A 60948-nucleotide genomic window follows, 5' to 3' on the forward strand; every position below is an offset into this window, starting at 1 on the left:
CTTTCTCAACTTTGTCTATCTATCACCATCTGTGTGACTCAAGAAACCAAATTTCTCTCTTGTCACCCTCTTTGAGATGCTTGCTCCTTTTCCTTACTGGAGAGGAAAACTTTACAATATTCTTGATAAATATAATATTTGGCACGCATCATCCTCAAAGCAGAAAAAACTTTCTTGTTTGTTTACTTTTTACAGGTATTATGAAAAAACGTTGATGGAAATCTTTATATAGATAACCATCTAAATCTCTAGATTACTTCCCCCTTATGGCCAAAAGATAAAAAGTTATTAATGGAGAAACTTGGAAAAACATTAACTCTGCTTAATGAACCAGACACAGGAGAAGACTCTGCATGTCTTTCTCTTGGATCTTTTCCTCCAAATCCTCCTAATTCGCCACAAAGGGCTAGTACTTCTTCAACTCTTGAAATTTTTTTAGAGGAATTTCATCATGCGTGCTGTTATACCTCCAATTCCAACAAATACTTTTCCAGCAGAAGGATCTGAGGATCAAGGGAATTCACAAATCCAACTCACTCAACCTGAAGGACTCCATCTCCCTCAACCAAGTTTTCAGTCACAGACTCCATTTTTTGCAGGAGAATCCTAAGATCCTAACCAAGATGATGATGATGAGATTTACTCATAGAGTTTGAAAAATACCAACTCACTAGGAGCCATAGGCCATCTTCACACTACACAACAGGATCTATGATTATGATACTGACAACTCTGACTCAAAAGATGTTATAAACCTATCCCCAAGTCATGAACCCATATGCAAAAGCTTGTGATAAGCATAATCATCAAGGAATCTATTTTGTGTCATGTCAAAAGATAAGAAGGACCAGCTAAGAATATGCTTTATATCATATGTATGCTTTAACTTTATCTTGATTAAAGTGTATTTGTCTTGTTGTAATAATTAAAGTAATTTTGTCTTGTTGTAATGATTAAAAGCATCTTTGCCTTCATGTCATGTCGTAATGATGGTGTCTAGAATCTTTACTTTTATTTTTTGTCATGTTATGACTCAAAGTTTTTATATAAACCACGCTCTGCTATTAGTTAGAGGCAGAAGAGGTTGTAATAACTTTTTTGTATAATATCAATGTGTTTTCCTAATGAATTCTTTCTAAACTTCTATCATCTTCTGAAAGTCTTACTTATAATATCTTTGTTTGTTATTGGAGATTCTGAGTATGCTTTACACTTGCCCCTCTAAGAAGATCCTATATATTAGAAATAGAATTTGATCATGATTCATTAAGGTGTTTTTAGTGATGATTTTATCAGTTATTCTAGATCTGGTATTCAAAGACAAGAGTCCTAACATGGCTCATTGATGAGTTGAGAATGAATGAACTTACTTGGACTAAAGTTTTGGATATCAAACCATGTTAACTTAGTTTGCTAACACTCTAAAGTGGTATCATTGCTATGCATGAGATAGGTTGCTGGATGACAGGGATCACTGGATCTGGCAACAATATACTACCCATGATTTTAAATACAAGAACTAGTTGAATATTCAACTTAATTTTGTCTTGAGGACTATTAAAATTAAGTTGAATATTCAACTTTATTTTAATAGTCCTCATGACATTATACATTAAAAGGTTTTTATTGTAATACAAATGATTAACAAGAGTATTTAAAAAAATAATTTATTATAAATAACTCATTTAACTAATTTTTTTAATATTAACAAATTAATTATCTAGTTCTTAGAAAAACTAAGGGACTTTGAGGGAGCTTTCGGTCTCTCTTATGCTTTAAGTTCGTTGACCCAAATACATAAATGTTTTCAGAGGCTTGTTTAATTCCAGCACAAACCGTCTTAATCAACTGGGCCAAAAAGAAGAGCAAAGGTTAAATATACTAATTAAAAACCAGGTCAAATTTTTCCCCTGAACTCCTATAAGAAGCATTTAATTATAACTTTTTAACAAGATAAACATTAGTAATCTTACATAGGCACAAATGATGAAGTTATCCCCGAATCTCAGCAAAGCTAAATCATAAACGGGCACCAACAACTTGATAGATGTGTCACAGCATAGGTTTTGGAAAGTCAACATGGTTGACTGGAAAGGATCTGTCCACCTCGGAATTCTTGAGCGCATCGAATAACCTGCGGTATCTGAGGATCAGTGCTTCGATGTCTGCGATATTAGGATTTCTCAGACACGGCCATAAAAGACTACAGACAGGTAGGGCCAAGAAACCTTAGTTAATAAATAACTTCAAAAGCTGATTGATGCCAACACCTGCCCAAATTGAGTGGCAGCACACCATATGAAGCAAACGCGTTGAGGGGTATTCATAACTTACAAGCTACTCTCAAATCGCATTTAACAAACAGAAGGGACATCTGAAACTGACTAGAAGAATAAAAACCAATTTCAAAGCACTCTAGGGTAGAGTCTCTTCAGAACAGGAAGGCAAATCACACGACTGCCCAAATATATTAGGAATTCCATCCCAATTCTTTTTCTCTCTAGCTTCCCAATAGCCGCCGACAATTTGTAAGAACCATCCTCGTCTTTTTGGAACCATCTAGGCTGCCACCCTCTTTCCTGCATCCTTCTTGCCTGCATTAGGAAAAGCAAAATCAGTCACAAACAAGTTCCTGACAACAAAATATTTAAGCCCCCCAGTAGAATTCTCTATTGTTGGAGCAAATTGTAACCCGGTGCTTGGCTTAACAAATGGATCAAAAGCCAGGAGCAGCTTTGGTGAAATACCTGTCTCTGCAATTGTTCAAGTCTTAGTTTCTCTGCATTTGCCAATTCGTATTCTCCATTTTCTAGATGCCTTTGATCTGGTCTCAGCCTTGAATCAGTTGGAGGCAACTTCTCGAATAAACCAGGTATTATTTCATTCAATGATATTGCAAAAGGAGAGAGGTTGTATCTTGTCTTGGTAATGTAGGTGTCCCTTTCCCATAATAATACAGCTTCTGTCATTGGATCATATCCTTTAGGCTTTGTGGTTGGATCCCCTAGGACATAGTACATTGCCCCGTCCCACTTCCCAATTAACATTGCCACCTTCTCCCCAGTTCTATTGTCTTGAACAAACCCATGGACCTGATATATACAATTAAAATTCATTTAGGCTTACTAGGAAAAAGAAGAGAAGAGTAACAATCCATTCATGCTAATAATATGGCTATTCAATTTCTTTTAAACGAGCCAGACTTTTTTCCCAAAAGTAGTAAAAGTGTACCAGCTTGACAATAATGCATAACGTGATATTTTGAGCATAAATTATACACCTGATTGATCGGTTGAGGCAATTAGTATATTCAACAATACAGTACTGTTTGATTGGTAGAGTCAATTAATATATTTCAACAGTAGATTTGATTTAACAAGGGAAAAAGGGAAGACACTTGAGCCATGGTCCCATTGGCGGATCTCATAAATAGAGCAGACAACAACCAAAACAATGATGTATAGTACTTCTATAAGTACATAATTTTGAGTTGATTATTTGTTAGTCATTTATACAATAATTAGTCATTATATAACTAGTTAGCTAGATAGTAAAAATTCCAAATACCTGATGTGGATTTCGGTCAATTATAGACTGCTCTTTGAACTTCAGCTTGCAGGAGTAGTTGCCACTGCCTTTGATGCGCATGGTCCCATAGTGATCACAATAAATTTTTCCTAGTATGATATTGTATATTGAAGTGGTGACCTTACTCCATTGAAATGTTTCACCATCTTCAAACTGAAGGGTGAGGACACCCACAGGATCCAGCTGGATAGAACGTCCCCAAAACTTGCCTTTCAAATTGGAATCTGCCCAGAATTTCCATCCTCTTGCCTCACAGTGACAAGCAACAACCATTGGATGATGACTAACCTGCAACGAACTTATTGTTAGGAAAAATTAGCAGTGTATCACACACACACACACACACACACAGGAACATGAGAAGACAACAAAATGACAGGTTAATCCTTGTGGTGTTCAGTTCATCAATCTTGACTCCAACCAATTAACCTTGCATACCCCAAGAAAGTAGAGTAAAAACAGTTACCTTTTCAGAGAAAAATCTAAGTCCTTTATCTGGATAGTCAGCTTCATAAGTCTCCCCAAGTAGAGGATTAAAAGGTTTACACTGTCGACCTTCTGTTGAAGCATACCCAGACACAGCAAAAGCTGCAATATTTAGAATTCTCATCAAATCATTCCCCTGCAAAATGCAAAATGCTGATTCAAGTCATACTTTCAAACAATACCCATCAATTAAAAAATAACATGCAACGGAAAACATAGCATCATCGTCCCTCTCAACTTCAACCTTTGCCAGTAAACTTGATGATACCACATTCCTCGTTGAATTTATAATAGGCACTAGACTTGACAATTTTACTTTAAATTATAGAACCAGCATCTCATAAGATTCATCATCTTGGCTTAAGCCTTTAAAACTGGTTTGTGACATGGCTGTAGAGCCAACTTACTCTGGAGATCATTGGTCCAAGCAATACATAACTAGGTTTTCAGTCAAAAATCTATAGGGACAATATCATTTGCAAGCCTAATGAGATATGATAATGTGCTTCAATGGCACCTTCTATCATTGCAGTCCCTAAGGGAAATTAATTACCAAATACAGCAGAACAAAGCTACATTTTCATTCCAGTAGGCTTTTAGTAGTTATTACACATAATTTAAAAAAAAAAAAAACTAAGTATAAAACTTTTTAAAAGATAAATTAAGAGAATAAATTTGAACAGACATGAGATGACACATCTATCATTTTGTACCTGACACTTTATAGCTAAAAACAAGTTAAGAGGGCATATAATTACAATAATACAGCAAATAGTTTCAAGTCCTCTGTTTGAAGGGGTAGTTTGGCAGACAGAAGTTTTATAATCCTAGATACAATGAAATTATAACTTTTCCTTTCCTCTGTATCTATAAACAGCGTTTGACATTAAAAAAAAAAAAAAAAACTGAAGTATTAAGAGAACAACTTCGAACATACATGAGATGACACATCTATCATTCTGTACCTGACACTTTTGCAGCAACAATGAAGTTTTGTTAAGAGGGCAAGCAATTATAATTAGAAGGGGACGTTTGGCTGACAGAAGTTTTATAATCCTAGATACAAGGAAATTATAACCTTTCTTTTTCCACAGTATCTATAAACAGCATTTGACAGTAGTTACAGAGAGTGAATTAGTAAAATAAGACTATATTTCAGTACCCGAAGGGGGATCAATGCACGGAGACTAATTGAGAAAACTTGGCTAGTCAATTCAAACATAGATTTGACAGGTCTGGCTCCTAGATGAATGAATTATAACAACTAAGACAAATAAACAAGTTAGTTGATGACAAATTGTCAAGCTATATTCAATATTGACATCTTTGAGGGCAGCACTTCCTAAATTTAACCAACTTATTCTCCATCATGACAAAACGAAACTAAATGATCATGCTTTTAACACTTTGTGACAAGAGAAAGCACACACAGGAACTGACCTGCTTTCCCCACTCCAACGCTCTATCAACCAAGTATGAATATTCCAAGTCTTCAAAACACTTTTGTAATGAAGAGAGTGGCTCATTAAAATAAACAGGCAGACAAACTCCAGAAAGATCCTTCCCAATATTGTCTTTGATAATTGACCACAAACCAACAGGTTTCTCTTTCTCTTTTGGTTCTGGTAAATTATCCCTTCTTTTCACATATGGATATTTTACATCTTTAATTCCCTTCTCAGGCCCGTGCAAACCATCAGAAAAGAAAGAATCTCTGTCATATATACAAGAATTTCCCACACCTTCCCTACTTCGGTAGGATGCACTTCTTAAAGCATCTGAAGACAGAAAGTCGTTTGTGTCAAAATATGTTCCATCATCATCATCTGTTTCAACATCCCCTCCGTCCTGGCTTTCATTATCTGCTACAGAATCGGAAGCGCTGCCTTCTGACATGACAGAATAGAAATCTGAGATATAGAAGAAAAAGAATAATTAGATTGACCCCAGACTAAAACAAACCGTTTACTCCAGCAGAGTAAAGGATAATTCATCAAATCCTTAACTATTCCTAAAATATACAAGTACCTAGGTCAATATTCAATTGGATTTTTTTTTACGGGTTTTTTCTGGGATGAAATAAGAGCCCGTTTGGTTCAACTACACGACCTTGTTAAGCTGCAATACAATGCAATGCAGTAAATGGTAATGTAATCTTTATTACCATAAACATGTTTGGTAAGTTATAAAACTTAAAAGAATGATATGTATTATTTAAAATATAAAACACTGTGAAATTATAATTTTGCCCCTCTTGTAGAAAAAAAATCTTTTCTCTTCTTCGTTCAAACATTCCCTTCTTAAATTTTCATAAATTCATCAGATCTGAAAAATCAGTGAAGCTCCTTGGCAAATGCACAACCCTCTTCTGCCCATTCGTCATCTTCTCCCTCCTTAGCCAAAACCAACTTCAACCAACTAAAATCAAAGAAACAAATAATGAACAATAGCAAGAGGGAATGCTGGAGAAGCTGTTGATGGAAAGGAAAGAACCAGCACTGTCTATGATGGTTGTTATGGTGGAAACTGAAAAGAAAGGGCTCCAAAATAAAATCAAAGTGGCTTCTGAATTAAGATACTATCTATGAAACTTGATTAAAACAAGCTGCGAGACTAAATAGAAAAAAATTAGTTAAGATCTAGAAAAAAATTCAATCTAATGTTGCAGTGAAAAGGAATGACAGTGAAGGAGGGCAAGTGCGAGGGAAGGTAGAAGAAGAAGAACGATTGAGATGGGTTCACAAAGGAGTAGTTAAAGACAAACATCATTGGGCTCTATTGGCTTCGATCTGAGATTGGCTTTGCCAATGTCTGATCTGCAGAGGTACTGGATGACGAAGGAGGAAGGTGGCAGCGGTGTGGGTGGAGCACGGGAAGACAACGAGTAAGGGAGGTGGAAGGAAAAATGACGAGGGAAAGTGAATTGGAGGGCAAATGAGACTTTTTCAAATATGCAATAGGATGGTAATGAGTATTCATGTGGGGAGAGGTATGAATGGGTATTACCAAAATTTTGGTAATCTACATTACCATGGTAAATCCTATTACCACACTAAAAAGCAACCAAACATTCATATTTTGGTGATGTAATCCTAATTGCCATTGCATGCCTGTAATGGAATTGAACCAAATGGGTCCTAAGTGCTGTAATAAGTGCTTTAAGATAACCAAGAGCAGTTTGATCTTGAAGAATTTTAACATGCAATTTTCACTTGTATGGAAGCAATATGATCAGGTACTGGACATAATCATCTAAAATGAAATCCAAATTGACATCAGTCCGGTGTACATATTCTGAAGGTAGTTCAAGGCCAAAACAAGATGATAAAGGGAGAGAGCTATAATACTTACCGCTAAACCTTCTATTACCTTGTCCACAATATGACTCACGTTCCTTTGTTTCGTCCACCACAGTAGCTTCCAACTCTATTTTCTCAGTCTACAAGAAGTTTTAAAGAACAAAACTTAAATTCTTGCAGTGAAATAATAAGGAAAAAAAGAAAAGGACCTTAGAGCACGCAAAACTCAGTACTTAAGGTGCTAGCTGAGAATTTAGGCAGCATTAGAAGAAATATAGAAAAACTAGTGTCTGACAAAGGCAGAAACCACATAAAACTAACTCCTTCCCTATTAAAATAATCATATTGCTTGATAAGCATCCTTAAAGTTGAGGCTGGTCAAGTAGATTTACTGCTTGAGGATGAGCTTAGAAGAGAAGATGAATACCTCTAGCTGTTTTAAGGTGTCCAGCAACATCACATGTTTTTGCTGAAGAAATTTCAGCCGGTCTTGAATGTAAGAGACTTCAGAAAGCATAATTGATTCACAGTCTTTAATAATTGCTTCAGATATGCCTTCTTGTGATAATCGAGATCTCAATTTTTCTGTGGAAACTACAATATCTTCTGAGGTAGCAAGATCGCCGCTTGTCAGAGATCTAGGGAAAAGATCTTTTGCAGACTGCAGAGCTTCAATCCACATAGCTCTGTCTTCTCTAGATATACAACGCAAGTGGAGAGTTTTAGTGCCAGTAAATATGGAAAGTCGCTTATCATCAGACTTGCTGGCACGAACTGAAGAAACCTGTGAATGAATTTGTTAAGCTTTAGCTGCCACAGGAAAAGACAAGCATGAAAAGTTGATATCACAAACACACATCCATAGCATCTTTCAGTGCATGGTTTGTCCGATGTACACCATAAGTTCCCAAATATCTTTGCATTTGTCAATTTCACTAGGGACAGACATGATCCAATAACTTTTTAATGGTTAAAAATCATCAGAGATTTACAGAATGTATAAGATGAAAAGCAATAATTTCAAATCCAGAAAATTATTAATCAATTTAAAACATCATGTAGGACCATTCTATAAATTTCAAAAGCATACATTACCAAATTGTGTACTAGAATATAGGACGTATATATTTTCCGATACAGTTCAAATATTATTTAGTTTACATTTTACATACAGAAGCGCTGCAAATATCAGTGCACATACTCGTCAGTTACGGATTATTCATGCACTAGCTTGCATAATTTAGCAGTTAAATTATATATCTGATATCATATGCACGCGACAGAACCTTTCGCCTGAAGAAACTCCAAAAGCAATTCATGCGCTCATTCTCTGACCTAACAGCCGCGGGCTGCCCACCCCATACACCATTCTTGCAATTTTCTAGTTGGTATGGCCCGGCTAAATGCACATAACGTTGTTCATTTTCATTAATAAAAAGAAAAGATGTGTAAATTTAGATCAACTTCAGGAGTTTCAAAAATTTGTAATTGAAACGAACCCAAAAATTGAACAAAATTAAATTAAAAAAAAAAGGAAGAGAGAGACCTGCTGAGGACTTGTTTAGAAAACAACAGAATGAGTATGACTTTCCGTGATACATATTTTATTCAGTTCAAAACATCATCAACACTTTTATAGAGTACCTGTCCTATGTGCTAATAGAAAATGCAGATATCTCAAAGGCATTCCAATTCTTGTTCTCAGATATTATACCAGAAAAGCGGCATCAAAAGCTTGCGATTACAAATTATACACAAGATAAAGATGCTATAAACATAAAACATGCCCGCATGTAAAAACCTCAGAACAAACCTTCAAATGTATCTCACCAAAGGGTTTGCATTGCTTGGTAGCGCCCCCCTGTCGATTTAGATTCCAATTTGCTTTCTTCATGTATTTAGACGACTCCTCACCGATCACCCTGACGCTCCTATCTCTAGCCGGACTCATCCAAATCTTATCAGGACCATGAATCTTGTAATAAGAAAGAACCCCATCTTCAAGCATGAACCACCTGGACCTCCAACCCTTACCATAATTCACCCACTTATACAAAATCCCGGCTACAGTGCCACTGAACACCTTGGAATCTCTAGCTTCATTGAACACCACTACCTCCTCCTCATCGTGATTCGAAGTGAACGACGCTTTGTTGGAATCAGAACCAAGCGACGAATCAATAGCAGAGCTGGGTTTCGAACCATAGTTAACAGTTTTCACAGATGCATCCGCTCCTAACTGACACTGAGCAGGTGATTTAGGCACAACAGGGTTGGCCCGGTCCCGATCGATCGAAACGGGAGCAATGCAGCAAAGAGGATTCATGATCAAGTGAAAAAAAGCAGAAAACAAACCATGAATCACCTGAAACACCAACAAGCAGCTGAAGAACGCGGATCAAGGAAGGATTCAAGGCAAAACGAAGAGGAAGTTTCGAAAATGGCATAAAGGAGAGAAGAGAAGAAGCTATGAAGAAGTGAAACAGAGAGCAAACAGATCCATTTAAGGCAGTGGTCAGTAATTTCAGTATAGACGAGCAGTGTGGGGTGACCTGACCTCCCCCCCTCCCACTCCAAAGCGTAGGTTAAGCAAAGCCATGCCATTAATTATAAGTAATAAGTATAATAACAATACTAATAAATAATAATAATAATGGCATGGTTTTTGGTTTGGGTTTGATTGGCTTCTCCCCTTTCTCTCTCTCTCTGGTTCCCTCTGTGACCAGAGGACATGATTGTGGAAGGAGACAGCTAACGTGCGCACTTTGTGCGCAGGGAAGTGATTTTTCGGGGTAGGGAAGGCCGTGTCGGTTGGGCCGGGCGGGCCATGCCCATTGAGAAAAAATGCCAGGGGTGGTTGAAATGACCACCGCGCCACTGTGGACTGTGCGGCCAGTAGACGACTGGTGAGGGCATTTTGGTAAATGCGGGGGCTTGATAGTGACTGTCAGAGTGGTGCGGACATGGTTTAGCGTTGACTCCGTCCACTGCGGTCCACTAGCTCGTTAGACTAAGCAGCATCACAGGATTTGACGGCCCGTTCACTTTGGTTAACAATGTTGACACTATTTGAATAATAATAATCATAATAGCAAATTGTTGACTCTCCAAATCTTTCAGGTTGAAAGTATATTTTAAATATAACGGGTGAGTCATGAAAGCAAAAGTGAGAATATTTTTATGAATTGGCTAAAGAAATTAACCAATGACATCATATAAGTATAAGAATAACATCAATAAGAAGATGATGAAAATTTGGTAAAAATTGGATCCTGCAGTTTTTTCACTCACAAATACTTGTTGTTGCTAGGTGTATATGAACAAACATTATAAGTAAGCAAAAAAAGACTTGATGAGCAAGAAAGTCAAATTGAGAAGATCAACTGATAATAAGACACATGTGCGAAGTGCTATGACACTTTATTGTAAGAAAAGAAAATAATGTCATTAGTGCCACAACACCAAAGTAGAAGTGTCATTACACCTTATGCAAAGAAAATACACTGCTTCTAATGCCATGGCACTGTGATAGGATTGCCCCAGCATCCTGACGGAACCCAAAACATGAAGTTTCATTTTTATGACATGAAATGATCTAGAAGACCTTATTTTGAGCATTCTGAATGTTGCTTTCAATTAAGGAAACAAAAAGAGTGGAAGGAACACATTTGAGGAGAAAAGAGGAGCTAGGATTTGGTATTTTGAAGACTTGAGAAGCGTTGGTTTTCTTCCTTTTTCCTTTCTCTTTTCATTTGTAATCTGATATGGATCAAAGTACTTATTGTATTTTTGTTTATTTAAGATTATGAGTAGCTAAACTTATTTCTCTAGGATTATTTCGAATCTTTGTATGGATTGAAACTCATTTATTCCTCTCTTTTAACATTCTTGCTGAATCTATCTTGGGCTTAATACTTTTTAGTGATTTGCCACTACTTTAAATGTTTTGTTTATCTTGATTTAAGTTGAGAAAGTTAATTGGGATATAGAATTTAGACAAATTCGTGCTTGACTTGAAATTTAGTAGTTAAAGGGATGGTTTGTTGGTAGAATAAAGATATGTTCACTAACCGGACATTGTCACTTAAGTATATTTAACTTCTTATTACAATTACAAGTTTAAGTATATTTGGTCAAAACCTAGCATATTTTCATCCCTAAGCATGAGCACTTTTTAAAAAAATTATATATTATTATTGTTGTTGTTGTTATTATGCCATCAGTTAGTTATTTGTTCGTATGGGTAATAATTTTTCTGTCCTCTTTCGCCTAATGGGAAAAACCCAGCCAAAAAACTCTCACACAATCATCTTGGACACGTCAACAAACTTTTATGAGCTGGCATTAACGGTTTTAAAAGGGAAGGTTACATTGACTTTGAAAAATCATGTACTACTAGCATGTTATTTTTATGCACATTATGTACTATATATTACTACAAAATCTTTTTAAGGTGGCTGGTAAAAAAAAAAAATCTTTTTAAGGTATCTATAACTCCAAAAATATTTCCGGAGAAAAATGCATTTTTAATGCATAATATATAAATATCAATATAAACTTTTTTATATTAACTTTCAAATTTAATGATATTTTGATAATAAAAGTTTGTTACGATAAAAAATACAATTATTCGCATTTGAATTTGATTGAAATTACGTATCAATTTAGACCCATTATGACTTTGCGTAGACTTTGCGTTCACCTCTTCTGCCGACGTTATGGGATTACCTTGCCAAGCTTCTTGAAAAGAGTTGTTTTACACCTCTAAGTCTCTACGCACCCACCTACGTTGGTTTCAGGTGGAGGCGAATGCGTCAAAATAAAAATATTATTGATAAAATTGCGCCAGTAAAAATATCGAGTACTGAGCGCACCTGAAAATAAGGTAGGGGTAAAATTATACTTTTATCCTACTTTTTATTCAATTTTATTTAATGGTTTGATTATTTGATTAAAAGTGGGAGGATTACGTCAATTTGAAGTTTAGACAATATAATTACGTGAAAGCAATTAAAAAAAAAGCTAAGTAATACTTGATAAAAATAATAATAATTCAGTCCATATCCATAATGATGTATCAATTTCATGGATATTTTTTTTAATTCTAAACCATTTTTTATATGACTATGAGATATCTCATATCATTGCTCATATTTAAATATTAAGAGACTTAGTTGAAAGTAATTTTTAAGTTACATTACAAAAGCTCACGTTTTAATTCTTATGTTTAGCTCCTTTTGTTTTTTTAATTAGCACTGACTCTATTAATTTGTCATGAACCATTTCAATGATTTTTCCCTAAAAATATTAAAATAAATATTCATATTTCTATATTTAAATTCTGAATCATTTATAACTTATAAATAATAAAGTTTTCATAATTAGGACAAATAATACTACCTCCGGTCCTAATTATAAGAGTCAGTTGACTAATTTGAGGAGATTAAAGAAGTAAGTTGAGTTAGTTATTTGTCCTAAATAGGTATTGTCTTTCCTAAAATATCCTTGCTAATCAAATGCATTGACTAGAACTATTATTGTTAGAAGGGCTACTTTGAAAAAAATGTATAAATATAAGAGACAAAGTGGATTGGGGTCTTATATTTATGATTAAAATAAAAGTCAAACATGGTCTTATATTAAGGACCGAAGGTAGTATTATTATTCATAATCATTATATCAGCATACATACTTTCATGACAAAATAAACAGGCTACATGCAAAAATGCAAAAGACAAAATTTAGGTTAAGTTCTTTATGTTCAATCGCCTTATGCCATGTGTCATTTTTTAATATTATCATTTGATACTAAACTTACATTAAAAAAAAATATAGGACACAAGATATGGTATGATTGAATAACTTGATATAATAGTTGTAAACAATTGATCTAAGGATCCGTTTGGTTCAATTCCCACATACTTAGGGATGGTAATGCAATGCGGTGCAATGCGATATTTATTACCATCAATATGTTTGATATGTCATTAAGAAGATTAAGCAAGAAATTTATTTTTATATTTAATCAAACAAAAATAACAACAAAAAGTCTACAATACCCCTCAATATATCTAAAAAAAGAGAAAAAATAATTTATTTCCAGATTCATCATCTCGCAGCGGGGAAGTGATAGTGGCAGTGGCAGCGGCAGCGGCAATGAATGTGATTATAGTTGGAGGGGTGGCGGCGGTAGTGGCGGTTGTGGCAATGGTGACAATAGGGGTGGTTGTAGTAACGATGGCAACATTGTTGAGGGTGGTGAGTAGAATGAGACAATAAAGATAAAAAGCAAATTAAAAATTTTCAACCATGTGATGGGTTGTAATGCATATTCATGGGGTATGAATAGGGATTACCAATTTTTTTATAATCATCATTATCATGATAAAACTTATTATCATATTAAATAGCAACTAAAGACCCTCCTCTTAGTAATGCAATCATGATTACTGTTGTAGGCGTGAAATGAGGTTCAAGTTCAACCGTTGAACCAAATGGACTATAAGTATTGCCCAAATGCAAACTAGCTATTGTGAATATGGCCAAATATTGATGACTTATTCATTTTTCATTCAGCAAATTGCAATAGACTTTTATAATTGTTTATATAAAACTTTGGATGTATTGAGTTTTATAAATTTTTTAATAAAATGATAAATTATATAAAATAGAAAAAACACAGTTAAACTTTTTTGACCTGGAATTAAAGTAGTATGATGGAATCTAAGAAATGGGGAAGAATATTGAGCAAAGTTTTCTTACATGTGATAATATTAACATTGTTTAAGAGTGTGAAAAAATGTTAAAGCAAGTAATCTAATGTAGCACTGCTTAAATAGGAGGCTCAGAAAAAATGGATTAGAATATTATCCGAAAATTTGGAGCTCATCATTATCAAGAAAAATTATAGCAAAACAAGAAAAATTACAAAATTACCCAATTATGAGGCGCATGCCATTCTTTCTTGTGCTGGCTGATCAAACTAAATTCTCATGCGACATCAATATATATGTGATAAAATTAATAATAAAAAATTATGCCATTACAAGTCATAACATATATAAACACAACATTACCACTTGCTGCGGCCATTGTAATTTGCAAAAGAGATATGAAGTTTTGTTCTCACTTCTCACCAAAGAAATAAGAATTTACTTGCCTTAAACTTCATACTCTCTATACTCAACTTTGGTTACTTTTATCAGATTTTGGTAGAAAAAGTTTTTTTTTTTCAGTGTGTCTCGTTCCTCTGATGTTTTTATGATTTGAATTGGATTTCTGAATGTCCCACTAAAATCAATATTAATATAGTAAAATATAAAATGCATAGTAAATGATACGATTAATCATTTATAAAATTATTTTTATTAAGATTTATGTTTCCCTATATTGTTTTCATAGGAATAGGAATATCCTCTCTAATAGAAGGTAAGGGGATTCCTCTCTTCCTAATTTATCTCATACGATATCAATATATATATATGTGATAAAATTAATAATAAAAAATTATACCATTATAAATCATAACATACTATTTCTAGTCTTTAATATAAGAGCTAATTTGACTTTTAATTTGATTCTACATATAATATCCCAATCCACTTTGTCTCTCACATTTATTGATTTTTTTCAAGGTAGTCCTTGGAGTAATTGCACTTGTTAAAAGTTACATCAAATAACAGTTCTAGCTAACAAATGTGATTAGTAAGGGTATTTTAGAAAAGAAAATATCTTTTTTTTTTATACCCAAGCAAGGAATAAAGAACTACACTACTACTAAATCAAAACTGACAACATCAGATAAAAACTCAGGTGGAGAGCTGAAGAAGACTGCCCCCGGGGCAATGCTGAGGGCTTCCTTTGCGAGCGAATCTGCCACTCTATTTGCTTCTCTGTTGCACCAGTCGATATGAGCATCCCATTCATGCCTAGCCAGCTGCTAATTTGCTCTAACAGGTCCACCTCTACGTGCTCTGCATTCCACCCGTCTGCCACCGTGTGGACTGCCTCCCAACAGTCAAACTCGATGATCACCTTCCTCCAACGCTTCTCCCATGCCCGTTTCAATCCCCAAAGTACCACCCACAGCTCAACATTCAGACTAGATCCCTTACCGATATGAAACTTGAAGCCATCAAGAACCACCCCATCGTGATCTCGTGCTACACCACCGCAAGCTGCCAGACCTCCGTTGAACTTTTGCACTCCTGGGCAAAACAATCAATCACATGAAAAACCAAGACTAACACTAAGAGCAATTAAAGAGTTATACAAGTTCAGGGAAAGAATATAATAATCCAATCAATGACATCTAACAAATTAGCAAAATTCATAATTAAAACCAATGCAAATGATTAGTCAAGTATGTAATCAACCTTGAAAGTGAATAAATGAAAGAAAGCTCTCAAGGATAATAGTGTTTCACTCATGTCACCTCATTAGGGTAATTTTCACTCAGATCTACTTAATTCACACTCTATCATAGGCTTGTAACAACTCTACTGTCTCGATTACTATCACAATCATACAATAAATCATGAGGATTTTAAAGGGTTGTAATGATGGAATTAGGCCACATGGAATGAATGAGAAAAATGACAAGAACTATGCATGCACATATGAATGATAAGCATCTTGAATACCACTAGATATTTCATAAAATCATGTCTCACAGAGCTACTTTTGCTACTTCACAGAATCCAAAGGAATGCCTTATTTCCCATACTCCCTTTTTTTTTTTTTTTTTTACTTTTCTATTCTTTTTCTATTTTTTTTTGTTTTTCTCATATTCAACTTTTTTTCCTTTTTTTTTTTCACTCCTCTTCTTTTTTTTTTTTTTGAAATTGGCATTCAAACACATTATGAAAGATAGTAGCAACATTCTATGATATGACAAGTCATGAGTATGTTAAGATGCTTTGAGAATGTAATTGAGATGCATATGCATTGTTGCTTGTCGAAAACGAGAATAAAAAGAAAGTGAAGGCTCAAAAGGGGTATGCAATGGATAAAAATGATAGAGGTTTGTGTTTGGGATAATAAGGTTATAAATATGAATGCCTCAATCACTTTTATCATATAATCACAATGTAATTAGACTAAGAGTTGAAACAAGTTCTGCAGAATGAAAAATTAAGTGGATAATCACACACAAAGAAAGGAAATTAGGCCCAAAAATCTTCCAACAAGGTTTATTCTCTCATGTTCACTCACATTGGCTGATTAGACACTAAACTAACCACAAAGCATTAATCAAACTACTCAAATTACTAGCTGTAGGAGTATCATAAATCAAAGCATTATATTCAATCATGAACAAGCATAACTCCAAATTGAAATAGTGAAAGCCATTTTCTCTCTTTTCAAAACATGGAGTAGCAAAAATCTAAATACGGGGCATAATGAGCAACAAAATCATCAAAACCAACAGCAAAAACAGCAAAACTCAACCAGTTATAGGACCACAGCAAGCAATAGAAGGACAGAAATACAAAAACTTCCCCCACACTTAAATCATGCATTGTCCCTAATGCATAGCCCAAATATAAAGTAGCAACAAGAGTAAGAGAACTACAAAGGAGAGATTTTATTGAATAAAAAAAAATTACATCTACCTTTTCCTACTGGATTACCCCTTCCCCCACACTTAAATCAAACAAACATGTTAAACAGATATCACGAGCAATCATAAAACATGGAAAATGAATCAAGGGAAGGAAGGGGACAACCTGACGAGTTATGGGGGCTTATAACTCGAATGGTAAAGCCGGAGCCGATCCAACTTCACTCGCATCCGCTGCCCTTTAGCAATGTTCACCACTGCTTTCTTTTCATGTGGGCAAACAGAAGTGATCACCACAGGTCCGATCCATCTTGCTTTCGTCTCATGGTCTGGGGTCTCGAATTTAGAGAACTGGACCCAAACTGCCTCACCAACGGCCAATGATGCTACTCTTTCATCTTTTTTGAACTTCGGATCATCAATAGGAACATCAAGTATTTGGAGATGGCCAATGAGGTGGCTGATGTCATAAGATGTGAGTCTATACTTTCCTTCTTCTGTCTTTGTTTCTTGAGACTCTACACTCTGTACTTCAATACTATCAAAATCACCACATGAGTCAGGGTTAGCTTGCAAGATGGATTCAACAAGTCTGGCTTGTTTCCGCTTCTTTTTCTTTTTCTTGTTAGCTTTGGAATGGGCAAGAGCTGCTACAGTAGCTTGTAGGGACTTGACCTCTGTGATCAATTGTGTTGTAAGCTCAATTGAGTTCTCAATCCTTCCAGTGGTACCTGCACCATTAACATCCACAATACCTTTCTCAAGCCAATTTGAATCAGAAACAAGATCAACATTTGATGTGTTAACTTCATAATTACATGGTGTGGAAAGAGTACAATCCACATGAGCAACTGTAGAGTACTTCACGTCATCACCATGCATGGGGGAAGGAGAAGAATGGGATGGAGAAGTGGGGGGTAGCATATAACCATCAGCGTGAGCGTGTGTAAGAGATAACCCATGTTCACTAGAAGCATCATTAATCAAAGCATCAATAACACTAACACCAAACAATGAATTATCTTCATACAATCTTTTCATGGAATCTTTAATGTTGAAATGCACATAATGATCTCCCACATACATAGTAATAGTCCCTCTTGGCAAGTTAATATTAGTATTTGCAGTCATCAAGAAGGGCCTACCTAGTATCAAAGAACCATTACCCCTAGACTCACTAGCTATATCCAACACATAAAAATCAGCTGGAAAGACTAGGTCTTTTACTTTTACTAAGATGTCCTCAAGTATTCCTTGTGGATACCTAATGGTCTGATCAGCAAGTTGGAGTACTACATTTGTTGGCTTAAGAATATTAACCCCTAAAGACTCATAAACTGACTTAGGCATCACATTGATAGCAGCTCCTAAGTCTAATAATGCATGGGGAATAGTACTCTTACCAATGGTGCAGGGTATAGTAAAGGAACCTGGATCTTGACACTTAACTGGAAGAGGGGATTTAAACATAGCAGATACATTCAACCCCAATTGAACCTTGTCATGCGGCTTAAATTTTCTTTTATTAGTGCACAAATCTTTCAAAAATTTAGCATATTGAGGCACTTTCTTAATCAATTGAAGCAAAGGAATATTAACCTCTAATTTACTAAACATCTCAATCAATTCATTCTCATGTTGTTCATTATGCATTTTCTTTTGTGAATTGAGAAAAGATTGAGGGAAAGGAATATCACTGACTTTTACCTCTTTACCTTTATGTAGGATAGTTCCTTGTTGGCTTGATTCATCATGCTCCAATGTTGTGCACTTCTCGTCTGGAACCACTTCAGTATGGTTCTTTTCTTCTTCTTGCCCTTCAGTAGGCTCTTTCCTGTTAACTAGCAATGCTCTTTCCTTGGAGCTCTCAGATTTCTTGCTTGGTGTAGTAGAATGTGGAGCAGGCTCAGTTTCTATTTCTTCTTCCACATCCTCTTCATCTTCTTCGGTGAAGTGTACTTTCCTTCCGCTTCTCAGAGTGATGGCATTAAGGGCTTTAGGATTGATAACTGTATTAGAGGGTATGCCTCCACCTCTGGCTTGCAGATCACTCATAGTATTGGCCACTTGAGTTAGATGAGATGTCACAGTATTGTTCTTCAACTCTAATTCTTCCAGCTTCTTACAAATGGTTGCATTATCACCTTGCATCCTTTGTAAAATTGTGGCAATGGATGAAAATTGGCTATCATTCAAGGCTTTATCTTCTTTCAACTGGTTATCCATATTGCTGAGTTGGGTAGCCATACTCTTCAACAGTTGGTTGGTCTCATCACTCTTTAGTTGAGAAAGTGAATTGTTCTGGAGTGGAATGACCATCCTTGAAGGTTCTTGAAAATGGCTTGAAGAAGCACCAAGTCCACTAGTTCCCTCTTGAAATTGTTTCAGCCCTCTGTTATCATTATCCCTCCAACTAAAGTTAGGATTCGTCTCCACCCTTCGTTGTATGTGTTGGAATAGGGATTCCATTTTTGGTTTGTAGGACGTCCCTGAAACATAGCAGAAACTTCTTCATATCTTGAAGGACATGCATTGCTTATGTGCATAGGAGAACCACAATAATCACAACTAGGAGCTACCAATGCTTGGGAAGTTCCCATTGCATTACATTGTCTAGGAACCCTTTCACTCTCTAGTTTCTCCAATCTCCTATCAATCTTCTCCATAAACTGCTTAAGTGTATCATTAGAAGAGGATGAAGCAACTTCTCTAACACACTGTCTATCTCTAGTGCCATATTGTTGGTCATTTGTGGCAGTCTTCTCAAAGAGGTCCCAGGCACCTTGCGGAGTAAGATCAAGAATTGAACCATTAGCAGCAGCATTAACAGTCCTCTGATAGTATGGCAAGAGACCCTCATAGAAATACTGAACCAATTGTGACTTAGGCAATTGATGATTTGGACACCGAGACATCATGGTTAAGAACCTAGTCCAATATTCATAGAATGACTCCCCTTCATCTTGTTGTGCTCCGAAGATAGCTTTCTTAAGCTTGGAGGACCGAGATGCAGGAAAGAATTTCTCAAGAAAAGCGTTCTTGAGTTGCTCCCAGGTAAGTGTAGCATAGTGCTGGGGCAAAGTTCTTAGCCATTCCTTGGCTTTTCCTTCCATGGTAAAGTGAAACGTTCTTCTCAAAAGTTCCTCTACATTTGCACCCTGTGGCTTCATAGTGGAGCATACCATCATCATAGTTTCAATGTGTCCATAGGGATCATCACCTGAAAGACCAAAAAATTTAGGCAAAGTATTAATCAAGTTACCTTTGATTTCAAAATTAGCATCAAAATTGTAAAAACCATGAGGATCAAAATTCACAGTAGAGTTATTTATTTCTCTAAGACTCCTCTGGTCTTCACCATTATTCCTAGGCACATGATTTTCCCCATGACCATTATTATCTCCATTACCCCCATTTCTGTTTCTATCATTTTCACCATTATTACCAACATTACCAGTACGATCTGCCATGTCTAGATTTTGGTTAGGTGCACTAGGAGTATGGTGTTCTAAGGCAAATTCACTTGTACTGTTTTGACCCTTTTTCTTTTTCTTCTTTAATTGCTTCAAAGTTATTTCAAGCTCAGGATCGTAGGGTAAGGGTTCTTTATCTCTGGGCATGCAACAGAGAAATTAGAGCAACAAAATGCAAAAACAAATGAAGATTCAAGTACAAATGGAGGGATGCAAAATGAAATGCAAGGTATGCCAAAATAAAAAAATAAAAAGAATTAAAAAAATCAGGATTTTTTTTTTGAAATTTTTATTAAAAAAAATTAATGATATGCAAATGCAACCTAAACTAAGGGAAAAAAAATTTAAAGAAAATAGAAAGAGAGAAAAAAAAAAAACTAACACTTAGTTTACTAAGGAACCAATTACTTGGCTCCCCGGCAACGGCGCCACTTGATTTGAACCTTTTTAGTCGCCTTGGGTTAAATCAAAAATAAAACCAAATTATGCAGTAAAGCACAACTCGGGTCGAGTCTCTTGAGGAGCCTTTTATTAATTCCTAAGTTAACTAAGTGACAAAGAATAAAAAGGGGGGGTTGAAAAAGGGTTTTTCAATTAATAAAACTAATTATGAAAATAAGAAATAAATCTAAACTATTTTTTTTTTGTATTTTTAATAAAGAGAAAATGAAAAATGCAAATTTGGGTTTTAGAAAATCAGTGATGAGAATGCTCTTGAGGAATGAATCAATGACTATCCTAGCTTGTTTAATGATATGAGAGTAACTTAAGTGGTTAAGACTGGTTTATATAAGTTATTCCTTTTAAATTAATACTCAACTAGAACATTAATTACTTGTTAAATTCACTTCAAGCATAATTTCTATACAACTCGCATAAAAATCACACTAACAATGAATTAACAAAGGCATAAACATAAATATATGTATAAACCAAGTACTCAAACTTATAAATACCAATCCAAATCTCAGCAATTCCAATCCAAACCAAGAATTACAACTAGCAATTCTTAGCTTTAAACCAAATATAACAAACTTCAAACCAGAAATCATCAACAAAATAGTCTAAACTAAGGACTAGAATTAAACTCCCCTTTGTAGCTCTCAAACTCAAGCCATTGAATTCAATCCCGAAGAGCACAGTGAATTCAGCCTCTCATAGCTCTGAACCCAGTCACAACACGTCCTAAGAATTCAGCAGCCATAAGAGATGATGATGGTGGCGGCGATGAGGTATGGTTGCGTTTTTGCCGAAGGAAAAATATGAAAAGTGGAGATGATAGATTGTGGTGTGCGGCGGTGCTGTATGCGTCGTGTGTATATGGGTATGAAAAGGTTATGAAAGTGGCGTATGAGTGTGGTGTGAGTGCCAGGTGTGAAGGACGTGAAGGGGTGTGAGTGAGGGGTATATATATATGAAAGGAATGGAGGGAGGTGGCGGCGTGGTCTATGGAATTGAATGAATGGATTTGGAAGCTGTGCATGCGTGTGGTGCAATTGGCGTTGGCGGCGTGGTCTTGCGTGTAGGAGGGGAGATATATCCGAATCAAATCTGAAGGAGCAAGGATGATTGGGCGGCCTCTTTTTGAATCCATAATAATATCATAATCTGATGCCTTAATGTCCAAGTTGTTTGTGTCTCCAATTTCCTTTTTTTCTTCTTCTTCCTTTCAGCTTTCTATGATCTTTATTTCCTTATTTTTAAGGCCTGCAAAAGATAAATTGAGATACTATCATAAAATCCAAAATCAATTATTTAAAAAGAGATAAAAATATGATAAGATTTCTTATTAAATCTCTAATTTCATGCAATCAATATTTGATTCAAAATACTCACAATTAATGCAATTTATCTCACTTTAATTGATAAATATCTTCAAAAAGGATATCGAATAATATGTTAAAATCAGGATTTATCAATGTTTCCCTATATTGTTTTCATAGGAATAGGAATATCCTCTCTAATAGAAGGTAAGGGGATTCCTCTCTTCCTAATTTATCTCATACGATATCAATATATATATATATGTGATAAAATTAATAATAAAAAATTATACCATTATAAATCATAACATACTATTTCTAGTCTTTAATATAAGAGCTAATTTGACTTTTAATTTGATTCTACATATAATATCCCAATCCACTTTGTCTCTCACATTTATTGATTTTTTTCAAGGTAGTCCTTGGAGTAATTGCACTTGTTAAAAGTTACATCAAATAACAGTTCTAGCTAACAAATGTGATTAGTAAGGGTATTTTAGAAAAGAAAATATCTTTTTTTTTTATACCCAAGCAAGGAATAAAGAACTACACTACTACTAAATCAAAACTGACAACATCAGATAAAAACTCAGGTGGAGAGCTGAAGAAGACTGCCCCCGGGGCAATGCTGAGGGCTTCCTTTGCGAGCGAATCTGCCACTCTATTTGCTTCTCTGTTGCACCAGTCGATATGAGCATCCCATTCATGCCTAGCCAGCTGCTAATTTGCTCTAACAGGTCCACCTCTACGTGCTCTGCATTCCACCTGTCTGCCACCGTGTGGACTGCCTCCCAACAGTCAAACTCGATGATCACCTTCCTCCAACGCTTCTCCCATGCCCGTTTCAATCCCCAAAGTACCGCCCACAGCTCAACTTTCAGACTAGATCCCTTACCGATATGAAACATGAAGCCATCAAGAACCACCCCATCGTGATCTCGTGCTACACCACCGCAAGCTGCCAGACCTCCGTTGCTCCCGTAAGCTCTGTCCACATTGAACTTGATACATCCTATACGCGGTGGTCTCCACCAAGACTCCCCCCGCACCATAGCAGGCGCTTCCACCCTCAGTACAGACCAAGAGATTACAGCCTTTACCTAAGCAATAAGGCTTTTGTAACCTACCACTCTCTGTCGAAAGATGTACTCATTCCGATTAACCCAGATGGAGCTACAGAGAAGAGCAAACCATATATTCCAACTTGATCCCCAAACTGTACACCTTAGGCTAAGGTTCTATTCCAACCACTCTCTTACATCACCAAACATGAAGAACATGCCTCTAAGAGAAGACGGAACTAGTGCACCCCAACAAGTCGAGGCAACCTTACATTCACGCAACGTGTGAATGACGTCCTCCTCCTGAGCACCACATAGCTCGCACCGTGCTCGACTGACCATTCCTTTGTTGCACCTTAAACTATTAGTAAGCAATCGTTGACGCACACAGAGCCACAAGAAAACTCTCACCCTCTGAGGGACTCGTAGTTTCCATATTCTTCTTCAAACACCTCGATGACGTGTTCCATCAGACCTGCCCAACATATCATTAGCAGACTTTATGAGAATTCCCCACTGTTGGAGAAGTGCCACGTGGGACTATCCGCACCAGTACTCCCCACAAAAGGATAAGCTCATTCGATGCCCCTCAATATGCTGGTAGGTAGAAATTCCTCCATCCGATTCCATAACCACCCTCCAGAAGCTGAGAAGTAAGATGCCACCTTCTCGTCTTTGATGGCCATGGGAAGCTGCGTTAGGGTGTAGGAGCTTAAGGAGTCATACTGGGGTACCCAGCAATCCTCCCAGAACTTAACACGTTTACCATCACCCAATTTTCATCCTACACTACATGACATCGAGTCCCAAATACTCTTGATGCCCTTCCAAGCCTGAGAACCGATCCATTTAGCATCAATGGTAGGCATGACGTCATTACTGCACTTATACTTCTCTCGCATGAACTTGACCCATAAAGCATCTCGTTTTTTAATGAGACTCCAACCTAACTTCATCATGGAAGTTGAGTTCTGTCGTTGAGCATTATCAATACTGAGCCCACCTTCTTCTTTACTCCTGCAGACCTCTTCCCAAGCTACTAAGTGGATTTTCCCATAACTGCCAGTGTTCCCCAGAGAAAGCCATGACACTTCTTGTGAATTTCATCACACATATGCATCGGAAGGGGAGTGGATTGCATAGTGTAAGATGGAATATATATAAAAACTAGTTGATTAGTGGGACATTCAATATCTGTTTTTTTTTACACATAACTAATTTGACTAATTTTCTTAATCTATTCAAATTAATCAACTAGTTTTTATTTTGAGAACCAGAGATAGTGTATAAACAACACATTACGTACTGCAGGCATTGTAATTTGTAAAAGAAATGTGGAGTTTTTTCCCACCAAATTAAAGAAATATGAAGTTACTTGCCTTAAACTTTACACTCTCTATATTCGACTTTTGTTATTTTTTATCAGATTTTGGTAGAAAAAGCTTTTTTTTTTTCTTCAGTGTGTCTCATTCCTTTGATGGTTTTATTATTTGAATTTGATCTTTGAATGTCCCACTAAAATCAACATTAATATAAGATATAGAATGTATAATAAATGATACGATTAATGATACGGTTAATCATTTATGAAATTATTTGTACTAAGATTTATGTTTCCCTTTATTTTTTTCCTAGGAATATGAATATCCTCTCTAACAGAAGGTAAGGGGATTCCTCTCTTTCTAGTTTTTCTTCGCCCAAAAGGAAGCCATTTTTATTGAACACAAAAAAAAAAAATCATAAACACCAAAAGCCGAAACCAAAAAGTAGTCAAAATAATCCTATCAATATAATCTAACCCACAAAGACTCACCAAAAAACAAAAGAAGAAAGAAGCAACGTTAGATAATTCACTATTAGAAAAATAGCCTTTTACATCATCTAATCTATATTGATTATTGTGCCAACAGTATAATAAATGAGGCTGTAGCATTGTTATAGATAACAATACAATATTTAAACCTATTATAATAATGCCTGGTGTCATATTATTTTTTACATTGAATTTAATGTAATATTACTTAAATCATATCAATAATTATACACAATCAGTGTGTTTCATCTTTACATTAGCCTATTTCTTGCCTTTTTGTTTTCTCGAAGTAATCTGAACTAGAACGATCAACAGTCATGTCCTGTCATCGTCTATTTAAGTTCATAACCATCTTGACCCATCCTCCATCTTTCCCTCCTGCCCCTCCCTACCCTCCTCCCCTGTCTCCCCCGCATTCCTCGCTGCCCCTTCTTCCTCCCCTACCTCCTTCGATGCACTATCTTGAATAACCAAATACTTATTAGAGATCTAGTTCATCCTTGCAAAAGGAACTGACCTTCTTTTTCTTTCCACCCATTGATTATTGGTAACTTATCTTTTTTCGTTTTCTTTCTCTCTAGTGAGCTATTTTCTTAAGTCCTAATACTAGTTAGTTCTTAATTGCTAAACTACTTTGTATTTTCACAATTTCTTTTGTTTGTGGGACAACAAATTCAATTATTAGAAGAATTAACTAGTATTAAAAAAAATAAGGTCCACTAAGAAGTGGATATTCTTTTTATTTAAATTTTTAATGTTTACACTGGCTGGTACAATAACCACTGTTAACATCATAGTTTTCTACACTGATTAGAAAATGGGTGTAAAATGTGCAGACTTTTAACACTACCCGTTTCTACACCGGTCATATTTCTGATATCAAATGCTTATTCTATCGAATGTAAAAGACCTTTTTTCTAGTAGTGATTGAAGCAATAACAATACAACTTGACCTATGCTAGTCCTATCAATTAAATGACAATTAGTAATCATCCAAGAACTAACAAAAATAGAAGAATCAGCGAGTAAAATACTACCTCCAATCTCTAATATAAAAGTTAGTTGACTAATTTAATAAGATTAAGGAAGTTAGTTAAATTAGTTATTTATAATAAATGAGCATTATTTTTCCTAAAATACTTTTAATGATTTACCAAGGGAAGATTCGTGCCCCTTGCTTCATCCCTCAACTCCTGGAGCTCTTTCGTCAAATCTGCAGACCGTCAATCACCCACTTTCTTTTTGTTTCCAATTAACAAATTGAACAGATCCTTCTAAAATAGAGTTATTCAGATGAAAACTATTCATGGTAAGAAAACCTTCCCTCAAAACAAAACACTCGGCCATAAAAGAAGAAGTTACTGAAATTTTCTTTACCAATCCACACACCATTGTGCCAAAGCTATCCTTGCAAATAATTCCTATACCAGCTTACGATTTATGGGTAGCTGAATGAAAACCAAATCATAATTTTAAAAGTAATTTTACGATATACAAAATAAATATGTTAGAAAAATTTTGTTTCGACTTGTATGAAAATACTTTTTAAAAGTACTTTTATTAGAAGGCAAACACCTATAGTTTACTAATATAAGAATCATATATGTTTATTTTAACAGCAACTGCCTGGGGAGCATTCTATTGCAACAAATAACTTCCAACTTCTGGAGACCTAGCACCTTCATTTTCATAATTTACATCAAAGCACTCTTGCACCAGGATATGAGCATCTCTGATTACTTTGAATGGATCCACTAATTCAACATTAAAAATCCACTTACACCTCCTCTTCTATATATTCCAGCAAATCACAGCAATAGTAGTTAGTAGTTAATTCTACCATTGTTATTTTTACTCTTTTCATTTCTCTTTATTGTTTTTTACTATTTAAATTTAAATTTAAATTTTGGACTTCCAACTCAAATAAAAAAAATGAATATCAATTTTAAATACAAATATACAGTATATGCGGCATTATTAAAATATATAATTTATTTTTTAAACTCTATATAACATTTAAAAAAAAAAAAAGACATGTTTAGCGAAGCATAAATTTATACAGACATTTGCAAAGTGAAACAAATATAAAAGATGGATTGTACTTCACTAGAAAAGGTGGGATTTCAAAGCTAGTGTAAAATAATTTCATATTTAATCAATCTAAAATATTACCTCCGGTCCTAATTATAAGACCTCATTTATAGTATACAAACAAGATCTTATAATTAGAAGCGGAGGTAGTATAATATTTAGAGCAAGCAAACTGCTTTGTTTATTATTTGCAAAAAAAAAAATTCATCACTCAAACTTCATATATCTAACTTAAATTTTCTTTGGTTTTCTAATGAAAACTGAATGCCATTACCTTAAGAAAGAGAAAATTACATGACTGCAACAGTGACTAACTTCCTTCATCATCTTTCATCTCAACCAACAAGAGGAAGATGGATTTTAATTTGAAGAGAGTGTAGGATAATTTCTTCTTTGGAAGAAACCTAACCATAGTTTGGAGAATAGCTTCTAAAGAATAGATTATTGGGAGAATAAATTTTGTGAAGAATAGATTTTGTGAAAAAGTAATTATGATAAAATGAGAGTGTTTGGATAGTTATTATCAGAAATACTTTTTATATGTGTAAATTACTAAAAAAGACATAAGTTAATATGATAATTACATAAAAGATAGATTTTATACTATATTTTAATTTGAAGGAATAACATTGTTAATAATATTTTTTTTCAACATAATTAATAATATATAAGATAATATAATTAATAATTAATTAATATGTGTATATATTTATAAAATATAAGATTAAATATGTTTATAAAAAAATAATTGAGAGGTGTTAAAGTCATCGTTGAGATCTATTCTGACATGTACAATTATACTCTCTAATTTGAGCTACAAGTATAATAGATTCACTTCTTCTGAAACTATAGTTTTGAGTCCAAAATCATGGTTTTACTCCAAACCATGGTTTCCTCCAAAATTTTCCCTATTTGGTAGCCTCTTTTCCCGAACTATGGTTTGGGAGGACACCCAAACAGGTTAAGTAGTGAAAACTCAACTTTCACATGGTACATTGAGGAGGTGTTTGACAACCCTCAAAAGTGCTTCTGAAAAGTACTTTTCCGCAAAACAAGGCAAACTCCTCTACATATTTACTTCGTAAACAGTAAAAGCACTTCTGAAACCATGGTTTGGTTTCTATCCAAACACACCCTGAAATTGAAGTAAAACACAATTTTTTTTTAAAAAAATTTCTTATGCAAATGGGTTAATGTCCCATTTTATTTCAGAAATTTTTGCTCAAAAGTTGTGAGTATGCAGAAATTTTTTAAGAGTAATGTTGCCTCTATTGCTAATAATGTTATCTTTGACTATTAATTGACTAAATGATGCACGTGGCGATCTAGCCATTCTTTTTTTTAAAAAAACAAAAATTTTCTCAAAAGGATAGTAGTAGACAGGTCAGATTGCAACTAGCTTCATACTTTCATGTGTGTTTGAAATGCCATTAGGAGAGTAAAATGTACTATGGAAAGCGTGAAAGGCGAGTTAGTGGCTTATTCAATAGTGACTTGTTGTTTGGATTCTAGTTAGAGCAAATGGGCTTTTAAAAAAAATCCACGTCAAAAGCTAAAATTTGTAGCTTTCAGGCCTAAGTCATAAGCCACTATAGAGATAGGAATGGAGAAAGAGTGAAAGAATGATTATGAGATGAAAGAAAAGGATCTTGAGATATATCCTACTTTACTTTAATAAAAATCTAAAATTACTCCAAAAATACTAAATAATTAAATGTTTATAAAAGTATAAAAAGAAGCAAACAAATTAAATAATAAAATTTAGAAAAAATTGGGAAAATTTTTTTATTTGAAATTTAATTGGTAAGGAAGATTTGATAACTTTTTATATGCATAAAGTACAAGCACTTTGCAAATTTTGTACGCACAGAATACCAATACTTGTATTTAAATCAAACTTTTCCCGAATTTTTCCTAAAATTTAGGTATTTTAGTATTTTCATAATTTTCCAATAACACCTTAGTTATTTTTATTTTGATAACTTTAATTTTAATATTTCTTTTAGAATTATCAAATTATATACAAAAATATAAATATATATATTATTTAATAAAATTTACATTGTTTTAATTTTTTTTATATCCAAATTTATTACTTTTTTATTTTTCATCCAAACAAGTTTTATTCTGTCAAACTGATTTTTCTACAAATGTCGATCCAAATATAAATCAAATTATACTATAACTTGTGTATGTAAAAATTAAATTAAAAAAAATCACTTTTATCATCACTAATTCAAACACAACTATCCGGGATTACCAAACACCCAAAATGGTCGATGTATTTCCAACTCACTACAAACATCCAATGACTTCTTTTTCCCAGCAAATTTTTTAGGGAAAATTGCAAAAAAAGACCTTGGAATTGTAAAAACGCAGATAGGGACCCTTGACAACTTCACTTTGGGTTTGACAACTTCAGGGCATATTATTCTTGTCAAAACCCAAAGTGAAGTTGTCAAGGGTCCTTATCTGCGTTTTTACAATTCCAAGGTCTTTTTTTGCAATTTTTCCAATTTTTTATCTCTAGCTTTGTTCTTAGTCTTCTTCCTCCCCACGCCATCTTTATCACGCAAGAAATTTTAGTATTCATAAACCCAAAATAAAGTGCAGCTTCTGCAATATCCTTTGCCTTGGATGTAGTCCCTTTCACGTTCGCCAATCGTCTCACAAACTCCTCCATCTTCTCCACTCCCCCTTTCGTGGGCAACCCAAAGTTGATACTTGCTTATCAAGGCCCAGCTTTAACGAGAAGATAGAAGAGAGAGGAACCAATTAAGAGAGAAGGATTATCTCCACTCAAGCACTAGACTCCTGGCTTGGAGCTGGGAGAAAAGGATAACCCCCTTTTCATGATCTCCTTAGAGCGCGATAACAAAGTACAAATAGTATTGAGACGTTTTGGTTGGAGGCATAAGGATGTAAAGAATTTACTTCCAAACAGAGGCTTTGAGAGAGCATGGAACTATTTTTATTTTGATTATCGGATTGAAACACCCACTAAGGGAGAGTGCAGTTTTTTTTTTTTAAAATTTACCACCTGGATGATGAGCTGTTGCATTGAGCCAATGGGAAGGTGCCGTTCTATCATTGAGTTAATATATCAGCTGAAGTTAACTTTGCCGTTGCTATGATTTGGTAATTTCTTACTGCTATTAAAAGAACTTTCGGATGCCACAGCTTAGCAAAAATTTCCAGACGCAAAATTAAACCTTAACCCTATCCAAATTAGCATGTCATCTTGAGGTATAAATGCAAGAGATAGATTAATGCTTTGGAAAGCAATGGAGAAATTATAAAGGCTGCTCATTAATTCCCTAATTTTGTTGGCAATGAAAAATTTTCACTATCATTAACACTTCATCACAAAACAAGAAAATAAAACCTAAAAAGCATTATAGAGACAATACACAGAAAAGAAAGTAAACATATAACTATCATCAGCAGTTTTAGTAGAGGAAAAGGGGTTGTAACACCCAAATTGAAGGGTAAGACCTATCTACTAAAGCTTTAGTAAGCCAAATAGCTACTAAGAGTATACTTGGATTAACAATGGCAAAATTGACTTTTGTTTCAATGACTTTTATAAAATTAAGTTGAGGTAAAAGCCAATTAGTGTAATGTGATTTATGTCTGAATTGATATTTATAAAAAGTTAATTGAAAAAATTAAAACTTGCATGGATGATTAACTAAAAGAGTAAGTTTAAATGTAAAAGAACATGGATTTCATTGAATACTAGTATTTTATATTATATGATTTTAACGTGATAATTGTTAAAAAAATTGAAATTATAATTATAAAATAAAAATATTTGTTAGTGAGAAAATTGTAGTGAGGATTTTAAGTTGGTAAAAAGGGTTTAAATTCAAGGGTTTGTATAAAAATTTAATTTGCAAAGTGCCGCTACCTTGTGTGTATAAAAATTTATTAAGTCTTTCTCACCAATTAAAATTTTAATGAAGACTTTTTTCCAATTTTCTCTAAATTTATTATTTAATTTTTTTCTTTCTTTTGATACTTTTATACACAGAGTATATAATTATTGAATATTTTTGGAGTAAATTTTTTGTATTTTTATTAAAGTAAAGTAAGACCTACCTTTAAGACACTCCTCTTTCATCTCATGATCATCTTTTTTTCTCTCCGCATTCTAGAAGCCAAAAGCTCTTTTCATTAGTGTTGAAATGCACCCAACTTTTGCTCTAGAAGTTGGTTGGGCTAAAAGCCCATCCAAACAATCCACAATATCTAAGGGTGTGTTTAGATGGACGGTGACAAAACTATTGACTTCTATTCTAACTGACTTTTGTAAATAAAGTTAGAGTAAAAGTCAGTTGGTGTAATGTGATTTATGTTTGGATAGGTGCTTAAAAGTCAATTGAAAAAGTTAAAAGTTTGTTTAAATGATTAATAAAAAAGTGAGTTTAGTTGTAAAATACTGAAAATGATATTGATTTTATTAAATACTAGTGTTTGATATTTTATATTTTTAATGTGATAATAGTTAAAAAAATACCTAAAATTATTATGATAAAATAAAATAGTTTATTTGTAAAATTATAAAATAAAAATATTTGTTACCGAGAAAAATTTGAAAACATATTATAGATAATTAATTAAATATATATAATAAACAAAGGGAAAATGACAAATATAGACCTCGAATTACCAAAATTACACAAAGTCACCTGAATAAGCAAAATTACCATGAAAGACCCAGTCTCATATTGTAAATATGAAATCTTAGTGAAATGTCTAAAATGCCCATTAGCCAAGTTGTGATATGGTCTACTGAAATTGTCATTTGCTAAAGTAAACTTGTTATTTCCCATAGTTAACTTGTTATTTGAGATACTTTCAACCAAATTGTGATTTGGTCTACTGAAGTTGTCATTTATTAAAGTGAACTTGTCATTTTTTTATAGTCAACTTGTCATTTGACTGAGGGGCATTTCAGATATTTTGCCAAGATTTCATATTTGTAATATGAAACTGGGTCCTTCATGGTAGGGTCGCCTCACTGGTTGCATTCCCAACACCTTACTTATTAAGGGGCACTCGAGCTTTCACTAACCCCTGGAACCAAATCTCAATCTATTTCACTTGGGTAGAACGTTTTTATCTCAACCGCCCAATCAGGATTTGGGATTGGGAGAATGACTGGTACGTGCTTGATGGAAGAACTGCCTTTGCTTGCTTTGCCTATAAAGGTGACTTTTGTGTAATTTTGATAATTCAGAGATTTTTATTTGTGATTTTCTCATAAACAAACATGAATATAAATTAAAATTCATTTATTCCCTAATTAAAGTTACCAAGGGATGCCCATTAGAGAGCATAATAGCCATTGGAATTAGGTATAGAAACTGAGGCACCTTCTTATTCCACAAACCACCTCAATTTCTCAAAGTTCCCACAAGAACAGGCAGAAAACACGTCTACCACGGGAGGTATATCAGGAATTTTTGGGGTTTTAGACTCCAGTGACACCACCTCGATCTTCGACGAACCCATTTGGGCTATAGCATTCGACAGGAAAAAAAACAAAATTTCAAAAGCTATTAGGATTAAGGGTTTTCTGGGCAAGGATCAAGATGAAACCTAACTAGTGATTGCTTGCAGGGAGAAGGAGAAAGAGAGAGAAGAATTTAGAATCTGTTGGGGGGTCATAGAAGCTTCTATTCATAACATCCCCAAACGCCAGTGAGAGTGACGAATGGAGAGTTGAAGTGCTAGGAGTGAGGGAGGGAGAACCATGGCTGAATGCTTTCTGTCTGAGCAGCACGAGCACGCTTTCTGTTTGAAGAGGAGAAGAGCTCGGTCAAATATGAGGGGTAAATTTGATAGGTGAAAATTTCAATGCTCACTAATGCAATTTTAACACTAGATTGCATTTTTAAACGGTCCATAAGTTACTTTGCTTAGCATTTCTGTCGAATGCCATTTTCCTCCATAAATCAGTTAGTATAGAAGCCCATCCAAGCAACTAATTATACCTAAATAAGTACAAATCTTAGTTTCACACTTTCCAATGCGCTTTTACTATCACCAACGGCAATCCAAATTAGCCTGAATAAGTTTCAAACTTCAGTTTCACAAATTTCAAGACACTTTTACAACTTCAAATGACAATCCAAACGTGTCCTAAATTGCTTGCCTTGAGAATCCAAACACAAGAATGGTTCTTGATGAATTTTCCAAGACCAATACATTCTCAAGGAGGAGATCACATCTCCACTGAGGAGACATGCATTGTTGATTGACACAATTGATGAGCATTTGATTTTCCAATTTAAATTAGACAATGCTCAGATAAGTAACTAAAACAGAAATCAAAGCTTCATCTGACGTAGGAGTACCAACTAGAGGCACTTCTCTCGTCAATAGGGACCCCATCCTTTCCGTAGTTTCCTTCTCAAGGGTTCCTGCTTTTCAGCAACAAAAGAAGCCGATTAACTAGTGGAGATAGATCCTTTAATGAATGAAGAAGATGGGTCTATTGTTCTAAATTCCCCATTTGTAACGAGTAGAATTTCATCCAGAAGGCAACATGATATCTTCAACCTTATTAATTGATGTAGCGATGCGTGAAATTTTCTAATATTTCAACCAAAAATAAAATGAAATTGTGCATACCATGCCTAGTTGCCTAGCGTGCTCAGTTAGCTCGGCCTAGACCCACGGAAGAAACAAAACCAAAGGACAAACGAGAAGGCTTGGGCAAAGTTATGGGCGTCACTTGGGGCCTACCCATCTCGGCTCGGATATATGCTAATATGTATATGTTATTTTTAAATTTTTTTTATCTTGGTGCATTATTATAAAAAGACAATAGTGAGGATCATTTGAAATTTATTGGAGATTATTTACTCTTTGAATCTTTGGAAAAAAATTTATATTTCTCATAAAAATTTGGTCTTACCCTTTGAAATTTGTAAAAAAAAAAGGAAGTTACGTATTACACAAAATGCTTGATGTTACCAACAAGGATTATGTTTAGTGAAAGGAGTTAATTTCTCATAACATGATAAATTAAGGTTTAAATTTTTATTAGAAGAAGTACTTATATTTAGTATCCATGAGCATTGCTTGTATTCAAAAAAGGGCTTGGCTTTTGGGGGAAATGAACGACTTGTCGTTTGGATCGTCTGAAGACATTTTTTTTCTTGGCCTGGCCTGAAACTCTAAAGGCTGACTATAAGGCTCCCCAAGCGCATAATGTGGTTTTCTTTTCTTCAAGATTAGACACCAATAGGATAGGTCTAATAGAAAGGGCTAATTTATCACATACAATGTGATGGATCAAGATTCAAATTCCTATTGGAAAAGATACTTACATTAAATGTCTGACAGTGTTTCGAATAAAATTATCTCAAATAGAAGAATACCTATATTTTAAGAAGAAAAAAAAAAAAAAAAAGATCAGACGGTCCCGACCAATCCCCATCAGCAAGATCCGGGGATGCGCATCGTCAAGGTCGAAGGACAAGTAAAGTATGAGGCCGTGCCGCCCACTCTAAAAAGAATAAAAAAATACATATATAAATGAAAAAAAAAAATAAAAAGCGACTCTAGCAGAGAGAGAGAAAGACAGAGACGAGAGAGAGAGAGGCAAGGGACGGTCCGTAGCTGATATTAGTTGTTTGGTTGCCAAGGAAAGTATCGGAGGAAACGCCAGACAATGATGATGAAGTTAATGGGACCTTCACCTCCTCGATTCAGTTTATATGTTCGTCTTTGAAATGGGTGGAGCAGCAATCCCCAACTACTTCTTCCATCTACCTTGCTGTGCGTTGTTGAGTCGCTGCTTTCACTTGGGATCCAAGTCTGCATCACCATCACCATCAACAACAGCCACGTCTTCTTCATCTTCTTCCTTATTGCGCTTGTTACAGCGCTCTTCACGACCATGATCCTCTGCCTCCTACGCTCTCTGGGATCTCAATCGCAGATCCACCTTTCTTTTCACTGCCGCTTTCCAGATTCAAGACCGCCCCCTTATTGCTTTTTCTCATGGACCCCGCTGCCTCTCGTCCAGCTGTAGTCTTAGATAATGGCACCGGGTAAATTTTTCTTCTCCTTCTCTGTCTCAGTTTAGTTTCTTTTCCTTTGTAGAAATGAAGGGGTACGACGTGTTTGTCGAATTGCCTCGATTTGATTTTCCTGTTTAAGGGTGCAATTGCCCGGATGCAAGTGTCTCTAGGCTCGATTTTTGATCGTGTTGATTAATAAAGCTAGGTCAATGTAGGGTTTCCCCTGAAACTGGAAGTGATCTTTCTTTGCAGGTATACTAAGATGGGGTTCGCCGGTAACGTTGAACCTTGTTTTATTGCACCGACAGTGGTTGCTGTTAACGAGTCATTCCTTAATCAATCTAGAAGTTCTTCCAAGGCCAATTGGCTTGCGCAGCACAATGCGGGAGTCATGGCTGATCTCGATTTCTTCATCGGGGACGAGGCACTCTCCAAGTCTCGATCTAGTAGTACTTACAATCTTAGTTACCCAATTCAGCATGGCCAGGTTGAAAATTGGGATGCCATGGAGCGATTCTGGCAGCAATGCATTTTTAATTATTTGAGATGTGATCCGGAGGATCACTATTTTCTCTTGACCGAGAGTCCACTGACAGCACCTGAGAGTCGCGAGTATACTGGTGAAATCATGTTCGAGACGTTTAATGTACCTGGACTTTACATAGCCGTAAATTCCGTGCTTGCTCTTGCCGCTGGCTACACAACATCCAAGGTTGGTATTTGTGTTCCAGATTTTGTGTATATTCGTAGAATTGAATGTTGACTTTTGATAAGTTCAATTGGTGAAGTTTCCACGAAGTCTATTAAGGTCGCCGCAAGGAACGGCTGTGCTAGTTAGCTTAGCAGCTTTACCCCAATTCCATGAGTGATGGGACTCTATACGCCCACTTAGTTGAGGTTTCCGAAAGTCCCTTATGGCCGTAGCATCGACAGCTTTGCTAGTTAGTTCGATACCATCACAACAGCTGCATGGAAGATAATGCATCTGATAAACCCCCTGAATTTTGTAGCTTTTCTGGGCTTTCGCTTGAAACTCAAATATATTATACCAGGAAGTTCTTAATTGAGAAGATAGTCGAGGCCTCATTAAGCGTTTAAAATTTTGTGATAACAATAACTAGCCCTACTTTCTGCTTTGTAGCGTAATTCCTAAATGATGAAAATAATAATCTTGTTGTCATTGTCATCCTTTTTAGAAGTGAAAGGTTATTAGCTTGAAAAGAAAATTTTCATCAGACAAGCTTGCCATTTTTGACTCGTCAGTACATAGACGATGAAATATTTCTATAAATCCTATACCACGTGAATGCTTTTTTTTTAATCTATCTATTGTTTTACTAACATTTCCTTTAGCTTATTCAATGTTCGTCTTAGTGTGAGATGACAGGAGTTGTTGTGGATGTTGGAGATGGGGCCACACATGTTGTTCCTGTAGCAGATGGTTATGTTATTGGGAGTAGCATCAAATCAGTTCCGATTGCAGGCAAAGATGTTACTCTTTTTGTCCAGCAGCTCATGCGGGTAGGTAATCTGTGCGCTATAAAATAACTAGAGTATTTTGCTGGTATTTGTTCATAGATATGAATATCTTGTAAATTGTTCCCATAATCTTTAAAGTTTTCATGAATTACCGTTGGACTAGTTAGTGAAACCCAATCACATCTAAGCACCACTCAATGATGAACTGGGCGCATTAGATGTTTGATTGGTAATAAGCAGTACCAAAACAAAAAACACCTATTTGTAGTTAGGTACCTCAGTTGACGTGTTCTGTAAATTTATAACCCGGGGTGTACAAAATACTCATATCCTCTGGGTAATCATAAAATTTATCTTTTTGAGGTGGCTATGGGAACTTAAATGGATGTTTTAAGGGGTCTGGGTTGGGGCACTCTTCCCCAACCTTGTAGTTACTGCGTATAAGTGCGTTTGTAGTATAAATCAATAGAATATATCATAAAAAGTATGAAAAATATCATCCAATTAACAATGTATGACTTTTAAATGGTATTTGTTGTTTTTATATACACAATAATTGTTATTTAGAATATTTTTAATTCTTTCTTGTGACTTTTTATAAACATATATATATTTTTTAAATGGAATTCAACTTGAGAAAAACATTTTCATTTTGAATTTTTGTTTTTGGGGGTAAATGGGTGGGGGTTTGGGGGGGTTCGAGGGCTCAATAGGATAGTAAAATTTCTTATCTCCCTAATATGGGCCCAGGAATGAGACTGTAATACCTTAAACTCCACTGCTATTTATGTGGTAAAACTTATTCATTGATTATGTTGTATATTGTGATACTGGCATTAATAAACCTCTAATGTAATAATTGAGACCCAATTTTGATTCTGCTGTTTGCTAGTTCTGATTTATGGGCTGTCTCTTACATTGTTTCATGTAGGAAAGAGGAGAGAATGTACCACCTGAAGATTCTTTTGAAGTTGCTCGCAAAGTGAAGGAAATGTATTGCTATACCTGTTCTGACATTGTTAAGGTCATCTTGAGTCCCCTCACTGATTTGATTACTTTGACAATAATCATTTCAGGAGTTAGTAGTGCAAATAGTTGTTCTCTTCATTTTTAATACTGGGCATCTGAGAATAGAAGGTTCAAATTTTTTGCATCAATTAGTGTTAATCATTTTTTCTTCCCTTCCTCTTTTAACAATGGCTATGATCTCTCATGTATTCAGGAGTTTAATAAGCATGACAAAGAACCAGCCAAGTACATCAAGCAATGGAGAGGGATCAAACCAAAAACAGGGGCACCATATTCCTGTGATATTGGCTATGAAAGATTTCTGGGTCCTGAGGTTTGTTCTATGGTTTCTTTCTTACATTTTCCCTAATTGAAATCTTTCTATCTAAGGGAAAATTTGATTAAACGCGTATATGTTTGTTGTTGTGCACCTTCTCCTTGCATGATTTTCTCTATTGTAAATATCTAAATCTATCCTATAAGTATTTGGTAAATATATATTTTTTTTATATAAAAATGATTTGCTGATGAAAAGGTGAACAATAGAATAACAGAGGACAAGCATTTTTCTCGAACTGGAAAAAAAGGACCCCTTAACATGAAAGAGCTTTCCCATTGCTTTGAAGATTGACAAGGGACCCCATTTTTTTTTTTTTTTAAAAAAAAAAAGCTGAAATCAGTTAGGAGCCAAGGCAGCATATAAGCAATCTTCCTTTAAAGATGCCACGGTATAATTTCTCATGAAAAAGTCACGTGTGGTGCTAACCGAAGACTCTAGAATGTTTTAAAAGTAGCACACTGCCAAAGAACTTTAAACTGCTTTCTCCTCCCAAAACCTGTAAAATTATCAGTTCAAAAGACCTGAAACTCAGCTGGAGAAACCTAATTCATGTTAATAATGCAAAACAATCTGTTCCAAATCTGCCATTCCATGTTACAATGTAGATACAGTTGATTATGTCTGTAAACTTCTAAAATACATCTAAAAAATATCTGGGGATATAGCCTTATTGGGCTTTTGACGCTAAAGCAAATTGTTTGTATTCATTTTATTAAGGCAGGTCAAAACAAAGCTTTTCACGTTAAAAGGAACGTTAGTTTTCCAGAAATATTTTGACAAATGATGACAACATGTGTTTGGACTTTGAATCAAGGGGGGAAAAAATTAAAGAGGGAATGACTGGTATAGGCACCCAAAGAACCCAAACTCTTACTTCTATTGTGAAAAGAAAGGACATGAAATGGAATGAGGATTTTTTAGAACAAAGCAAGATCGTTAACCAGTGAATGTTTTATTGTATGTTCACTAACACCTACCTTAATTAGAGTGGTTATATGTGCAAAATGTAAAATTTGAAGGGGCATTTACTCTTCACTATTACACCTTTTCCATGGATAGCTATGATTCATTCCGCCATTTACTCAAGAATTGACAGAGATGTAGATCCTTAATGGCAGTAGAAATTTCGTTGGATGATACTTTTAATGTTATTAGATTGGTGGGTTTGTAGAATTTAATACATCCATGTGATTATCATATTTTTTTGTTTTGAAGCATAATATTGGTGAGAATAAAACTACTGCTTTGGAATCTTGCCTTTTGTACTTATGGACTTTCCCTCTGTGATTTCTGCAGGTTTTCTTTAATCCTGAGATATATAGCAGTGATTTTACCACCCCTCTGCCAGTTGTTATTGACAAGTGCATTCAGTCTGCTCCAATTGACACAAGAAGAGCATTATATAAGGTGAAGTATTGCACATGATTTTTCTTAGTGATCTGTGCACAATACACGTGATTTTCTGTTTTGTCATGATTTGTCCGTGACTTTTAAGTCTTCATTAACAGTCTTTTTGTGTTTACGTTGAAATACTCAAGCTGTTTAAGACTCAATGGCTAGTATGGGTGCGTTTCTGTTTTATGGGTGCAATTTCAGCTCTTTGATGTGTTATTTCATCCCAACCAAAATGTTTGTTTTCTGATTCTGTTTAACCAACCACTTTCGTTCATAGGATCTTTTCACCATTGGATTTTGTACCATTTAATCTTGTGTTTTTATTTTATTACAGAATATAGTTTTGTCCGGAGGATCAACCATGTTCAAGGATTTCCACAGGAGGTTACAACGTGATCTGAAGAAAATTGTGGATGCCCGTGTTCTTGCATCTGAAGCACGTCTTGGTGGTGATATAAAAGTAAGAATTTTCATGCATCATTTAATTTATGACTCTCTCTCTCTCTCTCTGTGTCTGTCACACACACGCGCGCGCAAAAACAGTGATTACTTTGATGTATATGTGAAAAGCCTGACCACTATCTATTACTGCTTTGGTGTGGAATTTCATTTTTGATCCTCAGGCGCAACCAGTGGAGGTCAATGTTCTCAGCAATCCCATCCAGAGGTTTGCAGTTTGGTTTGGAGGCTCGGTGCTTGCCTCAACACCTGAGTTCTTTGGGGTATGGAGTACTTGCATCTTTTTTTTTTTTTTTTGGGGGGGGGGAGTCTTCCTCTGGTATATACAAATGTTGTGCCCTCATGACATGGCAATCCAATAATATTTAATTATGTTTAATTTTCTGTTTCAATGACGATTATGTTCTCTGTCTAATGTCCTGTTGGGTACCTGGTGAATTATGCTGCCCTGTTCAAGATAGTCAATTGCAAAAGGTGTACTTATGGTGCTAGACTCATCTAGCTTCTAGGAATGAGAGATGCTGGAAAATCATTTGCCTGAGTAACGCAAGGAGTTAAAGAAGGAAAATGTTGAAAATGTGCTATGTAAATGGAGAATAAATAAACATGAAACTATTATGATAACATTTGACACATAAACCCTAATAATCTCATAAGCAGCTCATTATTTATGGCATCAAGTCATAAGTTTAGAAGTTCGGTATAAAACTCTTAAAACAAAACGGTTACCCAGAAAGGTGTTTCAGGGCGGGCTGGCTGGCGGTCACACATTACCTGATTAGCGAAATGCAAACTACACTAGAAGTTAGAAAAATAATATGGGAAACAGGTCAATGGTTTTATGGTTTTATCCTTTTCGTAAAGCAGTTGTCATGTTTTGAGATGCTTCATAGGTATAATTTATTGGTGAGCTTTTAGGGTTGTATGTCTCGTAAACTAAACCTAGTGTGTCCAAGGCAGTTGAGTCAGGTGCCTAATGGTGCTGCCAAGCCAGTGCCGCAATGAAGGCGCCACAACTAACTGGAGCTGTTGAGGCGAGGTCTCTTTCTGCCTCTCTTTTGACAGCACTAGCCTTGTTGTTGAGAAGCATATCTGTAAAGGCTAAAATACTTCCTCATCTCTCATGACTATGGCTGCTTTTGATCTGAAAATGTTGGATGGTTAGGTTTTTGGAGGCCTTGGTTATACTCTTGTTCAGTATACTTGTTGCATTGATCACCCAAAAAAAAAAAAAAAAAAAAGAAAAAGGAAAGAAAATGAGAAGAAAACAATTCCCCAAAAGAAAGAAAGAAAACGAAAAACAACACACACAAGCGCAGTGGAAATGCACTTGAGAGTGGATTGCTTGGTGATGTTACTAGATCTTCGTTATTTTTCCGCAGGTCTTCTCAAATATCGAGAAGCTGAGTATATTTAATTTGATGAACTGTGGGGCTAGTGACGTGAAAATTGATAATGGCGCTGGGACTACAAATATAACAATTATTTGGACACTGGCTTACCCCTTATTTCATTGATAAAAGAGTCTTTAATTTCTTGTTACGCCTCTTCCAACATTAACCCTACGCCATGTGAAGCCTGGACTTGTATGACATTTAATTCTTTGAGCTTTTCAGTTTTGATAAAAGAATATTTCTTTTGTTGTGCTTGATCTGAACTTTCTGGTCCCTTGTGCAGGCTTGCCATACAAAGGCAGAGTATGAGGAATATGGAGCAAGCATATGCCGGACCAATCCAGTTTTCAAGGGGATGTACTGAACCCGAGATGAACCAGAGTTTTTTTGATGAGAATACTCAACCACAGTCTGGTTGAGTGTTCTTTCTTCCCAGGTGTATTCATATTGGCAGGAGTTGGTGTAAAATATGTACATTTAGTGAGAAAATGGGTAAATTCTCATGCCAATTGCTTTCCCGCGGCATATAGTTACAGATGGTCAATATGGTTGCTACCAGGCCCGTATGGTACAGATATGATAGAAAGCAATCTTCAGGAAAAAGTTTGGCTGAATTGCAATTTTTGGTGTTCAACTTAGAGTTTGATGTTATACATTTTTTCATTTGTTGGGACTGATAAATACCCTTCAAGTACTTTTCTAGGTAGGAAGTTCAATTCATTGGGATTGAGTTGTAAAACTAATAAGTACTAGTGCAGGGTTAGAAATATGTTCATGTGGAATCACTTATTTGCATTTTTTTGGTACATAATGTCTATCTGGATTTTGCTAAACGCTGATCAAAGTTCGAATCTTAAATATGTAGGACAGGTTCATCTATATTGTGATTTTTTTTTTTAAAATTTTGGGTAAAACTATATTGTGATTCATTTCTTAAGAGGTAATATGGAATCACTTTTGATTTTTAACACTTTGGAAATACTCTTTTGGTTCTCAATGTATGACTTGTTTAACAAATTTGATTAGATTAAACAAGTTGGTTAAATTAGTTGATTATATATTTTTCTAAAATATTCTTATTTATGATGGTTTTTGATTCAACTATTAATGTAAGTGAAGAGCCCATCACCTTGTTGTTGAGGGAGTATTAAAGACAAGGGGATTAGTCCATTTTGTTCGTTTCTGGTGCCTCATGGACTATGGTGCATGAGCCCAACATGCTAACTAATTAGCGTAGTTGTCAATTTCTATAAACACATGCTTTAAGGAAACGTAACGGAATAGCCATGCATGAGCAGGGCTCTCATATTGTCAAATAGTACTGATCACAGGATGACTTATTTGAGTATTTAGGTCCAAAGCTTCAGTTGAATTGATGCATGTGGCCTTTTTCTATTCTTGGGACTAGCAAATTTTAAGTCTCTTTACTAAAGGATTTGTAATCTAATGATATATTTTTCTTAAATGAAAAGTTACAATCCAATATCATTTGTAATTTTATTCTGTTAGTTTCTATCCCTTTAAATAATCCCTAGGGTTTAGGATTGTTTATGAGGCTCATTTGCTCACTACGCCTATACGAGTCCAAGAAAAATTGTCCAGTCCAACCGAGAAAAGGAACCTGAAAAATGGACATTTTTGGGTCAGGCTAATCACAGTCATGGGTGAGATATGGCACCCTGCCCAAAAAATTATATAATTATATATTTAATAAATAGTATTTCAGTCATTATTTTTCTCAAAAAATTATCTTTCCCTTATTCATTTCTTTGTAATTTATTTATCAATTCAACGCCAACTGTTATCAATTTTTTCTCTGCTAGGTGCTTTCGAAATTTTCAATTTCTATGTAATTTGATATATATTTTTGGCCGTTCCTAATATTTTTATCATTTTAAGCCAAAGTCATGCTTATAGAAATATAGCATATACCAGTAGATATGAAGCGCATGTTTAGATTAACGGTGACAAAACTGGTTTTTATTTTATTTGATTTTTGCAAATGTGAGTTAAGATAAAAATTAGTTAGTGTAATGTGATTTATGTTTGGGTTCACTTTTATAAAAATCAGTTTGATAGATTGAAATTTGTTTGGATAAATAATGAAAAAAATAAGTTTTAGATGAAAGTGATTGAAAGGGTATTGTTTTTCTTTAAACTAATTTGCTTGACTTATAAATTGATTTATAATTTGACGATATGTATAAATATTTTAGAGGGATCATATAACAAAAGATATAATTAAGTATTTATTTAGTTTTCATAATCTTTTCAAATTAGTCCACTGGATTTTATATTGAGGACCTGAGATAGTATGTAACATGTATATAATTTGATAAAATTAAGAAAAACAATAAATAAAAAATAATTAAATTATTACTAAAAAAATCAAATTATTTGATCAAGATAGGACTCAATTAAATATCTTTATCTTTCTTTTCATCTTGGACAAAAAACTCACCCAAACAATGGAAAAACTCCAACTCACCCATAAACCCCCATTTCATCAATTCCAATGCATGTTTCCTCCCTCCAATGGCAATCCAAACAGGTGCCAAGTATGACAAGATCTAGCCAAAAATTAAAAATATCAACGCTGTGAGCTTGTTTCGTGTTTGTTAGGTTAATGTAGTTTTTACCTTTTATGCATTATGCCAATGGCCAATATTGTTAGCATGTACTACCTCCAATCCTTAATATAAGATCTTATTTAAATTTTATTTTGGTCTTAAATATAAGATCCCAATCTACTTTGTCTCTCATATTTATATATTACTTCTCAAATTAGTCCTTCTAATAATGTTAGTTCTAGCGATACACTTAATTAGTAAGGATATTTTAGAAAAAATAATACATGTTTATTATAAATAACTAACTTAATTTCTTTCCTTAATCTATTCAAATTAGTCAACTAACTCTTATATTTAGGACCGGAGGTAGTACTTTGATATCAAAAGACCAGTTAGATTGATTAGAAAGAGAAAAAAAAAAAAGACGGCATCCTTTCATATGGAGATTGATGCAAACCACTTGGATTTCGAGACTTTAGTTACATTTATTGCCTTATTTGTAATAGATTATGGATATCATTTAATTATTAAAGTAAAGATATTTTTTAAGACATATGGTAATATTTTAAATTTCAAGATTCAAGTTATGCTTATTTTGAAATATTTCAAGGTATAAAATTATGGAATATATTTTTTTAGATATAGTTAGAGATTTTTTTCATATATGGTATAGGTAAGATTTAAGATGTCATCATTTGGATGAGACTGTTCACCCTTACACAACTCAAAATGGTTAGAGCTTCATAGGTAGGGTTGAGTATTTTTCGGTTTAGGCATTAGTAGTACTGGGAAAACGGCCGGCCCGGCTAGTCACGAGCTTGGATTTAAACTAGCTGGCCCGTTTAAGCTTGAGTCCCAAAAATAAACCATTTTTTAAAGCCTGGTCCGTGAGATGACGGGCTTGGACTGACATGCGAGCTTTTGGCCTTTTTAACTAAAATGCAATTTTTAAATTTTTTTTGCATATTTTATCGAAATAATAAAAATGAAACAATAAAATTACTAATAAAAGGTAAGGTATAAATATAAATAAAGTTGAGTCACAAACATAAACATCATCATGTCTAAACATATATCACAATGTAATAGAGTCTATTGAATAAACAAACTAAATAGATGACAGACATAAACAACTAAATAAGTACTAAGTTCAGTAAATAATTACAATGCGGATGATTTGGTTTAATTATAAATAATTAACAAAAAAGTTTAACTAACAAACATAGTATACATAAAAAATAATCATTTGTCCTACCGACAAAAAAAAGAATCTATCATCCTTAGTTCTAAATTTGTTTCTAACTATAAAAATAATACAGATCTTTATTTTAATTCAAAAGATTCTCTCATTAATTCTACTTTAGGTATAAAAAATATGGGAAAATGACAAATAAAGTCCGTGAAAATTACACATACAGTATTCTAAGATGTTTTGACAACTTATAAATAACAATACATTTTTGTGAATATACTTAGTTTTAAATTTTGCAATTTTCACATTTTTTGAGTTATTTTTCCAACAACTATAGTGATTCTTTTTTTTTTTTTGGGTGAATGCTATCTATGTGAGTGGCTAGAGTAAGTGAAACTAAGAGTATGCTATGTCGAAAATATTAGATTTTTTTTTCAAGTTAAGAAAAAAATATAGGAATTTTTTTAAAAAAAATTGGCGGGTTTAAACTGGCTGGCCTGTGGCCATTTTTTTAGCCTTACAAGGTTGTTCCTTTTAAACTCGACTTCCCTTTTAAGGCTTCAAAATATAAGCTCGGCTCTTAACTTAAACGGGCCGGCCTGATGGGCTCGGTTTGTTTTCCCAGCTCTAGCATTGGATAGGAAGCCTTGTCTTGCCTAACCCTACCAATAAATACTCCTACTAGGATTGCTTCCATTCCCTCCAAATTGAGATGTTTTGCCACTTTTTGATGTCATTTTCTGCACACAGTTATTCTAAATCCGTTCATTACACACGCAACAAAAGATTTGAACAATAGGGGTGGTGTCTGCATACTTTGAACTTTTCCTACCAAATTTTGATTCTTAAACCGCAAGGAAAATAGGGTATTTAGTATTCATTCTTTGCTAGTGTTTTTCTTCCCCAGGGAGCTTTTTTCTGAAAGTACTTGGATCAAATTTTATCATAACTCAAGTTCTTACAGTTTTCCATTACTAATTTTTAATCAACTTGTTGGCGAATTCGGCATTTTTTTTTTAAAGATAACTCACATTTATTATACTACTTATAGATCGTTTGATAAAAATTTGTGTCATTTAGCTTACAAGATTTCGTCAATAAATTTTTGCATTGATCTTTAGCCAACAAATTAGTAATATTTAACTCAACAAATGAGTGAAAGTATTTATTATTTGGTTGAAAAAAACAAAGCATTTATTATTTAATTAACTTGTCAAGCGATTTATTATTGGGTAAAAAACCAAGAACAGAAATGGTCGCGGCCGAAAAGGAGGCAGAGAGATTTTAGGGCTTTCCTTCTTTCAAAAACACAGCGCGAAACGCAGGAACAGTGAAGTACTTCTGAAAGCTTCTACACAGTTCGTCCCTCTCCGCACTGACCACCTGCTTTTCTCCAATCTTGATTCGGTGCATGATTTAGGTTTGAAGTCGCTTTGTGAAGAGTCGAAGGGATCGTCGTCTCCGAGAAATGGCGTTGGCCTTTGACGAGTTCGGAAGGCCCTTCATCATCCTGAAGGAGCAGGAGCAGAAGACTAGGTTGAGAGGTCTCGATGCTCAAAAAGCCAACATATCTGCTGGCAGGGCTGTTGCTCGTATTCTCAGAACCTCTCTTGGACCCAAAGGGATGGACAAGATGCTTCAGAGCCCTGACGGCGACTTAACGATCAGTTAGTTCCTCCCTTACCCTTTCTCTCCATTCAATTTCCTTGCACCATCCCCTTATACCTCGTATCCGACCAAAATTATAGCTTCCTTTTTCACTTCCTCATATTGGACAAAACCATGGTCTGTTTGCGTTTGGGTAGCAGATTTTGCTTTTCATTTTCGTGTCATATTTACTCTAGAGATCAATGAATTTTTCCAAATGGAACTGCTGGCATTATATATTATACTATTGGGTTAACTTAGAAATCGGGAAAAAAGGGAAGGCGTTTTCTATTTTTTTCCGAATGCCGGGGAAAAAGTGAAAACATGGGTTCGTTTAGATTTGGTAGAGCTTATGTGTGTTTCATAGATCGTGGTTCTTCGTAGATATTCACTGCGAAGTATTGAACTATAGAAGTGATATACTCGTTCTGGATGATTCTCGTCGTGGAAGTATTCAATGAAGGCTCTGAATGTGGGACTTGCTCTAGTTTCCAATTGTCAAAGCAAAGCAGCGGCTTGCTGTGTGCACAGATCGCCTAGTGTACCCGAGTTAAGGGTTCTTTACTTCTGGAGATTGGTACCTAGGCATCGGGGTGGATGATTGTACTTTGCAAACCGGCTTGAGTTCATTTTGGAATTGAATAATAAGAGATCTATGCCTTTTTTTAAGAAACATAACGTAGTTGCTTTCTGGCTCAAATGTCAAGTTGTTAAAACTTGTCATCTTAGTCGTCTGTGACTTCGATTCTCATTGCTAGGAGCCCATAACAACTTACACATCTTACCAATGATATTTTGTGGTTTCAGCAAATGATGGTGCAACAATCTTGGAGCAGATGGATGTTGATAATCAAATTGCAAAGTTGATGGTTGAACTATCTAGGAGCCAGGATTATGAAATTGGTGATGGCACCACTGGAGTTGTTGTGATGGCTGGAGCACTTCTTGAACAAGCAGAGAGGTTATTAGAACGTGGAATTCATCCAATTAGGATTGCGGAGGGTTATGAATTGGCGTCCAGAAATGCTGTTGAACATTTGGAGCGTATAGCACACAAGTTTGAATTTGGAGAGACAAATTTAGAGCGTCTCATTCAAACTTGCATGACTACTTTGTCTTCCAAAATGTATGTGCATTTTATATATTTTTTGATATATCATCATGGCTCGCTCCCCCCCCCCCCCCAAAAAAAAAAAAAAAAAACAGAAGTCCTGGGTGTGGTCTGTGATCTTTTATGTTGTTATTGTTCTCTATCTTGGTGCATCATGTTGTCAGGTCTTCTAGAACTTAGATCTACTACCATGTATTGATTTTGCTTTAGCATGTTGAAAGAGATTTGAGTTGTCCGAAGTACCATGTATATTTTTTAGTTTTTGAATGTGAATGAGCATCAAGACATTTATGGCATGTAAAGGGATATGGCACTATAACTGTTCTTTTATTTTTTTTTTTTTTTGGGGGGGGGTAGTTGTTTCCATTTTGAATAGGAGTCCTTTTAATAAAATTGTTGGAATTTTAAGAGATGGATTTGTGGCTTGAATATGATTTATACACATCAAAAGACAAAAGTATATAATAAAGGACTTGCATTCCATGTAGTCCTTGAAATGAAAACTTTTGATTAGATTTTTATAATGAACTTCAAAAGACAAAAGTATATACCTAATGCGGTGAAAGGGGGGGGGGGGGGAATCAATGGCCGTTGATCCCTCCCCCCCCGATGTATTGGTGAACTCATGTTTATATATTTATATCTTGTGATGGTAAACTTGTCCATCTTGGCATGGCAGTGTGAATCGTTGCAAACGTAGCTTGGCCGAGATTGCTGTCAAAGCTGTGCTTGCAGTTGCTGACTTGGACAGAAAGGATGTTAACTTGGATCTAATTAAAGTAGAAGGAAAAGTTGGGGGCAAATTGGAAGATACTGAATTAATATATGGAATCACCGTGGACAAGGAGATGAGCCATCCACAAATGCCAAAGCTAATTCAAGATGCCAAAATTGCCATCTTGACTTGTCCCTTTGAGCCTCCAAAGCCAAAGACCAAACATAAGGTTGATATTGATACTGTGGAGAAGTTCCAGACATTACGGAAGCAAGAACAGCAGTATTTTGATGACATGGTTCAAAAATGCAAGGTATGATTTTACTGAGTCTTGTATTTTTTTGCTATTGACAAAAAGCTTCCTCCTCTTACCAAATCTTTAACTTTCTTTTTATTAACTTTGTGGTTTGATTGCTCCTTTGTGTGACCTGGGGCTGATTAATTAAATTTTAAATTATTTTTTTCTTGTTTTAATAAACAAACTTGTTAATTGATAGTCAATGATATTTCTTACATTAATTTGTTTTTTAATTTACTGAACGGGGATGTCATGATGAGTTGCAGGATGCAGGAGCAACATTGGTTATCTGCCAATGGGGCTTTGATGATGAAGCAAATCACCTTTTGATGCACAGAAACTTGCCAGCTGTCAGATGGGTTGGTGGTGTAGAGTTGGAGCTGATAGCAATTGCTACTGGTTCGCATTACACTTCGCAGCTTTGAAAATTCCAATTATAATACAACTGTATTTTATATACTAATAATGATGTATTACAGTTGCGAAAATGTACTTCTAAGCTTGAGTTAAGGGATGATCTGTTTATACATGCAGGTGGAAGAATTGTGCCTAGATTCCAGGAGTTAACTCCTGAAAAGTTGGGAAAGGTATTTTGCCAATCTTTGTATAATTCTTTTTGGCAGGTCAAGACCAGCAAATCAATCCTTTCCTATATTTCATTTTTCCTGGTTTCACATCACTCGTTTCTATGTGATGGACTAAGTGGACTTTGTCTGGCTGATGCTTTTCATTGTAACATATTGAATACAATTCGTCCAATAAACTTGTTTAATGATTTTTTGAAATTACTTGTATATGCTATTAGAGTGTAGAGTATAGACCATGTTGGATACGATGTTGCTAAAAGACTCATTTTCTGTGTGCCTATAGCTGCAAGTGATATTAATTTGTTATTTTCTGTGTGCATATAACTGTAAGTGATATAATTTGTCATCGTATTTTATTTTTAAGGCTGGCATGGTCCGAGAAAAGTCATTTGGTACAACAAAAGACCGAATGCTGTACATTGAGCACTGTGCAAACTCAAGGGCTGTGACAATATTTATTCGTGGAGGTGAGGACGTATACTGTTTGTCCTATTTATGTCTTACTGCTTTTCACTAACCTCTTTGTTTGATGAGTAAGCTTGCATTTTACTTGTTTGGAAATGGATAATTTTCTAGCTCTGTTGTCCAGTGCGGTCCTTCCAGAATTTCTAATTTATTCATGGACTTTTAAAATTAAATTTAAGTAGTGGATTTGATTGTGAACTTATTAGTATTGTATTGCAATTTCGAATTTTGGTTTGGTGTGGTACTTTCTAATGATACACTTTTGAAGATGACTGATAAACGTTATGTATTAACCTATGACAAATTTATGAACTCTCTTATTTGGTAGGTAACAAAATGATCATAGAGGAGACAAAGCGCAGCCTTCATGATGCCTTATGTGTGGCTAGAAATCTCATTCGCAACAATTCTATTGTTTATGGTGGTGGGTCTGCTGAAATTTCATGCTCTATTGCTGTGGAGGCAGCTGCGGATAGATACCCTGGAGTAGAACAGGTATGAGTGGCATTATCGCCCGAGTCATTCATAACTCTTAATTCCTGACATTTTCTTTTTCTTTCCAGTATGCCATCCGAGCATTTGCGGATGCTTTGGATTCAGTCCCTATGGCCCTTGCTGAAAATAGTGGTCTCCAACCAATTGAAACACTTTCTGCTGTAAAATCTCTGCAAATAAAGGTAAATGCTGTCGCTCAGGCTTTTCTTTTGTACGCGCTTGAGGTACTATGCTTAATCCTGCCTTTAATCTGCAGGAGAACAATCCCCACTTGGGCATTGATTGCAATGACATTGGGACTAATGACATGTGCGAACAAAATGTGTTCGAAACCTTAATAGGAAAGCAGCAGCAGATCTTGCTTGCGACTCAAGTTGTTAAGATGATATTGAAAATTGATGATGTTATTTCACCATCTGAATACTAATGCCTGGGTGTAAGCTAGTTGCCCACGTTAAGATGCTGAGTAATTTGTTGGGCTAATTTAAGTTCATGGCGACAATGCACTAGTTCACCGGACAAAATGTGTATTTTAAAGATTTTGGAATGATTTTGTTGGGCTAGCTATATGGTTTGTTATTTGATTCTCATGTAAGTGATATATTTGAAGAGAAATTTTTTTTTTTTAACCTGAACTTTTCAAAGTTATAGTGTCCGGGGGAAAATGACCCAGTTCATTTTAGTGATGTACTTGAAAAGTTACGTACTTTTTATGTCACAGTATACTTAGATAAATGAACTTTTAGCAAAATGAAATCCAAACATACACTAGGACTTGAAAAGATAACATGTCTGATGCTACGGTTGTCAACATCTGTCAAAATCTCAATTATGTGTGACTCAGGACTCAATTGAAGAATGTCGTTTAAAGGACCCCAAATCAGCATAATCAAACGTGCTTCGAAATTTTGCAGTCATAAAATTTGTAAATTTGGTTGCAGAAGTGAAGGTAGTAACCCTAGTTTATTGCTGGTTCCTTGTCACTCAAGGTTTGAGATGTAACATGGCTGAAATCATTACTCAAGTTTGTTGCATATTAAATTAAATTTCTACCAAAAAAAGATATAAGTTATGAATAATATGACAATTTAAATTTTGTGTAATTAGCTATAAGACACATTTTGTAAGTCGCAAGTCCACTCTTGAGATGCCATAGATATAATAGCCCATAACATGGTTTTCCACCAAGGGAACTGAAGATTTCGGCGGAACCAAAAACAAGGGTAATTGCTTCATATTAGTACACTACATAACATACACGCTAACCAGCCTAGCAAGTCCTCCACTAGGTGTGTTGTGAAGGCCAAAACAGAGAAGTGAATCAGCAGAATGTGCCCTTTCTGCAATCAAGAGGTCCGGCTCCTGAGGTCATTGAACTCACAAACTCCGATGGTCTGGCAGCCAAGCTCAAGGTCTTGCTATACACAGAAGACGCTCCTAATTCCCCAGATGATCTGAAGAATGCCCCATTCAACATCAGATCTCCTTCCGACTTCCAATTCCATCTCTCCCACTCACTATGCGACGCCCCAAAGTGTTTTGTCACCTGAAAATATTCCTCATATTCATCATCACATTCTCAGTCCATACCCAGAAAATAAAAAAAAATAAACTCATATATGCGCACACACATTTGCCTGACCGCCAATGCTATGTGGGTTAGTGGCAAGTAAATTTCATGTAAGTAGGAGGTCACAAGATTGATATCATGATCTCAAGTCGTTAGTGGCTATCCCTTTTAACTTGGAAAAAAACAAAAAACAGAGAGATCAGATTTGTGTCCCACCTCTTTGTGTTCTCCATCATCTGGAGCAAGAAATCTGTTGCCTTGGCTGAAAATAGTGGGATTCGAGCTCCCTCCTATAGCGTATTCCTTCCAATGGGTGTAATCATTGTTCACCACATGAAAGTATCCAAACCTGCATCTGCAATTAATTTTCCATTATATCTCAGTCTTAAAACCAAGCAATCCAAATTAAAATGGGCTTGTCTTGTGATTTTATTGACATCCCAACACACATACATTACCTGGGCATTCTTCCTCCAAGCCCTTCTCCGAAATGATTGTAGGCGACGGTGACCTGCATATTCCGGTCCTTCTCATAGGAATCGCTGTGTCCCAGAAGCATAGCTTTTTCATGGTGGGTCATGTAATTGTTAGAAATGGTGATCGCCGTCGATCCATGAACCACATCAATCAACCCATCGTAGCACCTAGACAAGAAGCAATGGTCCACCCACACATGGCTCCCGCCGTAGATCGAAACCCCATCGCCGTCAGACCTCGAACTGAATGTATAACGACGGGGGGATAGCCTCACATACCCAGAGTTCCCTCGTACGCAGTCGTGGATGTGCAATCCGTGAATGATGATGTTGGTCTGTCGCCGTATTTTGATGCAAGGTCCTCCGGCGATGTGGACAGTGGCTCCTCGGCCGTCGATTGTTTTGTAGGAATTGACAAGGAGGTCCATCTTGAGCCTAATGCTCATATCCCTTTCGAAGATGATCCACAAGGGTTCTTCTTGGATGACGCCATATCGTAAACTTCCAGGTTTAGGGTTCATGGGGTTGTCGCTGGAGTCGGTGACGACGTATGTTCGGCCGTCTCTGCCTCCCACAGCGTGTCTGCCGAAGCCGATGGCGCAATCGGCGAGACGCCGGCGATTGTGGTGCCAGTTGGGATCGCATCTCCAACAGTCATCAATGGGGTTGCCTGTGCCACAAGACACGAAACCCAGATTTCTCCTCGACGCATTGGCGCTTCTGTGCAATCCATTTTGATTTTTGCAATGTGAATTGTCTTATTGTGAAAATGATACTTATATTTTTTTAATTTAAAATAAATTATATAAAAGACAAATATAATAAAATACTCCTTTGGTCCCTTACTGGGGAAAAAAAAAAAATCCCTTGAGCCATATTTTAAAAGTATTTTAGCATGTTTCACATTAAAAAAAAAATCTTAAACTGTATTAATTTTTTATTAAAATATAATAATTTTTTAATTTTATCCCTATTTAACATATACATCATTCAAAAAATAATTATCTACACTATAATAAATAAAGAATAAAATAATATATTTATTTTAAAAATTTAATGAAGTAACTTATAAATAGAATTAAGAAAACTTTTTTTCTGCCTTATAAATAAAAAAATATGAGTAATTCTAATTGTGTAGGTATAACAGATATCAAATAACACTTAGATCTCATTCTCCATTTGTCTCATGCAGACAAATAGTTGTAATTTCGTTTGATTAAAAAATAATTAAATGGAATGAAAAATTTCCAAGACGACAAGGTATGTGCAATCTTTCATTAAATTAAATATTACACATGTTTTTTTTTTCCACTTCTAATTATACAGTACATGCATTTCATGAAGTTATATTCACATATTATATCATAATAATATCAGATTACCAGATAAAAAACCATTTTATCATTCACTAACTACAAGTATAAAATACTTCTCCTCATTATTTTTCTATGCGCTCAGATTCCTAGATTTTATAGTCTCTAAAATGAATATTTTTTGGGTTATATCTACACACACACAGATGAAAAATGAAGAAGAAAACACATACTTGTCAACTTGTTGGATCACAAGCTCATCAGGATGTTGAAGTGGATGAGAAAATATGAGAGGAGGGGCAAGAAGAAGCAAGAAGGAGAATATAAAGAGCATATTAGAGGGACAATAGAAAGAGAGATATGAGATGAATTATGAATTAGCAGAGTCTGATGAAGTATAATGTAATTGGACTTAACTGTCATGCAAATGCAAGAGACGCTGAGCTTTATATATAAGCAGCAGGCACTCGGCTTTAATTTAATTTAATTAAACCAAAACCTCATAATTGTCCATGATTTAATTTAATTTGTAGTTTACCTAAAGGGACCTAGCGCCTAGGATCCCTCTCACAAATGCTTAATTAATTGAAGCAAATACTCTCTTCAGTTCTAATTATAAGACGAAGTTAATTAACTAACTCCATGGTTCTTGGGAAGTTATAGTTAGTTAGTATCATAATAAAGTGTTGTCTATATATAAAAGCATGCCAACAACTTGTTGCAATTAAGAAGGGGTAAGATTGAAAGAAAAAAATAATTTAACCACCACGTCTTTGTTTTATATTTAAGATCAAATAGGGCATTGCAATTTTGGTCCATAATTTGGATTATAGAGAGATAGTGATGCAGCCATATCCGATTAGTTTTAATTTATTTTCAAAATTTCATTTTGACTTATTTGAGTTTATCATTATTTAATTTTACGAGTTATTTGGATTTATCAGTATTTTAACATCTTTCATTCTTAGGATTAATTACTATTATTGTTATCTCATTTCTATGATAATTTAGAAATTAAGAAAAGTAATCACACATAATTAATTAGTAAGCAATTTATTAAATTTACCGTGAATCCAAAGTTGAGCCCTGAATTTTCTGTCTGTTGGTCCTCATGAAGGTGGCCATATATGGCATCCATTTGCGCATGCATGCAACATAATATTATATATATGCATAGATATAAATATAAACATTTATAAGGTAGGTTTTAATTTGCTGGTTATTATAATATAGATTAATAAATGATGATGATTGTATTTCACAGCCTTTGATTTAATTTGATGGCACGCATATATATACACGCATATTGGCGCAAACTATATAAATTAAACGTGATCGTCACTTATTGCTACTGTTGCTTTCGTGCAATATATGTACATGGCAACAGACAGTAGACTCATAATAAATACTCCAATCTATTTAATTTTGGTTGTATATATAACCCTCGTCGTGTGCCAGAGGCACGTAAAGTAGTGTGTATTTTGTTTTTCCAATTTTGAAATTTCTGTGGAATTTACGACAACTCTTGATGTAGAATTCTAGCCGTCTGTGTCTTCTTTAATTATATTATTAAAAATATTTTTTTTTCAAGCTAAACAGTAAAGGGTTACAACATGGATATATGACAAGCCAAGAAATAAAATTTTGGTCAAAATATTCCCAATTCACTCACCAAAATACCAACCGAATCTTTGGGAGAGACCGCCCTTGGAGTGATATGGGGGCACAATCTGAATAAATAGAATACAAGCATTTATGAGAAATGTATTATTTACCTCATACTTAATATATACAAGATTTACAATTTAGTCTTCTTCCTAACTGGTAAAAAATAAATACTACCACCTGTCCTAATTATAAAATTTATTTTGTAGACCAAAGGTAATATTATGTTACAAATTAGAGCTTAGTTAGGTGATAATTTAAGAATTAGAAAATAATGATATAGTTACATTGCTTAATATTTTAAAGTATTTTTCTCAATCAAATTAAGATATATGTGTATAACTTTTATCCCTAAACTACCCGGCCTATTTTCTGTTTTTTATGTTTCAAACTTTTTCTAAGTTGAAAATTCACTTGTTTTGATATGATTAAATGAAGTTCATTGAGTACGGTAGGGCTGTGCAAAAAACCTGTGATTTGGTACAACTCAGTCTGGTCCAAGTGAATGCAACTTAGTTGGGTCTCAAAAAACATTAGCCCAATGTAATAGAAGACCAACTAGACTAGATTGCCTTCTTTGGGCTAAATTGGATTGGTGACAGTCGAAATTGTAAAATAGTATGGCTCTCGAATATAAACAAGATAGCTAATGATACGATAACACTTGTCCATCCAAGGATTATTCTAGAGAACAAACAAATTCAATTACAAATGATATACACTAAACAAATATATTCAACTCGCTCTTTTACGTTGGACCTCCCTTGTCTTCCTCTTTTTCTTTTCATTAGTCATCTTCATCATTTGATTTCTTTTCATTGGTGTTACAGTAACTCCAAGTTTGTCTCTTAGGAACTAAAATCTAGCATGGTGTAGTGGCTTAGTAAGGCAATCTGCAATCTAAAATTCAGTTGGCACATATTGAACTTTCAGCGATTTTAACATGACCTGATCTCTTATGAAATGCACATCAATTTCAATGTGCTTTGTTCTAGCATGGTGCACTGGATTTGATGCCAACACAGCATCACTTGTGTTATTACACCATATAATGGGAATGCGCTTGATCTTCAACTTTAATTTAGAAATTAGTGACTTTATCTGGCACAACTCAGCAGCTATATTTGCTGGGATAGGTATTCAGATTCTATGCTTGATCTAGCTATCACTCTTTGCTTTTTGGATGACCAAGTGACAAGTGACTCTCCAATGAACACATAATAACCTCCAACAGAGTGCCTATCATCAGGGCAAGAAGCCCAATTTGCATTAGAGTAGGCAATTAGATTTAGGAATATTGAAGTTTTAATGTGTATGCCATGGTGTGTGGTTCCTCTTAGATAGTGCAACAATCTTTTTACTTCCTTCCAATGTTTTGTAGTTGGTTGTGACAAATACTGGCTTAGTTTGCCAACACTAAAGCTAATGTCTAGTTTGGTATTACAAAGATACTAAAGAGCTCTTACTGCACTTCTGTAATGTGAGGGATCAGATAGAGGTTCCCTAGAGTGAGCTGAAATGGACTTGTGAGCAGCCATGGGGATTTGATATGGAGTGGCATTACTCATTTGAAAGCTGTCCGGGAGGTCAGTAAGGTATTTCCCCTGTGTTAAGCATAGTCTAGTCTTGTTTTTGTATGCTTCAATTCTAAGAAAATAATGCAGAGGACCTAGATCTTTTAAGAAAAATATATTATGCAATTTTTTCATGAAGCATTTTATACCATAAGGGTTGCTTCTAGCGACCAAAATATCATTTACATATATTAGCATCATTAGAATTTGTGATTTATCTGAATAGATAAATGAAGAGACATCGCTCTTAGAATTGATAAAGCCCCAACTTAATAGAACACCTCTAAGTCTATCAAACCATGCTCTTGGGCCTGTTTTAAACCATAAAGAGCTTTCGAGAGCCTACACACATAGTTTGGTTTAGATAGACTCACAAAACCTTCAGGTTGCTACACGTAAATAGGTTCAAATAGAAAACCATTCAAGAAGGCATTGTTAATATCAAGTTACTTGACATCCTAATTTAATCATCAATAGTCATGACAATTCTAATTGTTGATGCTTTGATAACAGGGCTAAAAGTGTTATAAAAATCAATACCTTCTGTTTGTTGAAAGCCTTTGGCCATGAGTCTAGCCTTTCTCTTTGCAAGACTTCTATTGGAATTGAACTTAGGCTTGAATAACCATTTGTTTTCCAACACATTTGTAGCCTTTATACGAGCCACTATAGCTAAGAAAGACACACTAACGTGAATTCTACCAGTGGAACTAAGGCATTTATAGCCTTTATACGAGCCACTAGAGCCAAGGAAGACACACTTAGTGCTGTGGAATCAAAACTTGTTTTGATTGTAAGGATTAAGGCATGGGTAGCATACACACCCAAATACTTTAAACCCATTGTAATCAGGCTTCTTACTATAACAGGATTTAAAAGGTGAGATATTTTGAATACTATAGGAAGTCTACTAATAAGATAGACAGCAGTTGAGAAAGCATCCCACCAATAGTGCGCTAGCATTTTTGCTTGAGCAAGTAGGGTGAGTCACATTTCTGCTATATGTCTGTGCTTGCATTCTACTTTTCCATTTTGCGGAGATGTGTGTAGGCATGAGTGCCTGAAAATGATGCCATCTTCATAAAGTATGGACTGAAAACTTTTGAACTCTCCTCCCTAGTCAACTAAAAGGATCTTGATTTTTCTATCAAGTTGATTCTCAACCAAGTTTTTAAAATGCTTGAAAGCTGCTAGAGCTTCATTTTTGGTTTTTAATGGATAAACCCAAGTAAATCTACTGAAATCATCCAAAAAATTAATGTAATATCCCTATCCAGTAGTGAATTTTACTAGTAAAGGGCCCCATAAGTCAGTATATATCAAATCTAAAGGACGCAAAGTATGAGATTGAGAGTTCGGAAAAGGAAGCTTATGGGATTTGCCTAATTGACATGATTCACAAAAAGTAAATTCTTCATTAAACTTTAAATTGACATTAGAATCTTTAAGAACTCTTCTTAAGACATCTTTGTTTGGATGCCCAAGTCTCCTATGCTATGACTCTAAAACTATAAGAAAGATACTAGATTGACACTTCCCATCTAACTCATGCTGCTTTCGAGCCAAGACAAAATGTGCAACAGTAATACTTCTAGTAGGAACCACAGCATTGTCAATTCTGTATAAGCTGGGAGTTGAACCACGTGTTGTGACCCCTTGAAGTAGGACCTTATGGTGACTCTTGTCCTTCACAAAACACCCATGCGAGTGAATTTCAACAAACACATTTGCATTATCATTAGTAAATTTATAGCCACTAATCAGATTCTTAGCTATCTTTGGAGCAACTAGAACATCCTTTAATTCTAGAGCTTGAGAAGAGCTAGCACAAAGAAGTTTAGAGTTTCTAGTTTGCACAATATCTATAGATGCTCCATCACTGAATGAGAGAGAGTTTATACCTAGGTTCATAATGTTTGGCTCAACATTATTTGAATTGTGGATCACATGATGTGTTGCACCAGTGTCAAGATACCATGCTGGGTTTGTGGTAGTTTCAGGAGTTGCTATGTAAGGTGAAGCACCTTCATTCTTGCGGGGACCTTGATAGTTCTTATCATAATAATGCTAGCATTGTAGTATTTCATGCCTTGGCTTTTGATAGAGATGACAAAATTTGTCTGATGAGGATGAGGGTAGGGGCTTTCTTTCAACATTGTTACATCTACCTTTGCCTCGTCCCCTACATCCACCTCAACCTCTCTAATTATTGGATCGATTGGTAGGCTGAAATGATAAGTTAGCAAATGCAGTGAAAATATTATTCTTGAGTTCAAAAATCTCATTTAGGACATTATTTTTTCAGAAAATTATTGTTTATGTGGTAAGTTCTAGATTTCTATCCCAATTTCAAAAAATCATAACTTAATATAAAAAAATTGAAATGAAGTGGTTCAAAATTCTATTGAAAGCTCTTTCAAGAAAAAATAATATCATGAATCAACTCCTTTTGAGAAAGTGCCAAATTTTTGCGGAAGTTACCAATGTTACTTTAGTAAAAATCCTTTTTCCAGATTTCAAACCTTAAACTTGAAAATTCACCAAAAATTGCACAGTTGTCCATTTTTAATATGTTACCTATCAAATTGAAGCTTAGGATGTGATCTATATGCATACCGAGTTTCATGATAAAATTCATTTGGGAACCTAATCAAAACGTAGCTCCAAATTGACAGCCTACTTAGGGTTATAGCATCTATGTAACATAATTATACATAGCCAAAAGTCAAATAATTTTTATGGTTTAACACCATAAGCAACCTTGAATCTGCAGCTTTCCTTTGGATGATTCAGTCCCTAAAATGTTGGATTATTTTTGGGAGGGGTGAGATTTCAATGAAATCCCAGTATCAAGATTAATAACCACAACATCAAACATGCATCATCATTAAAGCATTTCAACATTAGCTATCATAGGATAACTAATCTTCTTATCAACAGGCAACCTCAACATGCAAGGCCATGGCAATAAATGTAAGGGGCAACCACATCACAATCATCATAGTTCAACCACATGATAGTAAGTATTCATGCCATAACAAACAATATAAGGTCAAAATTAGTAGTTAATTAAGTCCTACTACCTTGTTCCAATAGCTCTTTGATTCTTTGATCTTCTTCCTCTCCTCCACAAATATCAAACCCTAATATCACAATGCACAAAAGGGACAGTGACATTACCAACCAAACTATACAAAAATCAAAGGTAATATACAAGTAAACCCTTACCCCTTAAACTTTGAATTTTTTGGAGCTTTGTTTCTTTAAACCCTAAAAATTCTTTCTTAGTTCATTCCTATATGATTTTTCATGTAGATTCCAAATATGGGCTTAGATTAATGGGAAAAAAAAAATTTCTTCTTCAAAATCTATGGTCGGCCAAAAAATACCCCTAGTGAACCAACCATGAAAAACTTCCAAACAACAACTTAAACCACTTGAATCAACAATGATTTAAAGTGTTATAACAAGGTTTAACAAGAAAACTTCCTTCCCCTAACCTTTAATCAATTCGGCCAGCACACATTAAGGGGCAAGAATAGATTTTTCAACCATCAAACTCAAGAGAATTAAGCAAGAAGCAACATAGGACCATACACTAACCTTTACTCCAAGCTTATTTGACCAAAGGTGGTTGCTTTCTCCTTGCTTGAACTCAAGAATATGGATGGCAAGCTTCTTCTTTCTCTTGGCCAAATCAATGATCCAAAAATAGGGAGGAAGAGCTCTCTTTAATATCTAAAATATCCCAACCACCAACATTTAATGATATGCCAAGTGTCAAATACCTAAGCCTTCTTGAAATCTCTCTCCTAATTAAGTAAATCAAAATGTAATTAATCTCAAAAGTCAAGATCCTCTCTATTTAAGGCTTGACACTTGGAAACTTTAAATGCTCTCTATTAGGGGCTTGACAAGTAGCCAATTGTGGGCCAAATCAAGTGCAAGAATCTAGTCTTCACTTTATCGGTGCACTTTTACTCTAAGTTTAATTTCTTTTCTATAATTACAGTACTCTGACCT

At 35.0% G+C, this 60948-nt stretch overlaps 4 protein-coding genes across 5 annotated transcripts; 2 read left to right on the forward strand and 2 right to left on the reverse strand.

Moving 5' to 3' along the window:
- Window positions 1-1879: 1879 nt before the first annotated feature.
- Window positions 1880-10032, reverse strand: LOC114751889 (oxysterol-binding protein-related protein 1D). Its single transcript, XM_028940577.1, is given in 9 exon segments — window positions 1880-2522; window positions 2525-2594; window positions 2748-3092; window positions 3568-3876; window positions 4055-4210; window positions 5515-5984; window positions 7426-7513; window positions 7801-8157; window positions 9187-10032. Coding segments are annotated over 9 exon segments (2415 nt in total). The 5' UTR covers window positions 9700-10032; the 3' UTR covers window positions 1880-2415.
- A 24679-nt stretch (window positions 10033-34711) lies between these two features.
- On the forward strand, window positions 34712-42128 carry LOC114751891 (actin-related protein 3). The gene is made up of 9 exons (XM_028940580.1): window positions 34712-35202; window positions 35425-35884; window positions 36547-36693; window positions 37583-37675; window positions 37874-37993; window positions 39296-39406; window positions 39729-39854; window positions 40018-40116; window positions 41531-42128. Exons 1-9 carry the CDS (start codon window positions 35153-35155, stop codon window positions 41609-41611), a joined length of 1287 nt encoding a protein of 428 aa, XP_028796413.1. The 5' UTR covers window positions 34712-35152; the 3' UTR covers window positions 41612-42128.
- Window positions 39117-50942, forward strand: LOC114751890 (T-complex protein 1 subunit epsilon). 2 transcript variants are annotated; one of them, XM_028940578.1, is made up of 10 exons: window positions 39117-39127; window positions 46341-46676; window positions 47464-47782; window positions 48447-48795; window positions 49047-49179; window positions 49315-49367; window positions 49732-49834; window positions 50161-50327; window positions 50396-50509; window positions 50584-50754. In XM_028940578.1, exons 2-10 carry the CDS (start codon window positions 46478-46480, stop codon window positions 50752-50754), a joined length of 1608 nt encoding a protein of 535 aa, XP_028796411.1. In that variant the 5' UTR covers window positions 39117-39127; window positions 46341-46477. The 2 variants fall into 2 exon arrangements, with proteins under 2 accessions (XP_028796411.1, XP_028796412.1); XM_028940579.1 differs by lacking the exon at window positions 39117-39127 and having other exon boundaries at window positions 46478-46676; window positions 50584-50942.
- Window positions 50943-51408: 466 nt separating this feature from the next.
- On the reverse strand, window positions 51409-58836 carry LOC114751879 (probable pectate lyase 5). Its single transcript, XM_028940570.1, has 4 exons — window positions 58449-58836; window positions 52356-53130; window positions 52114-52252; window positions 51409-51873 (listed from the first exon to the last, which is right to left on the reverse strand). Exons 1-4 carry the CDS (start codon window positions 58834-58836, stop codon window positions 51649-51651), a joined length of 1527 nt encoding a protein of 508 aa, XP_028796403.1. The 3' UTR covers window positions 51409-51648.
- Between the last annotated feature and the right edge of the window lie 2112 nt (window positions 58837-60948).

The sequence above is a fragment of the Neltuma alba genome, unplaced genomic scaffold (assembly GCF_004799145.2).
Source record: "Neltuma alba isolate B1F8T4 unplaced genomic scaffold, ASM479914v2 tig00007147_pilon, whole genome shotgun sequence".
NCBI lineage: Eukaryota > Viridiplantae > Streptophyta > Magnoliopsida > Fabales > Fabaceae > Neltuma > Neltuma alba.

Bases quoted from the DNA above. Each gene is read 5' to 3' on its own strand.
- LOC114751890 (XM_028940578.1), top strand. From the start codon at position 46,478: ATGGCGTTGGCCTTTGACGAGTTCGGAAGGCCCTTCATCATCCTGAAG. The intron at 47,783-48,446 runs GTATGTGCATTT...TTGGCATGGCAG, and splicing joins ACTACTTTGTCTTCCAAAAT to TGTGAATCGTTGCAAACGTA. The intron at 49,368-49,731 runs GTATTTTGCCAA...TTTATTTTTAAG, and splicing joins CTCCTGAAAAGTTGGGAAAG to GCTGGCATGGTCCGAGAAAA.
- LOC114751891 (XM_028940580.1), top strand. From the start codon at position 35,153: ATGGACCCCGCTGCCTCTCGTCCAGCTGTAGTCTTAGATAATGGCACC. The intron at 36,694-37,582 runs GTAGGTAATCTG...TGTTTCATGTAG, and splicing joins TTGTCCAGCAGCTCATGCGG to GAAAGAGGAGAGAATGTACC. The intron at 37,994-39,295 runs GTTTGTTCTATG...TGATTTCTGCAG, and splicing joins AAAGATTTCTGGGTCCTGAG to GTTTTCTTTAATCCTGAGAT.
- LOC114751879 (XM_028940570.1), bottom strand. From the start codon at position 58,836: ATGAACCTAGGTATAAACTCTCTCTCATTCAGTGATGGAGCATCTATA. The intron at 53,131-58,448 runs GTATCTTTCTTA...TTTCACAATAAG, and splicing joins AGATGGGAAGTGTCAATCTA to ACAATTCACATTGCAAAAAT. The intron at 52,253-52,355 runs GTAATGTATGTG...AATTAATTGCAG, and splicing joins CTTGGAGGAAGAATGCCCAG to ATGCAGGTTTGGATACTTTC.